This window comes from Phoca vitulina, unplaced genomic scaffold, assembly GCF_004348235.1.
Source record: "Phoca vitulina isolate PV1807 unplaced genomic scaffold, GSC_HSeal_1.0 scaffold15, whole genome shotgun sequence".
NCBI classification, from domain to species: Eukaryota; Metazoa; Chordata; class Mammalia; order Carnivora; family Phocidae; genus Phoca; species Phoca vitulina.
Genome location: NW_022589718.1, coordinates 26,851,234 through 26,923,118, shown reverse-complemented (window position 1 = coordinate 26,923,118; position 71,885 = coordinate 26,851,234). Strand labels below are relative to the sequence as shown.

The 71,885-nt window shown below is 47.0% G+C and overlaps 1 protein-coding gene and 1 pseudogene across 1 annotated transcript; one reads left to right on the top strand and one right to left on the bottom strand.

The window, feature by feature from the left end:
• Positions 1 to 36,604: 36,604 nt before the first annotated feature.
• On the top strand, positions 36,605 to 39,704 carry LOC116637972 (annotated as a pseudogene).
• A 73-nt stretch (positions 39,705 to 39,777) lies between these two features.
• Positions 39,778 to 64,031, bottom strand: DCTD (dCMP deaminase). The gene is made up of 6 exons (XM_032413688.1): positions 63,948 to 64,031; positions 62,300 to 62,414; positions 61,800 to 61,935; positions 43,853 to 43,969; positions 42,433 to 42,529; positions 39,778 to 41,110 (listed from the first exon to the last, which is right to left on the bottom strand). The coding sequence occupies exons 2-6, from the start codon at positions 62,405 to 62,407 to the stop codon at positions 41,032 to 41,034; spliced, it is 537 nt and encodes a 178-aa protein (XP_032269579.1). The 5' UTR covers positions 62,408 to 62,414; positions 63,948 to 64,031; the 3' UTR covers positions 39,778 to 41,031.
• Positions 64,032 to 71,885: the final 7,854 nt, after the last annotated feature.

Here is a 71,885-nt window from a genome sequence, read left to right as displayed (position 1 = left end):
TCTGACGTTGCATTTCAGCTTTCCCTAGAATGGACTTTTTTAAGGGATGGAGAAGGTAGACAGACCCAACCTACATTAATGTCCCAGGTGGGGAGGGGGCTGAAGTGCCACTTAGACACGGCACTCTTTTTTTTTTTTTTAATTTGAGAAAAAGAGGGACAGTAGTATCCCCCACTGAAGCAGATATATCGGATCCTGGCTGATCCTTTCACGGGGACCTTAAGGACCTAGAAGAATCTGGTCTCTCCAAACTCCAGAAGCCCAAGTCAGCTCTGTCTGAAAATTACTAACAAGGACATGTTGATTCTCCTTTATGATGATAATTGAACATGCTGCTAAATCGAGTGTTCTGTGATTTACCTTTACCGTGCCTCTAAATTATTCTGACATCTTCTCTCTCCTCTTTGCCTCTGCTGGAGTCTAGTTTTAATTAATTTTCAGTAACAAGTCAATTGTCCCGTTTGTTTCCCCTTCAAAACGTGTTCATCACCAAAGCCACATTAGTCATAAGTGACAGTTACCAATACAATCAATAGCCACACAACCATGGACATTGGAGGTACCAAAGCCCTGCTCCTTTCCCGTCTCATTGACTACCTGTCCTCGCTGGGGAGGCCGCACCGGACGAGGGTGACCGCCCCCATCCAGTTTGTTAGTCCCCTAATCAAGGAAGGCCCCAGAACTGAGGGAAGGTTGGAGGGAAGGAGGGAGAAGAACAAAGGGCAGGGGAAATGAAGTTGCTGGTAGGGAGAGTGAGCAAGGGGATGCAGATGCAGGGGAAGGAAAGGGATTCAGGTTTTAGAAGGTAGGAGCCTGGGAACCCTCTCTTCTTAGCGATGTTAAGGAATGCCCACCTCCCCCCCGGGGAAATAAGAATTGAAGAAGCTGGGTGGATAAAGAAGATGTGGTGAGTGCATACAGTGGACTGCTACTCAGCCATGACAGAGGACATCTGCTATCTGTGACGTGGACACACCCTGAGGGCATTACGCTGAGACGAGCCAAGCAGAGAAAGACAAATCCTGTAGGATCTCACTTATATGCGGAATCAGGAAAAAAAAAAAAAAAAAAAAAGCCAAACTCCTAAAAACAGGGAGTAAAATGGTGGTTACCAGGGGCTGAGAGGGGGTGGAAGATCTGGGGAGATGTGGTTTAAGGATATAAACTTGCAACCAGTAGATCAGTGAACCCCGGAGAGCTAATGCACAGTATAGTGATTCTAGACAAGACTGTATTATAAACGTCAAAGTTCCTAAGAGACTAGATCTTAATTGTTCTCACCACAAAAAAGAAACAGTAATTATGTGACACGATAGAGGGGTTAGCTGACGCTAACAGGGGTAATCATATTAGAATATATAAATGTATCAAATCAATACCATGTACACCTTGAACTCACACAATGTTATATGTCAATTATATCTCCATAAGAAGAGAGTAGGTTGATTTTATTTTACATGCTTTTGAGTCAGTGTTGGAAAACTAATCACAAGCAGTTTCTAAACCAAAAATGACATGTTGTAAAAGGACAATAAACATTGGGTCAAAATGGAAAAAAAAAAAAAGAAGAAGAAGAAGCCCGGCTGCCCCTCTGCCTCCTATCGGGTCCTTCCCTGCTCACTCCACGCTCTCCAGCCACCCAGACTCTTCTCCCTCCTTCTGCTTCTTACTTTCTCAACACCTAGCATCATATGTACATACGTATGTATGAATGGCAGGTGACAACACCCTGCCCAGGCGTTGAAGAAAGACCTCCCAAGGGAAACACAGGAGACCTGAGAGGTGAATTCCAGGTGTTTCCCTGCAATGCTCCCAGGAGAGGCTAACCCTGGTCTCTGCTGGTCAGAAGTCGCATCCTTCCCACCGCTGAGCACCACTGAGGATCAACAGCTCTGTCCTACCCACGAGGAGACCCTGTCACCTGTCTCACGGCCCAAGGTACCCTATGGCCCACGATGCTTCCTTCTCTGCACGTCTGGTGGCCCTAAGACCGAGGTCTTCTGATTTCAAGAAACGGCAAACCAATTCATTCATTCAACAAATACTCTTCTGACACAGTACTGGTGATAGAGTGCCCAGGATTCACGTTCAAACCGTTCAGTAAAGATGGAGCCAATATATGTGTGTGAATTAACTCTAATCCATTCTCAAGGAGGGCTTGGTTAGCATTCAGAGAACTACACTCAGGGGTCCGCCCTTCAGCGGCAGAGACTCCACGTTCTGGTTAAATCTGCACCACAGGGCTCAATCGCTGGTAGTGGGGTCTTAGAAATGACTTTCCCTTGTGCGCTTACTGGTGTTGAGGCTGTGTGGTTTCCTGGAAACACGTCTTCTGGACTTGCATGAATGGGTTGTGCCTGTCTGGGAGCCTCGGACTTCCCTCTGGGGATAAACCCTCCACCCCCAAAGACATTTAGCAGAGAATCTACTGCCACATTCGCCCAGAAGGTTACTTGATCCTGCCATCAGAATGTTCTTATGTGTGTCTCAGAGTAAATCCTTCCTGAAGGGCGTGAGCGGGGACTCTGCCCAAACCATACGTACAAGTGGTGCATTTGTTTGGGGCCTGCTGGTAACTGTTCTTTTGCCAACAATCAGCTAGAGATTTGCTTTCATTATAAGACACCACCTGGTAGGGAGGATTAGGAAAGAAGACATAGAAGGTTCTGCAATGGGAGGATGCTAGCAATACTTTCCATAAAGTATGGACAAATTGGTTTAGGCCTGTTCTTACCTGCTTGAAGAGGCGAGCAAGTAAGCAAAGGTTCGGATCTCACACCTTCAAGGCAAGGGGGAACTGGAGAGAATTATTCAAATAAAATGCTTACTTTTTGCCAAAGCTCTGGCTTTTTGCTTGGAGACCTCCGCACTGGAGGTCCAAAGACCAGCCAAGCCAGGACTTGTGTGGCTACAGCATTCGTGCCACTCACATGCTGTCTGGACGGCAGAGGCCAGGTGGGACAGACCCACTCCCAGGAGCACGTGGGGGGCGGGGGCGGCATGATGCTCCCCACGCCCTAGGGCTCGGGGGGTGGGGGGGATGGGGGGCCTGTGTCTGGCTCTTCCAAGCCAGAAGAGGAAGACTTCATCCCAACACGGGCATGAATGTGGAAAGTTCCGGAAGGCCTTGGTCGTGCCCTGCTCAGAGAGTCTAGCTGAGGCCAGGGAGCAGATAGTCAACAGAAAGGAACCGTTACCATCACAATGTGCTGAGAACACACACTGTTCCATTTCCTTCTGTGTTTGTTCAAAATTCCCCATAGTGAAAACACTGTGGGAGCAATATTATACAATCGAAATAAATACATTATTTAGTGATATGCATTTACTTATTTTGTTATTATATTCGAAGTATGGAAATATAATGTCATCTAATAACCATGTCGTTGTTATATAATAAATACGTTGTATGTAATAAAATCTATATTATAAGGTAAATATTATTAAGATAAAAATCAATAAAACACATATCAATAGATCTGGCTAAGCCCCTACCCATTCTTCCTATCTCGGTCATTTTCTGGAACTGAGGGCCCTTCTTTCAGATTCATGAAATCCAGGAACTGGGGCGAAGACTTTTGGTCTTCAGCCACTTTGGGTTTATAGAGATTCACCGACAAACCAAAAGCACATGGCTCTTGGGCTCCTCTCCCTCACAGCCAGGTCGCCCACCAGGTCTTCCCAGAGGCTGCCAAGGCCACTCTGGTCCCTCAGTCCCTTAAGGTCTCTGTCACCCCCGCCCAGGGGCGTCCTGCTGTCCTCAGGCTCCGGGTGGGAGTAGGATGTGGATCTTTGCCATTCTCATCACCTGCCACCTACCATCCTCCCTGTATAAGTTAACCTCCCTCCTTCACTCTCTCCACCCCAAGCAGCAGCTCCTACCCCCACCCAACCTACACACACACCCCAAATGGTGTCATTTAGATCAAAGCCCTAAGTCAGTAAACCCAGACTTAATACCTAACCTAACTGCAGTTTCACACCCCCCAGAACTGCAACCTTCAACCAGTGGCCATAGCAATTTCCTGGTTGGCACTAGGAAGTTTACTGATAGACCCCTTCCATTCCCCGTAGGAAGGCAGCCTTATGATGGACTGTTTGCTAATGATTTCCTTTTTTTCGGCTCCCTCTCTACCCTTAAAAATCTTTCCTTTTCTGTAACCCTTTGGAGCAACCCTCTCCTTGTCAGATGCGACGCTGCCTGATTCATGAATGGATTAATAAAGCCAATTAGATCTTTAAAATGTACTCGGTTGAATTTTTGTTATTTAACACTAGGGAAACTCCAGAGCTAAAGAAAGCGAGCAATCTCTTTTCCTTTCCCATTTCTGAGGGCACGGCCAAGTAAATGAGATACTGTTAATTTTTCCCATCAGGTTATTGCATTGCTCTCAATTTGTGACAAATCACTGTGCCTCAGAGGATGCTCCAGGGCTGGGGTCAGACACCCGGGGCCGCCCTGTGCGCGGAGGACACACCGACACCAGCCCATCTGTCTGCAGCCCAGCAGCGAGCCACGTCCCCCGTCTCTGCCGCCCTTCAGGCCAGCGACAAGAAACCCAGCGTGGTTACTGGCCCCTGGGGCTGTGAGGGCTTCCAGCCCCTGCTTCCCTGCAAATGCCAGAGCGAGGTGCCTCCCCCTTCCCTGAGCGAGAGCAGCGCTCCTTCTCGGAGAACGGCCCTCTGCAGAGAAAGTCCCTTTGGTCGGGCTCTCCGCAGCAGTGTCTTCGTGAGGAGGGTGCATTTTTTTTTAATTTTATTTTATTATGTTATGTTAGTCACCATACATTACATCATCAGTTTTTGCTGTAGTGTTCCATGATTCATTGTTTGCATATAACACCCAGTGCTCCATGCAGTACGTGCCCTCCTTAATACCCATCACCGGGCTAACCCATCCCCCCCACCCCCCTCCCCTCTAGAACCTCAGTTTGTTTCTCAGAGTCCATAGTCTCTCATGGTTCTTCTCCTCCTCCGATTTCCCCCCTTCATTTTTCCCTTCCTACTATCTTCTTTTTTTTCTTTTTTTAATATATAATGTATTATTTGTTTCAGGGGTACAGGCCTGCGATTCATCAGTCTTACACAATTCACAGCGCTCACCATAGCACATACCCTCCCCAGTGTCCATCACCCAGTCCCCCCATCCCTTCCACCCCCCACCACTCCAGCAACCCTCAGTTTGTTTCCTGAGGTTAAGAATTCCTCATATCAGTGAGATCATACAATACATGTCTTTCTCTGATTGACTTATTTCGCTCAGCATAATACCCTCTAGTTCCATCCACGTTGTTGCAAATGGCAAGGTTTTGGGTTTTTTGATGGCTGCATAATATTCCATTGTATACATACCACATCTTCTTTATCGATTCATCTGTTGATGGACGTCTTGGCTCTTTCCATAGTTTGGCTATTGTGGACATTGCTGCTATAAACATCGGGGTGCACGTACCCCTTTGGATCACTACAGTTTTATCTTTGGGGTAAATACCCAGTAGTGCAATTGCTGGGTTGTACAGTAGCTCTGTTTTCAACTTTTTGAGGAACCTCCAAACTGTTTTCCAGAGTGGCTGCACCAGCTTGCATTCTCACCAAAGTGTAGGAGGGTTCCCCTTTCTCTGCAGAGGAGGGTGCATTTTAAAAGTGATTAAAATGTTGTGCTGAACATTAGGACTTCTGCCGGGTCACTGAGGGAAAGCCCATAACTGGGTCCTTGGAAAGCTTCAGTCATTCAATGGCAGGTGCAGTGACAGGGAGCTGGGGGCCTAGGGCAGGGCGTGGCCCCCCGATGTCATGTCTCTCCCCACTGTCCTGCCAGCAGAGCTCACTGATCAGGGGTCCACGCACCCTTCCCGATGGGCAGTGGTGGGTGGGCTGTATTGTGTTTCCCCCACCATCCTACTTCATATGTTGAAGTCCTAACCCCCCTTACCTCAAAATGGGACCTTCTGTGGAGATGGGGTCTTGGCAGAGGGAATCAAGTGAAAATGAGGTCATCGAGGCGGGCCCTGATTGGACATGACTGTGTCCTTATACGAAGAGGAAATTTGGACACAGAGACAGACACAGAGGGAGGATCATGGGAAGACACGGGAAGAAGATGGTCGTCTGCGAGCCAGAGAAAAGCCTGGAACAGACCCTTCCTTCCCAGCCCTCCGAGGAAATCAGCTCTATGGATACTTTAGTTTTTTCACTTCGCTTTCAGCCTCCGGAACGATGAGACAATAAATGTCTGTTGTTGAAGCCCCTGTTCTGTGGTGCTTTGTTACAATAGCCCTAGTACAGGCAGCCCCCCTGTTCTTCAGGACGCATCCCCCCCACCCTACAAGCCCCCCACCCCACCCCCACTTGCTCTCCGCTAAGATCCCAGGCGAAGACCATGTTTTACTTGCTGCTCTTCACACACACACACACACACACACACACACACACACACACACACACACGGTAATAACAATAGAAGAAAACAAAGAGAAAGGGCAGCGATGAGCAGGAGGAAGAAAGGTGAAAGGTGCTCATCCCCATCAGAAGTGACCAGTCCCTCGGGAGCTGCACATCAGCTAGACTTCTGCTGCGTCTCCCCTGGCAAAGCAGCAGGGGAGATCCAGGGCACCCCACCTCCCTGGTCCCCAGATCAAAGACCTTATCAAAGCACTACTGGATTCCTCGGGTCGGAACAATGCGGGTGCGGAAACCAAAGGGGTAACGAAGTTTGAAATTCCCAAGGATCTGTCCTGTCTGCCCAGGAGAGATCCAACCACTGCTACCTGATCTCTATCCCAGCACCAAATAAACATTTTCCTCCCACAGATTCCTTGGAAGCAGCTCCTCTCCGTAATATGCAGATGCTAATGTGCTTTCGGCCGCCAGTGTTTTCAGAAAGCATTCTCAGTCTATGACAGGTAGGAAATTTGCATTTCCATTAGGGAGGCCTTTGTCAATTGTGAGTCATAAAAGCCCCAGAAGAATAGGGTTGGGGGAAACGTATTGTACTTTAAAAAGGAGACTTTATTGCACGGTTCAGCGAAAGGTACCTGGGGAGATAAACGCTGTGCAACGGGACTCAGGACTCACCCCGGCTGCTGAGGAAAGTCACAATGAGGAGAAACTTATTAATGCCCACGCCTGTCACCGGACGACCGGAGGGGGGCCAGCCTGAATGTGACTTTACTAGTTTGCAATTTACTGTGTTTAACATTAAAAGAATACGCTCTCCGAGGGTGATAAGGGGCATTCGGTGCTGCCGGCCCAGTACAAGTGCTTCTCGTTCCCGCTCCATTAGCTGCGGCTGTAATCTCCCCATTTAGAATTGTGTAGAACTGTGATTTGTGTAGGCGATTTGTTTTACTCTTTACGTCGGTAAAGTCGGGATGCCCAAGAAATATAAAAGCTGCAGGATCCCCGGCAGCCGAAAGAACGATGCCCCCGCGCCACTTTGTTTGTTATCTTCTTTGCCCTGCAAATTGGGGCCCAGCGCCCCCCAAGTTCAGGAACTCAGAGGCCGCACTAAATCCTGGAGAGAAGCAGGGGGGGAGGGGGAAGGGGCCACGAGCCTCCCTGGGAACAGGCATTTCTGAAGAAGCAGGAGGCCCCAAACAGAGGCCCTCTGGCCTCTCCAGGACTCTCCCAAGGCAGCCTCTTGTTAGAGACAGGAAGTGAAACTCAGAGGTAAGTGACAAGCAGAAGGGCATGCGCTCATTAGTGGTGAGCAGGGTAAAGCCAGCCCCACTTCTCTTGGTTCCTACACTGAGTGTGTCCTAGCGATCCCGCTGCTTCTCCCCGACACTTCCCTCTTTCATTCACCGCAGGGGTATTTATTGAGTGACTACTGTGTTCCAGGCTCCGCGGTTGCAGAGGGAATAGAGAGGACCAGACCCCTGCTCCAATGGGAAGGCGCCCCCTCTTACTGAGGGAGACAGACAGACAGTGAGGACGCCCATGAATACACGTGATTATGTCATCAGTGATGCGTGCTATCAAGAGAACAAAAGGACCGTGTAGAAGAGACGGGGCAGGAACTAGTTTGGAGCAGGAGATGAGAGAAGGCTCTCTGGGGAGGCTAGCTTGTCCCAAAGAACATTCCAGACAGTGGGAACACTACTGCCAAGTCCCGAGGGCCCTGCCAAGCGTGGTATGGATGGTGGCAGGAGCCCTGAGTGCAAGTGGGAGCGTGAGCTGGGCCAGGGCTGGAAAGCAGAGGCCAGATCCTGGGCTCAGGGACAGGAGTTTAGTTTTACTCCAGTTGCAGTGAGAAGCCAGTGCAGGATTTTCAGTAAGAAGGAGTGTCATGTGATTTGTACTCCGGAAAGCTCCCACAAGCAGTGAGAATAGATTCCGGGGCAGCAAAAGTTGGAGATCGTTGTGATATTGTTGCAGCCAGACTGCCGGGGTCTTGAAGGGCCCCTCAAATGGCATTCCTGTTTCTTGCCTAACTTCTCAGTCATTGGATAATAAACAGTGGAGAGGCACTTGGAGGCTAAACTCTCATTCTCGTTGTCGATAAGCTAGGTATAAGAGCGCGAGGGCTTCCTAATACTGACCCCACGATGGATCAGCCTCCCACCCCCATGGAGGGGTACAGCTGGCCCCTTGGAGGATCGGCAGAGAGCACCAGCTCCCTGCAGGTGGTGCTCCCAAGAGGAAGAAGGGCAAAGCTGAGTCGAATGTATCCAGTCCATGCTTCCTAAATTTCCCCGCCAGCCCGGGCCATGGCGGAAGGAGTCCAGGGCTGAGGGGGGCCAGGAGGCGTCCTGAATGAGCTCCCCCAACATGCAGGCAAAGGCCCGCTCTGGAGGAGAGGCATGCTGCCCTCCCAGGCGAGAAGTGATAGGATGTTAGTGCAAAGTGTTGGTGACGAAAACAGAGAGCATCTCAAGAGAACCTCTGATCATTTGTGGACTTGGAGATACATGGGCCAGACATTGCGCTGGCCAGTCCAGGCCCCTGTCCCTGGGGGGCCCGCAGCCCCAACCTAGGAGATGGTTATTAATGAAAACGTTAACCACCTTCCACGTCCCTCCCCACACATACCTCCTCATGCAGGAATGGGAGCTCGTGTCCACCTCTTCCGTCCTCTGTGGAGCTGAAGGGTCTCCCTTCTTGTCATAGCTCCTCCGGAGCAGGAGAATAAGGCCCTGTGTTCTGCAGTCCTTACATCTCTCTTTCACAAGTTAAACAACTTCCAACTCCTTTGTCCCCTTTGCTCATTTCTGCTTTTGATTTGCTGCAGTTTTACTTTATTGCTCTTAAAATTCAGAGAGCAAAGCGCGGCGTGAAGTCCTGTCAGCGAGCCTGATCTCCGCTGTGTCCCGAAGCCCGTGGCCTGCTCCCTGGTGATCCCATGTCACCCCTGTTCGTCCTGGCCACACGGATGCTCCCTCTGTCAATACTGGGGTGGCACTGGCCATCACACCCTGCTTCTGAGACCCAGTGATCCCCAAGGTTTCATCTGCTCTGCTGTCTCCCACTGGAGATGCATAAAATCGCTTGTATTCAGTCCCTAAAAGCATGTTATCCATGTTATTACTGAAAGACACCTTATTATTCATCAAACGTCTGTCTCACTTAAGTAGGTTACGTTGACTTCTATTCCTGGCATTTGCAGGAGCCTAAGGAAAGGCCTCACGGCCCCTTCCGGCCTGGTGGAAGCTTCTAGACAGCAGATCTCCGGGGCCTCAGGAAACAACCTCTAGCCAGTGCCCATCACCCCCGGTCTGCGCTGCTTGGGGCCTTTGTCTCCCGAGCTAGAGGTTCTGGGGACATTCCCAGAGCATCACCAATAACGATGAGAGAGTAGACTCTTCTCCAAGGTCGCCTGACCTGCCACCCAGCCTTGTGGCCTGCCACTCCCCACTCCCCACCTCGAGCCTTGTCAGGCTATGCTGGTTTCCTCGCTGTTCTCTAAACCCCAGGAGCGGCATTCCAGGCTAGCTGCCGCTCTGTCTAGAACCCTCTTCCTCCTCCTTCCCACTCATTTCTAGCCTTCTACCAGCCACACTCCTTCCTCACGTTCCTGCCCCTCAATGTGCCCTGAGCAGGAGGGCTGTGGATGTGATGTGAGCTTCTTCCTGCTGGCACCCTCCCCCCTCCGCTGTGTCCCCTCTGTTCCCATGTCAACCCCCCGGACCCTCCCCATCCAGGAGAACATTCGGTGTTGCTCCAAATGCTCTGGGTTGCCCACACTCTCGAAATAGGCTCAGTGAGATGAGGAACTGGATTTTTTATTTTATTGAATTTCAGCTAATGTAAAAGCCACATAAATGAGCTAAATTAGAAGCTCATTGAGGAAATGGACTTCCTGCTCCCCATCTGGTATATTCCCTGAGCAAACAGCCGGGACTCGGGAATGAATGAATGAATGAATGAACACAGAGGCAGGCAGCCCTATGACAAACCCCCGCTCTCATGCAGCCGCCTCTGCCCCCCTTCTTCCTGCCACCGTGCTGCCCCCTTTGCTCCCTTTCCCTCCTGCCCCCACTCCCCCATCACCCCTCAGGTGCAGCTGTGGTTACCTGTCTCTCCTGCTCTCCCTTCTCAAAGCTGAGGGAACACTGCATTACAGGATGCCTTGTGCCCCGCAACCCGTATTCATATGCTGAAGTCCTACAGCCCAGTGATTTCCAAATCGGGTCTTGGCAGATGTCATTAGCTAAGCTGAGATAAGGCCAAACTGGATGGGGCGGTCCCCTAATCCAATCCAGTGACCTTATAAAAGGGGAAGTTCGGACCTCGCCGGACACGCAGAGGAAACACCACGGGGCAGATTAAGGCAGAGATCACCGTGATGTTTCTACAAGCCGTGGACCACCAAAGATGACCAGCAATTCCCCAGAAGCCAGGGGGAAATACCTGCACCTTGTCCCCCTCACAGCCCTCAGAAGAAACCAAACCTGCCAACGCCTCGATCTCAGATTTCTCGCCTCCAGAACTGTGAGACAATACATTTCTTTTGTTTTAAGCCCCTCTGTGGTGGTACTTTGTTCTGGCAACACTGGGAAACCAATCTATATTCCAGCTCACTTTTTTGATATAAAGGGATAAATTGGGACAGAGAGAGAGAAATCGCGTGTCCTCTAGGAGCCTTCTAGGTTGAGAGGTCTATTGTATTGGGCTAGGGTATTTTCCAGGATGCCCTGACTTCACATTTTCTGTCCTAATTTTCCTTATGGATACACATAATTCTTACCTTCCAAGCACCACTACCCCATTATTCCTTAGATCAGAAAACACAGGCCCAGTATTAACAATCATCAACAAAGATATTAGAAAATCTCTATTCCAGTGTGCCAGGGGCTCGCAAAGCATATTAAAAAGACGTTGCCCCTATCTTCCGGGACACTGAGTCTAGGCCAGCATGTGGATACTATCATGTCATTTATTTTAATCTGCTGATTTGTTCAAGGATAGTTATTGAGCACATGGTCTGCATTATGGGCTGTGAGAGAGTCATCTCAGGCTTAAGAATTAGCAAGGAGAATGGCATATAAAGGAGATTGATATAATATTGTATTTCAGGACCTGCTGTCTCCAGGGGAACACTGGGTAAAAGGGCCATTTGCGAGCACAGGGCAGTGACTAGGCAGGAGTCTCGGCCATCCATCTCCCTTCCCCACCCCTGGCTCGCACCTGCGGCCGGCCTGTCGCTTCAGCCCCATTAGGACTTGGCAGGTGGCCCACCTCAGCCAGGCTCTCCCGCAACTTAGAAGGCAAATGGAGAAAAATGCGTCTCTCTGGCTAAACGGAGCCCTCTTCACCAGGCCCCCAAACCAACTACTGGGTTCTGGCAGAGCGTGGCTCTGAGTGCCACACTCGGGTGAGCACAATCACCAGGAGTTGGGTCGTTCTCAGCCTTGCCCTCATCCAAAAGGTAGCTGCTCCAGCAAACCAGAAATGAAAGGAGGCGCATGCTGCGCACCAGCTGACAGCCTTTATAAGACAAAATGGCAAGAGCCACTGCTGCTCCTTGTGCTCCGGAGATGCTCCGTTCAAGCAACTCTCCAGGCGCCCTCCTAGCGTTTCCTGCGGACCCCCAGCTGCCCTGGGCTCTGTTTGTGCCCTTGACCAGAGGCTCGGGCTCCGGCAGCCTCGCCACTTGTAAACTGGCCACTTGGTCAGCTCCCTCCCTGCCTTCTCTGCAAGACCTGGGCACTCCGTCCTCTTGGCAAGAGCTAATCCCACCTGTGGGATTTTCACTTATCTCCGTAAAGTGGGGTTGGGGAGGCAAAGCAAGTCAGTATTTAAAACTAAAGCCAAAAAGCTTAACCTCCTCTTGGGAAAGAGTTCTCCTCCTGGGACTGGCTTTGTTGTGCCAAGTTCAGGAAAGAAAAGCAAGAACAAAAGCACCAGGCTGCAGCCGCCCGGGGCTAATGGGCCGGCCACAGGCTCAAGTGGAGGCAGGACTGCACCTGCCAACTCTATGGGGCAGGACCTGAGAAGGGGGTAAAAGAGTGTGGCTATTGTCACCCACCGAGAGGCAGAAATCCAGGGCTCCCTGGTGCCCCAAGTTGGAGCTAATCTGAGACAGACTGCCTTGTTTTATTGGACCCCAACTTCCGCCCCCCTCCCCGATTTGGAGATCATTCTACCTTGCACTCACGCACCTTTAGATTCTTCATTAACTGATAGTGATTAAATACCTTGACATCAAAAACTGCTAGAATAAACAGCACCTCTCGTGTAGAGAGGTCACAGCTCTGGCCTGGATGTCTGGATCGTAATTCAAGACTCGCCACTAATTTTAGTGTGTGGCCTCGATCTTCCTGTTTCCCTGCGATGCGGGCGTCTGACTAAACCTGCCCTGTGATTTCCTGCTCTTTGTGTGGCGGGGCTGATGGCGGCACAGCTCCTTAGTATGGGCGCTCCAGCCCCGATCCTTCGCTTAGGCCCCTTCCTCCAGCCGCGGGGCCTCCCCCACTCTCAGGCCCCCAGCTCCCCCTCATCTCTTCTGGTTTGCTCATCCTGCGCTTCAGGTCTCAGCAGGGACGCCGTGTCCCCACTCAGCACACCCTGCCTGCCATCAGCCTGCACTGAGTCCCTCTGCTCCGTGGTCCGCGTCCTCCCCATGACACTGCGTGTGCCTCCTTTTGCGGGCTCCGCAGGCAGGGCAGAAACTGTCACTCGGTTTCCCCCAACAGCCACAACAGTGCTGGCGCAGAGGAGGTTCCCAGTGATGAAGAAGTGCAAAGGGCATGACTGCTAGAAAGAGGTTACCCAACGCAGGACTAAGCCTTTCCTTTATTTCATGGGTCTTCAAAGACACCAAAGCCCACAGGGTCTTTTCAGTGGACGTGGATTGCTTTCAGGGAGTCCGTTTCTAGGTTCTCAGCTTCCTAAACTTGATGGGTCCCAGGCTGTTCCCGCCCATGTTATATGGGCTTTCCCTGCTCCTTCCCCTCACACAATTGTCCTCGCTGTGAGCAAAAGTAAGGCTTCGCTGTCTCTCTCTCTCTGTCAAATAAATAAATACAATCTTTAAAAAAAATAAATTAAGTAAGGCTTTCCTTTCAATTATTCTGGATTGCCCCGGAGTGTATACACCTCCAGGACACCAAGAAAGGGGACAATTGTAGAATACGCTGTTTCCGAGGACACCCGGGAGCACGGTCAAGAGAGTTTTAGACAGACTTGGAAGGGAGCAGCTCCCCCCGGGGCAAGGACCCCTGGCGACAGCCTCACACTTCCACCCGCCATCCGTCTCCACCTGCCGTCTATACCGCCCGCCTCTCTCTGAGTCCTGGCCACGTCAGGATTCGAATTCAGAACTGAGATGGTCATCAATAATAATAAGTGTGATTTACCTGATTGGTGTGACACCAAGGACGGGCTTTGTCATTCGGTTACATGAACTGGATGAGCTAAAATGTGCAACTCCAAGGTTTTAACAAAATAGGTCTTTAAGCCAGGTAGACAATACACAAGATGCAGGAAAATAAATCTTTCAGAACGATTTAAACATATCATGAAAATTTGGAGCTGTTTATCTAAAAATGTGTATCCCCAAAAGAGATTACATAGTGTTTCAAAAATCTTTGATTACATCAACATGGATGGGACTGGAGGAGATTGTGCTAAGTGAAATAAGTCAAGCAGAGAAAGTCAATTATCATATGGTTTCACTTATTTGTGGAACATAAGGAATAGCTGGACACTAGGAGAAGGAAGGGAAAAATGAGGTGGGGGAATTGGAGGGAGGGATGAACCATGAGAGACTATGGACTCTGAGAAACAAACAGGGTTTTAGAGGGGAGGAGGGAGGGAGGATGGGTTAGCCCCGTGATGGGTATTAAGGAGGGCACGTACTGCATGGAGCACTGGGTATTACACGAAAACAATGGATCGTGGATCACCACATCAAAAACTAATGATGTATTGTATGGCGACTAACATAACACAATAAAATTTTAAAAAATAAAATAAAATAAAATGTTTAAATAAATAAATAAATAAATAAATAAAAATCTTTGAGGGGCTCTACAAGCAAAAAGGTTGAGGCCACTGACTGATTTCCCAGACAAGGGGCTCGAGAGGGCAGAAGGAGCCCACACCCCAGGTGTCTGGGACCAGGAGGAACCATGTGCAGCCGAAAGCCCAGGAGGATACACTGGCGAGAGGCGCACAGTAGGGCGGGACACCCTGTTACTGAGAGATTATCTAACACGCACCCCGTAGGTCCTCCTCCCTCCCATCTTCTGCCTCTTTTGTATTTCCAAGACATTTCTTTGGATTTCCTATTGTGTTTACAGAACCAAGAGAAGTAAAAGGCTTTTTTTTTTTTTTAAAGGAAAGGTATATAAGTATCGAATCATGATGTTGTGCATCTGAAACTAATACAATGTCCATTACACCTCAATTCAAGATGGTTTTAAAAAAGAAGGTGATCAAAAGACTGAGGAAGGAATTCTGAGACTGCACAGAAGATGAACAAGAGCAATCAAAGTGATTGGGAAATTAAAAGAACTAAAAAGGCAAAAAAGAAAAAAGAAAGAAAACAAAAACCAAGAACAACAATAATCAATTACTGTTTCCCTAAAGAATCTTGAGGGGAAAAAAGCTAGGCTTTCCCTTTCCTGAAAGGAAGTCCATGAATTCAGGGGGACCGCTCAACTTGGGCAGGAAAACCATCTTTCTTGTCACTAGCCCCCAGCTGCAACTCACCATTTCCTTTCACGACAAATCTGGGCCCTGAACCACGGGAGTATTGACAGTTGCTGTGGTTTGATCCCAACACAAATCACAGACACGTTCATATTCCGTTGCGAGTTGCTACAGATATCTTGAAATATTATTTATCCTTCTCATGACCTCAAAATGATGGTGGTTTTTAAACCTGTGCTGGATCTTATCTAACTCATTAATTAAAAACCAGTATTTACTCTATCACAAAAGAGTTGTAAAAAATATTTTGGTAACTGTCTATCCATATGACTGGTTTCCTTTGTAATCCCGTGGATTTTATTTCATACATTTAAAAATATTATTCTGAAAAAGGGTCCATAGGCTGCCAGAGGGGTGCCTTGGCCCCCCAAAATGTTGAAGAGCCCCTGCTTTAAAACCACGCTCAAAAAAAGAAAAAAAAAAAAACACCACCACTTTTTAAGTGTTTATGGTGACAGCAGGCTGCAGTGGCTCAGGAGGGACACAAAGTAGCAGCCACACTGGAGAAATGGCGTGAGGACAGGCCGAGGACCTTAAAGACCCCGAGGGACCTGCTGGTCACACTCTGGGTCTCAGTGCACGAGAAGCCTTTCCTGTGTTTAGCACATGGACCAGTTCAAACCTGGTGACTAAGCACCCAGTGCCCCATGTTCTTCTAACACATACTCGAGACCTGGAAAAGCCACTGGAGAAAAGTCATCTCAGGACTCCTGGTTTCCCGCAAAAATCTCAAGTGCTGCTTGGCGTTCGATCCCAGCAAGGACCTAGGATGGCAAAAGTCGAGCTTGGATCCCACGCCACAGCCTCCCTCCAGCTTTGGCTGGGTTCAGTGTCTGAGATCACCGCAGAAGACAGACACCAACCTCGCTCCGAGTTCATACCAGGAAAGAAGCCAGAAGGAAGAGTATCTGGAAGTCAGACTGCCTGACACTGAGAAACTGGATTAAAATAATTCAGTGAAGAGGCATGCAACTCTTGATCTCGGGGTTCTGAGTTTAAGCCCCACATTGGGTGGAGGTATTACTAAAAAAATAAATAAATAAAATTTAAAAAAATAATAGTTCAGTGTAGCCGGCAGCATGAACTACCTGCTAGAACAGTAATTTTATTCCCACCATTTCCCACCCAGAGGAAACAAGGAAACTCATTTTTTCTGGACAAGGAGGACAAGGGGAAGCCATTTTTCTTGGGAAAGTGGGGGTGTGATGGGAAGAGAATGAACTTGGAGGTCAGAGCTGCGTTTGACTTGGGGCCCACGGAGAGCTAATAAACATTTCCGTGCCCCAGTCTCCTCATCTATAAAATAATGCTGACCTGCCAGGTTGCAGGAGGACGGGAAGGCCCACCAATCTCGTGCTCTTTCCTTCTTTCATAATAAAATAGAGAAATTCTTCCCCAAGAAAGGCAGCAGAGCGTATTTCCTCAAGAGAAGACTACAAAATTAATAAAATCGTGTGCTTTTTAAAACAAAGCCAGTCTTTCTTCTCTTCAGAGCAAAAATTCTGTTAAACAAGCCGTGTTCAGCAGGGTTCTCCCCTGGGCTTCAGAAACCGGGAGGGGGGGAGGGGCAGGCTGCCCAGGAGGGAAACTGAGGCTCAGGGCTCCATGCGCACTTGACAGCCGCGGATTGAAGAGTCCGGGATTGACTTGTTGACTGGTGCCAGCAGTGCTTCCCCCCTCACCCCCCGCCCAGATTAAAGCACCACAATTTTGCCAGGTTTTGATCTCTGTTGGCAAACAATGATATGTTTTTAATCATTCATTTATGAATTCAGTTTTCTTACTTTCCTTTCAAAGTACAAATTCACAGTAAAATACTTGAAAAGCCTTTTGGCTTCTTTTTGTTTGTTCATTTTTCTCTTTCCATTCAAATGAAAATAACATTCACCCATCCCAGTAATAGCTCACATCCGAGAGTGCTTTATGCTCTTCAGAATGGTTTTGCGTTCAGAGCCTCTGACGGGCGTCTGAGTTGCTCTCAGCTCAACTGTCCCTAACCTGGTTACACACTTCCGTGAGCCAACACGGCGCCCTGGATATCACCAAACCCAACTCATCCGTGACATTGCCGCTCCTTCCCAAGTGTCTCTGGTGGTGCTTTTTTATTTGTAATACTTTTGCCAGCAAACATCAACAGTCCCCTTGAACACTTTCGGGATTGGCCTTTGGTCAGCTCATCTTTGATTTTCATATTCATACATCACTTGAAAACAAAGCTTTGCTACCCTGTGGAAACCACAGTCTTCACCCTCTATGTGAAGCGAGCCCTGGGCTTATTCACAGGGAGCTGCGAGATGGCTCTGCGGTCTTCTGGAAACTGGTGCTTGGCTCTGGAGCTGTTTCTTCTCATCGTGGCCTCATTGTGTGATTATTTCCTATGTTTCTCTCTTTTTACAAATGTAAGAGCTTTAGTGAGATACAGTCACATACCACACAACTCACCTATTTGAAGGGTCCAATTCCGTGCCCTGGAGTATATTCACAGAGTAGTGCAAACATCCCTGCCATCAATTTTCAAACATCTTCATCACTGTTTCATCACTCCAGAAAGAACTCCATACCCATTAGCAGTCACTCCCTGTTTCCTCCCAACCCAGCCCCCCCGACCCCCACCCCAGCAACCACTAATCTATTTCTGTCTGTAGATCTGCCTATTTTGGACATTCGTAACAATGGACTCCTACAATATGTGGTCTTCTGTAACTGGCTTCTTTCACTTAGCAGAGTGTTTTCAAGGTTTATCCATATTATAGCATGGATCAATACTTAATTTCTTTTTATTGCTGAATCGTATTATATGGGGAGACTGCATTTTATTTATCCATTCATCCAGTTGATGGACATTGGGTTGTTTCCACTTTGGGGCTATTATGTATAATGCTGCTCTGAACATTCATGCACAAGCTTTCGTGTGGACACATGTTTTCCTTTCTCTTGGGTACTTACCCAGAAATAGAATTGCTGGGTTATTTCCAATGTTTTTAAGAATCATGCTACTCTTTCGCCCCATTACTCATTTAATTCTTTTCAGGCTTTTATTAAACAAGTATCCAGAGGTGTTTATGAGTTATTAATTAGCAGTAGCAACAATAAACCCCAAATTTTCAATGTTATAACATTCTCAACATTTACTACTCACTCACATAACAGTTTAATGTGGGTGCTCCTGGTCGGCAGCCAGTTGCCCCGTGAAGTCACTCAGTGTCCCAGGCTCCTTGTATCTTGTGGCTCAAACATCCCCTCTGCTTCAAGCTAAAGAAAAGGGGTCAGGGAGCATGGAGAAGGAACATCTGCTTCTAAAAACCACTATTCCAGGTTTTTCCATTGACGAGAACTAGTCCCATAACTCCATCCCAATGCAAGTGGCGCTGGGAGAGATGTCTCCAGCGGGGCAGCTGCTGGTTCTCAGAAACAGCTTTGTGCTGTGACAGAAGGAGCATGAACTATTGGTGGTCAGCTGACAGACTGCGACACCGGGGTTCAGGAAAGGCTGTTTGTTGGCAGCCAGAGGGCACAGGGCAAAAGATTTGAGCCAGGATCTCAACAAGGTCAAGAAAGGGGATTTCTCTCTCTCTCAATCTCTCTGCCCATTGCGTCTTCTTAGAAGGGAGTTATGCCTGTGTTCAATGAGACACTGAAATAGGAGCAGGAATTGTTAAACATAGGAAGCTAGCTGCCATGAATGCACCCCCACACAGAGAGGTCAGCCATGAACTTCTAGGTGCCTGGCATTCATTTAAATGGTCTTCTGCTGGGAGCACTATAGACCCGTCTGTCTTCTGGTAGGACTGTCCAGGGAGGGGTCCCACTGCCTCTGGCCAGAGGATGGATCATTGACCCAAAGAAGACCAGATTAACCCTTCTCCATGGAACTGGAACCTTCAGCAATGTGATACAAAAACGGACACCCCCTGAGGGTGGGATCCTGAGGAGGTATTGTGCATTCTTTTCTTCTTGGATTCCTGAATGGTGCTGAGATCCTGGTATTTTGGGAGCCTTGTGTGTCAGCTCTGACTCTGTCGTTTGCTCTGTAGCCCTACAATAAGGCTTGTTAACTAAATCAGAGTTGTTTCTTGTCGCTGGCAACAAAGAATCCCAACCAATACTCTACCAGAGGCAGAAGCCTGAGGCTCATTCCAACATCCTTTCAACATTCTGCATTCAAGTCCTATTGATTCTGTGTCTTACGGAGTGCTCAGATCTGTCTCTTTGCTAATAGAACCTCCATGGCTGATGTTGAGGTTCCCACCATTGTCCACCTGAACTTCACAAGACCCCCTAACTACTACCTTCCTGTCCCCATGGAAACTTTTCTAACATGCAAGTAAGGGTTCAAAAAATGACAATACCACCATCAATGCAGTGAAATGATGCATTCATATATTACTAGTGGGGTTGTAATTTTTATAACCTTTTTGAAAGGCAATTTGGCCATATGTATTGAGAGCCATTTAAAAAAATAATACATCCTCTGACCCAACACTTTCACTTGCAAGAATCTTTTTCCTAAAGAAACAGAGAGATATAGATGTATGCATGACAGTGTTCTCTGAATCATTCATCCATCCGTTTATTCAACCATAATATTGAATGCCCACTCTATGTCTGCCACTACTAGTATTACTTTTAATAACAAAAAAGAATTGTTCAGTTAGTGGAAATCAGTTATGGTTGTATGATAGAATAAAAAAAAAAGAACACTATATAGTCATTAAATGCCATATTTTTAGATGAATAATGACATGGGAAATTCACTTTAAAGGAAAAAGCCAGTTCCAAAATAGTGTATAAAGTATAATCTCAAGTTTGAAGAGAGAAACACACACACACACACATACACAGTACCCACCAAAATGTTAACAATGGCTATTTCTAGGAAGTGAGATTATAAGTGATTTTTTTTTTTGGTCCATGTTTCTATATATTTCCAATTATTAACAATAAACAGGGAAAATTACTGCAAAAATTACTTAAAAAGCAATAAGCAAATATGATCATGCTCCCATTCTATATAAAACCCATCAACAGTTCTCCCCCTGCAGAGTAAATGATACAGAATTAGCTCTTCCAATGTCTCCAAGCCCCCCACCTGTCCCATTTCAGCTCACCCACCACTGCAGAGCACACCATGACCTTTCACACCTCGGGGCCTTCCCTACACCCCCACCCCTTTGGTCCCTTTTCCTGCACTGCCTCTGTGTCTTTGCTCATTCAACAAACACTCATGGGGGGCCATTCCTGGGCCAGCCTCTGTCCTAGGCACTAAGAATATAATGGTAAAGGAGTGCCTGGCTGGCTCAGTCAGTTAAGCATCCAACTCTTGGTTTCGGCTCAGGTCATGATCTCCAGGTTGTGAGATCGAGCCCCGCATCAGACTCCATGATCAGCAAAGAGTCTGCTTGAGATTTTTCTCTCTCCCTCTCCCTCTGCCCCTCCCCCTGCTAGCGTGCTCTCTCTTTCTCTCTCTCTCTCCCTCTCTCATAAATAAATAAAATCTTTAAAAGGAAAAAAAAGACTGAAATCAAGGTGTCAGCAGGACTGGTTCCTTCTGGAGGCTCCAGGCAGGAGTCCATTTCCCTGCCCTTTTTAGCATCTAGTGGTGACCGGTGGCCTCCCATGTTCTAGTGGTTTCCTCCATTTCCAAAGCCAGCTGGGCAGCATGTTCTCTTGTCTTTGAACATCTGTGTATCTGTGTCCATCTGACAAGGACTCTTGTGATTGCATCTGACACACCCAGATAATCCAGGATCATCTCCCCATCTCAAGATCCTTACTTTAATCACATCGGCAAAGTCTGTTTTGCCATATGAGCTAAATAGTCACAGCTTCCAAGGATTAGAACATGAACATTTTGGGGGGCCAGTACTCAGCCTACCATATGTGGTGTGTCGTATGTGTTGAATGCTCTGGAAAACAAAAAAAATAAAAGGCTGAAAGTGCTGTGGAGGAAAGGTAATGAGTTTGCTCTGTATAGGGGGGAGTCAGGCAAAGCCTCACTCATCAGGTGAGGTTCGAGCGCAGACCCCAACACTCGGCATTCCCGTGGTTGTCCTCGCAAAAAAACATTCATTTTCCAAGAACTCGTTCAAGGATCCCTCCTCTGGAAACCAGAGGTCAATGACTCCATCGACCACCTCCCTGGTGGGTTAGTGTGACCAAGAGTGTTTCCATATGTCCCACTATCATAACGCTTGGCATCCTGGGTGATCATTTTTGGGCTTTCCCTAAGAGCCTCTTTATGAGCTTCTTTAGGGCAGAGTCAATGTACTGTGACCGTCCCCCCCCCACCTCCATTCAGCACAGCACTAGGCACAGATGTCCACTGAATGGGTGTAGAGCAGGTGAAGAAATGAGAGAGAACTCGACTTGGAATCAAATGTGACCCCCAATTCTGCTGCCCCCCCCAGCAGCCCATGGCAAGTTATGACACCTCCCCATCTCTCTCTTCTCATCTGTGAATGAGATGACAATGTCACCTGCTTTCCAGGATGAATCCAGGAATCCAGTGAGGACGAAGTATGTAAAACTTCTAGTGATTGGCTTGAAGGAGTCCCATTAAATTATATAAAAGCTGTGTCGTAAAATTGGAGGCGAAGAGCAGCCAAGGGAAAAGTACATTTTGACAACTTGTGACCAGTTGCTTGAACTTAAGCTGAGGCTCTAAGCTGAGCGCAGACACTTCCCTCCCCAGCCTAAGCAGGAACCTGGTCTCATGTTGTATCTCCCATGGGGCCTAGAACATACTTGTTCAGCCCACCGAGTACGGAAGGTGCTGCCCGTGTGCCAGGAACTGTGCTAGCTGCGGAGGGTACACAGTTGACCTGAGAGACAGACCCATTTCCTGGCTCACAAACAGGACATGCACTAACTAGCATAGAAGCCAGACTCTGAGGCTCAGGAGACTCCTGCGCCTGGAGGGCCTGTGCTTTGGGCGGTATGGGGATGTTACTGGCCTCGGAAAACGCCTCGGCCAGAAGTCCTGCATTTCCAGCTTCGGTGCAATTTTGAGAAAAGACAGAACTTTCTTAAGACACTCCGGATTTTTCCATGCAGGTTTCTGTTGACAGCAATCCCACTTTGCATCTGTGAAATTTGCTAATGCACAGTTCTGTTCTAATGCATCGTAAGGCGTTTTATGACATTCGTTCAGCGCTGTTAAAGAACATGCTTACAGCTGGGAGAATGGACAACAAGCCAGGAAGAGCGTGGCGCAGGCTCTCAGGAAAGTTCCATCTTCTCCTCACTTAGCGCTGTTAACCATCGTGCTTGGGGTTCCCTGACTCCAAGACGCTACCGGGGCTGCCCTTTGTGAGAGAACATGCATCCCCCCCCCACCCCTTGCAGCTCTCTCTGGGCTCTGAGATGGAGGTTGAGGGAATGCTGAGTTTCTCTGCCCTTCCACAAGGTAAGGGGGGCTCCGGGTGTCTCCCGCTTCCCTCCCTGGGGAAAGGTAACACGAGAGAGCCTTCTCTGACTGCCTCTGTGTGGACACTGTCCTCTTGGGCAGTTGTGTTCCAAGATCATTGTATCATTGGCACTCCTTCCCCAGACGGCCAGAGAAAGGCCACTGGCAGAGCTGAGGCACATGCACCTTGCCCTTTGCAGGGGAGGTGACCTCAGTGGCCCTCCAATCCAGCCACCGGTCCAGTGGCCGTGGTGATGAAGGTGGGTCCTGGGGACACTGACAGATCTGCACAGTAGGGCGTTCCTGGTCTTGCCCAGATCGTTCGGGGCTCCCTCTCCACCTGCACGACGCACCTGAGCTCAGATTTGTGCCTTACTTGCTACCCTCTGTCTCCTTTGCCTGGGATCAGCATCTTCTCTGCGATACTGCTTAGATTTTCTTTCCTGCCCATGGGTACCGGCCCCTGGCTGGGGTTCAACAAGAACGATGGGAAAGAGCAAATGGCCATAGGGTCTGCGAGGACCAATCTGGCTTATTTAGAAATTTAAATTTGGTTTTAAGTCATAAAAGGACTATAAAAACCATACACTAAATAAGGAAAACTATCCCATTCGGGGGCCTAATCCCGGCCCCGTTCTGCTTGGCTTCTCTCCCTCATTACACTTGTATAATACAGTATGGTTTCTACTGAGTCTTTCCTTCCTGTTTTTACACTTATTCTTGCTTCACTGACTTTATTATCGGCAGATTTTTGCAGCATTTTTTTTACCACAGCCATAAATACTATTCAGTTCAACAAATGCATACAAATGGTTTCCATTAGAATTTTAATCTACTCTCAAAATGAAAGAAAAGCTTAATATAAATCTTTTTAAATTACCAGAACATAAATTCAGACAGGGACAGCTCCACCTAGACTACACACAAGGGGTCACATCCTGCTGTCCTCACTCATAAATTAATTGAGGTCTCTTGCCGCCGTAAACGAACAGTGCATCCTGGAAAGATCATATCTGTCAAGATTGCAGATTGGTTTCCCTCAGACTTTGTAAAAGTCACAGCTTACAATACCTTCATTATGCCTATGAGAATGGCTGTCTCCCCAACTGGAAAGAAATAGGTGTTTTGTTCTGTTGGACCAAGATTTACAGAAAGCAATTTTCCTCCATGCAGGAGATATGACAAACCTGCTGGAAAAAAAAAATGTCATTTCACAACTTCTTCCATTCCATCACCTTTTTTACTGCTCGATGTAGATTCTCTCCCCTGTGCGAATGGGCTGATGACATTTAACGGCTAAGTGAGGTATTCACCAGTGAGTGGAGGCACCTTTCCGAGGGACTAAGTCACAGAGCTGGCGTTCCCTCCTGTGTCCCCTCCCAGAGGCTGTCTGGAGATGCCCCAGCACCCGCCAGTGCCAGGGAGAGAACCCCAGAGCCCCTCGAGCCCTCAGACCAACTTGAACTTGAGAACTCATGTGAGTCTCCACGGGCTTTTGCAAACTGCGAGGTTGGCTCAGTTTTCCTCCTGTTGGCTGAGTCCAAGAACCATCCCACAGCCCTCTGTCCTTGGCCACGGGCAGCACGCTCTCTCCGGAGGACACCTGAAGGGCAGAGATTGGGCTTAGGTTTTTTTTCCATTTCCTCGTGTCATAACCTAATGCTGTGGGAGCAGAGCTTCTGCATATTAAATTGCCTTTTAGCCACCGGGAAGGGGGTGGCGTGATCCGTGGAGAAAAAGCTCCTCATATAAATGTATGATGGCTGACACCCCCCCTCCCCCCCACGGAGGAGAAAGGGCAAGATGAGCTTGGAGACCGGAGGTCAGCAAACCCCGGGAAACGTCATTCTTTACAGCCACTTCGCTCTCCTTGAGTCAAGAGCCACTGTCCTGGGCTTCTGGCCCCCAGCATCCCCATCGCAGGCCTGTCACCGCCTGATCTTGGGGCCATGACTGGCGACAAGGCCGAGGAAGTCTATGGGGGAGTGTAGGGAAGTGCTTTGTGTTCTGAGAGCTTCTCTGCAGTTCGGGTACCAGAGAGAAAGCTAAGGCAAAATTAAATCTCTCTCTTGCCAAGGAGGAGGGACTGGATCTTAGGCAGCAATCGTGCTACAAAGGAGGCTTCCTACCTGGGCAGCCACTTAGCTGCTCTGGGCAGGGAGGGCTCGGCCACTGGAAAGCTTAGTGGGGCGTCGCCTCTATGGGCTGGTGAGGTTTTTGCAAAATCTTTCTACAAATGATGATCTCTATCCACATAAAGTGGCATAATAGCCTCTTCGCTTTACTGAGTGGTGCTGGCTGTTCAAGTGCTTATTTCTTGATTCTTAGCCCATTTGCTTTCCATTAGCAGTAATTCCAAGCCTGCAAAACTCCAATTACCAAGTGATAATAGAAATGCTGCTCTGCCTCGAATTCTCTGGAGAGTGGGGGTCCAGAGCTGGCCCGGGTTCCATGCACAGCCCCATGACGATCATAGGGTTGCCATGAGAGCGAGACATCTGGCCAAGCCCTGGGTGGAAGGCCCCAGGGCGGTGGGGGGGCGGTATTCATAGCAGGTGTCAGCCCCGCAGGGTCCTAGGAAGCTGGGCGAAACAGGAAAGGTGCCCTTGACACAGTCCAAGGCACTCAGGCAGAGAAGTGGCATCTGGAGGGGCCGAGGCATAAAGCAGGATGCTGAACGTGTGCGTCTTTGAATTCTCGAGCTGGGGGCAAGGATGTCCGGGGAGCGAGTGAGTGTGGAGAAAGATGGGGATACAGTCAGGTGGGGCAGCTCAGAACTACACCCAAACTGAGGAGAAATTTCACCCTCTCTGTGGCCCCTGGTGACCACACGTGGGGGGAGGGGCGGTGACTGGTTTTGTTTTTGTTCTTTATTGTGTTAAAACACACATAACATAAAATTTACCACCTTAATCATTTCTGAGTATGCAATTCAGTAGTACATTCACGTTACTGAATCCAATCTCCAGAACTTTCCATTTTGCAAAACTGAAATTCTGTTATCTATTGAATCCCACCCCCCCAGTCCCTAGTAACCACTTTCTACTTTCTGTCTCTATGACGTTTAACTACCCCAGATAGCTTCTATAAGGGCAGTCATACAGTATTTGTCCCTTAGTGACTGGCTTACTTCACCTAGCAAAATACTCTCAAGGTTCATCCGTTGTAACATACATAAGGGTTTCCTTCCTTTTTAGGGCTGAATAATATTCCACTGTATATAAATATTCTACATTTTGTTTCTTTGTGATGGAGTCTTGGGTTGCTTCCATTTCTTGGCTATTGTGACAAGCACGTGTCTCTCTTTACAGAGGACACAAGTCAGACATTATAGCAGCACTCAGGGGAGTCCATCGGCCCCATCTGGCTCCTCCTGAAAAACTAGCACTCTCTTCTCCTAAGATTTCCTGCCCATGGCACCAAGCTCCCTACACCCTGATCCGCGCTGTCCCGACTTCTTACTTTCCACGGCTCCTATCTCTCCAAATGTCCCCATTTTCCCCCCTCCTTCTGGCCTTCAAGAATCACTATCTTTTTTTCCACTTCTTCCTCAACCTTAAAACTACTCACCACCCTTAGCTTGTTTCACTCCCAAGCCCTTCTGCTGTATTTCACCAAGCACCGGCCTTGCCTCTCCCCGATTTTTCTTCAAATGTTCTCAACTGCAAGATCCTCTCCTAAATATACTAGAAAGGTAGACTTGTCTAACTTTTATCTATTTCATACCCAGGGACAGATCCCAACAGACAACAGAGTTTCTGGTGCTCCTGATATTTATTTCTGTGATTTAGGGTTTTTTTTGTTCAGACATGTGTACACCTATCCCCCTTGGAAAGCTCATAATTCATTGCCACTGCCATCCTGCGAAAACACAGAGACCTTCTCACCTGAGCAAATTTCATCCTAACCGTGTGTCCTCCCTAACAATGAAAAGTAGCAAAGAAAGTGAGGAGCAGGTGCTCTCTCTCGCTGGCCCCTTCAAACCTTTTCTGAGTGGCTCCTCACTCAAATTGTTAATCATGGCACCAGCCACAATTTTTTTTTCAGATTTTTAAAAAAATTAGCAGACTTAAGTGTTCAGAGCAGTTTTAGGTTTACAGACAGTATGGAAAGTTCCCACATTACCCCCTCAATTCTCTACCCCACACCCCCAGAAATTCTCCTATTATTAACATCTTGCATTAGTGTGGCGCATTTGTTACAACTGATGATCCAATACTGATATATTATTACGAACCGAAGCCTATAGTTTACCTTACGGCTCACTCTGTGTTGTACATTCTATATGTTTTGACATATGTATAATGACATGTATCCCACAGTATCACACGGAATAGTTTCGCTGCCCTAAAAATCCCCTGTGCTCCACCTATTCGTCCCTCCCTCCCCCGGAACCCCGGCAGCAGCCATATTTAAAATCACTTTAGACCAATTCTCATGAGACTTTCTACTGGGAGTCTCTGATATGTTTGGCCTCATGTGTCCTTGCTTAAATCCAAAGGAAGGGAGGGGGCATTGATAGGACGCAGTGAACTCTAGTTCTCCTGCCAAGGTTTCTGCCCGAGAGGCCACACACCAGGAGACTGGAGCAGAAAGCTGATTTACAAATCCTTTCTTCTATGTCATTGAGAAAAAGTTGTTCATTGCAAAAAAAAAAAAAAAAGGTGGGCCGGGTTATGTATTCTTCTGACACACCATTCCAAAACAATGTAATGAAATAAATGTTCGTTACATGGACAATGGTTGTATTTAAGTTATTAAATGATCAGAATTTTTCTCCTACAGTTCTCAGTTGTGATCAGCTCTCCCCAGGCCTTCTTGGGACTGGGTCCTGAGTCCAAGAACTTCTGGCTTCCTTCCCCTGAGCAGCAGCTCCAAGACACACTGGCAGGTGTCTCTACCCTGCTGTCTTAGGACCAGTCCCAGCTCTGGGCCCCAAGTTTGGGTTACAGCCTGCCCGTTCCCAGTCCTGGCAATCATGTTACCTGCCTGATAACCCAGCCCCTGGAGAACAGGTAGCCCTGCCTCGCTCGGGCAGTTCTCCTCTCCAGGCCCTGCCCTAGTGGCCGGGGCCCCGTCACCTGCTGACAAACCTCTCCCCACTGCCCATTTAGATGTCCCGCTCCTGGGTGCCCCTCACTGGCTCCCCTGGGCCTCCAGTCATCCTCACTCTGGGCTTGTCCCCTCTCTTGCCCACTGTGTCTCGGACAATCGATGGCTCTCCCTCCCGTCCATCATCCCTGGACCCAATTACTGCGACTCCTCACTTACTATTTGATTCTAACTCCTCTGAGCCTATCTCAAAGCTCTAGCTGACCTGTCCCCACCTCCAGCTGTCCCACTCCAGGACAAGATCTGAGGCCAGAGTCCAGAACTTCAGTCTGCCTCTGCTGTGATTGGCCTGACCTCAGTCAGCCCTACTCTAAGGTAAGAAAGCCTCTGAGGAACACAGCAAGGGCATCATTCATAGAGAAACCAGAGGGCGGTGCTCCCAGGAGCTGTACAACAGGGTGCCTGCCAGGTAGATGCCAAGCAGCCACCAAGGGTGGAATCATAAATACCTCTCTGGGAAGCACCTTGTGTATGGCAAGCAGAATCCCTTTACACCACCCCTCCCGCTGTGACGTTTCCCCTCCGCCCTTGGAGGGGGAAAATAGAGTCTGCCTGAACTACAGGGAGCGTTTCTGACCAAGACTTCCAGAGATAAGTTCATCCCTTCACTCGATTAATCATTTGATACCTATTTGTTCAGGGACGCCTGGGTGGCTCAGTGAGTTAAGCATCTGCCTTCGGCTCAGGTCATGATCCCAGGGTCCTGGGAGGGAGCCCCACATGGGGCTCCCTGCTCAGTGGGGGGCCTGCTTCTCCCTCTGCCTGCCACTCCCCCTGCTTGTCCTCTCTGACAAATAAATAAAATCTTTTAAAAAAACCAAAACAAAACAAAAACCTATATATTCAGAACTGCTCCCCACCCAGGCCCTGTTCTACGCACTAGGGAGTCAACAGAGAAGAAGAGAGACTTTGCCCCTGCTGTCTTGGGGGGAGACAAGTAGAAAACAAAAAAAGCCAACAGAGAGAATAATGAGGATGGAAGGCAACTGGGTGCTCTAGTAGAAACTGGGGGGTGGGGCTGCTGGGAGGGCAGGGAGGCAGGGTAGGCGTCTTGGAGGAGGAGGACTGAGCTAAGTGTGGAGATGGGAAGGGCCGGGGAGGGAACTCCCGTCCAGGAAGGAGAAATAGCAAGTGCGGCAGCTTTGACCTGGGAAGGAGTGCTCAAGAAACAACACAGCAAGGCCGGAGCATCAAGACCAGGACGGTAGAGGGGAGGCGGGACATGCAGCCATCATGGAAAGCCCTAGAGTGGGTGCCTCGTGCCTGCTTCAGCCGCAGAGCCAGCTTCAAGGCACGATACTTAGCCCAGTTTCCCCGCCAGGGCACTGGCCTCCGAGCTGGGAAGCCTGTGTTCTTCTCCTGGTTCTACCTCTCAAGCTGCGGAACCCCGGAGAAGCCCCTTAACTGCACACTCCTTTCCCACAAAGAAAAAGTGCGAGACCAGATGCTTGGAAACCCTAATACCCTCTGGCGACAACTGTGCCCCGCTGCTCAGCCCCCAGCGCGGATTCGGCAAACCGCGCTCCGTGCAGGCGCCCAGCTTGCATTTCGAGAGCCTCGGATCTCCCCTGCAAAGCTGCTGCCATTCCTGAGAGGGTGGAACCCTGCCAAGCGTAGTCCAGGGACACTAACAACTCACTTGGCCGGTGAGCAATGTCACCGTCGTGTCCAAGAGAGGACAGGCAGGAGGAGGGAGCAGACAGGCAGGAAGCCCACTTCCAGACAATGAGCCTCTTAAAGAGTCCTGACTGAGCAGGACTCTAAATTGAAACATCATCCCAGCTGGGCGGAGTGACTGCACTCCAGCGGGCTGGCACACCATCAGACAGTAGGTAACGTGGCTGCCCGCGCCGGAGGGTCCCGCTGACTTCCTAACTGGGCCAAAGCACCTCGAGAGTGTTCCGAAGCCCGGAGTTCACCGCCACCGCCGCCACTGGGGGCTGAAACAGCTAATCCTTTACTCAGTTAAGCTGGGCTTCCAAGGCAGCATGTTGCCCTTCCCCGGAGGGGCCGGGGCCTGACTCTCACAATCTGCTCTGGCCTGGAGACCCACATCCGGGCTGCAAACCGGAAGGGGCGGGGCCTGGAGGTCGCGCCCGGGCCTCCAGCCGCCTGGCCTGGGTGCTCTACACCTCTCCCCTCGCACCGCCGCGGACGAGCTTAACCTGAGTGTTCTGTGATGGGGGAGGCACGCTCCACACTGAGTCCTTTCTGTAGCCACGCACCTAGCCCTCAGTACTGCTCTGAACTCAGGGTGCCGCTGCTGTTCGATGAAGAACCCTATACCGGGGAGGGAGGGGGCGTCCCTGTCCCAGTGCGGCTCAGTACCTCTTTCCTCTCTGCCACAAGCTGCAGCTGCATTTCCAACCCCAGCTCCTGCTTCCTCCCGCTTTTAAAGATAGTAGTAGTTGCTTCATCAAAATATGCCAGGGCGGATGGAGGTGCATCCGCGGGCTGCACAGGGCTGGAGTGATGCGCATGCGTATTTCCGGCAGGCACTTTCCTTATAGCGGGCGGCACCTTCCCCGGGGATATGGTATAGGGAGGTGAGCGGACACAGAGTCGTGGGCATCACTCTGTGAAATCTGGGGGCTAAAGGAGAGCTGCACTGTGGCCCCTTCCCCAGCCCGTGCTCCCCTCTCAGAAGCCAGCGCTGCGGGGGGGGGGGGCACTCCATCAGCTCCCTGCTCCCCCCCATTTCTGACTCCTCGACTAGGACGAAGGAATCAAGGTCACAAAGCATGCGGTATGGAGTTTCTTCTAAGTAATACTTTCCTGATTCATTTCATTAAGAAATTAAATAGTTGATCCATTTGAACTCTCATTAATAGACACTAAATGTTGCTTATAAAAATGCTAATAAATCATTAGGTTTTTAAAAAATTAACCACCAAATAGCTAACAAATTAAATTTGAATAATTAAGTCCGATATTCCTAGAGAGGGATCACAGGGGGTGGTACATTAGAGAACCTGTTTTTATTTTGTTTGGTTTTAAACAAAAGGAGCCCGTGCTGACTGCTGGCTCGTGGCTCCCTGGCCCCCTTCCAGAAGGCCATGGGCATCTGCGAGGCAGCTGCCTGGGCGGGGGCTGCAGTTTGGAGGGTGGCCGGGCTACCTGGGCTGCGGGGCCGCGTCCGTGACCTCGGCCTCATTAGTCCTTGCTCTAACCAGCCGCGCTAATCAGCGCCGACATGTGTTATTCAAGTGTTGATGGCTCTGTTGCTTATCGCCTCTTCTCGGGCTGCCAGAGATAATTAAAAGCTCTAACTCTACCTCGAAGATGGCCAATCAGACTCATCTGGAGTTAGAAAGAAACTATTGTCCCTACTCAGTGAAAAGGAAGCAGGAAAGAAGAAGGCCCCAGTAGGGGGACCGAGTTTTCATTAGAACTCAGAGCCCACCTTTCCAGTAGCCTGCCAGCGGAACCCTCCATCCTCTTGAAATACAATGCTGTTACCTTGATTCAATGCACTGTCTTCTATTAACATTTGAACACAGGGGCATTAAATAAGAAGAGAGTCTGTGATATTCTTTTTTTTTTTTAAGATTTTATTTATTTATTTGACAGAGAGAGACACAGCGAGAGAGGGAACACAAGCAGGGGGAGTGGGAGAGGGAGAAGCAGGCTTCCCGCTGAGCAGAGAGCCTGATGCGGGGCTCGATCCCAGGACCCTGGGATCACGACCTGAGCCAAAGGCAGACGCTTAACGACTGAGCCACCCAGGCGCCCCTAGTCTGTGATATTCTAATTTGCAAAACCATAATAGACTTTTTCATTTGTTGAGCTGCAGCAAACCAAGCTAGCCTGGTATGTATCAAGGTTTGGTCTATTTTTTCTTCTCTTAAAGTGAAGATATTAGTCATACCTTGCATACTCACTATGATATTAGAGGAGATAAAAATTATGGCGGGGGGCGGCTGGGGAGGATCAACTCTTAAAAAAAAAAAAATCTCAGACCATGTCACCAGGCCAAGAAATGCATAAATACAAAGGGGCCAAGCCGACAGTGAACAGACAGTTCCAAGTGCCCGTCAGGCTGGCACCACACTGTCATCGAGGGCAGCAGTTCTCAAAGCATGGTCCTGCAGACTTTCAGGGGTTCCACATTGTCACAACTATTTTCATTATACTACTGACATGAAATGGGATTTGCCCTTTTCACTGTGTTGATATTGCATGGATGAGACAAAGCAGTGGTGGGTAAAGTGCTGCTGAATCAAAGCGGGGTACCAACTTGTGCTCCTATGGATCATCACTACACACTGGGGACAGACACGAAGAAAGAAAGAAGAAAACAGGCCCATTTCACCTAAGAATGTCCTTGGTGATGCCTGAAAAAGGTATTATTTGCACTAAATCTTAACCCTTGAGTCTTTCTAACATTCCCTGGATGAGATGGGAATCGGGCACAAAGTACCTGTGGTGGTCAGTGATTGTCACCAGGGAAAGCACATGCTCGGTTGTTTGAGTTGCAAGCCAAACTAGCCTCTTAGCTCATGGAACATGTTCACCAGAAAGACTGACAGACCACGGTTACCCAGGTTTGGGTATATGACAAAAGTTTTCTTGAAAATAAACAAAGTAAGCCTATCACTTTAAGGAAAATGAAATGATAAAACTCAAGCTTTGAAGATAAAATGAAATTAGAGTTTTGGAAAACTTGTTATCTGGCACTGTGAGCCAGATGAGTCCATTGACTGTTTCCCAATACCTAAAAGACTTTTCTAACAAGATCAGCTGTGATATTTATATAAGCGTGATTTGGGGATACGGTATAATGAAATGTATTAACATTTGGAAGATCTACCTAACTCAGTGAACCAGCATTCTCCAAATGACCAATGTTATATCATGCATCGGTAAAACATCAATTCAATGTAGAAGATAGACGACTGGATTTTAATGTAAGGTAACAGGAAATGTTCACTGATATGGTTTCGGATTTCACATAGCAACTCATCTTAAGAAAAGTACCATTTATCAAATTGTGGTGTGGTTATCAGAGAATATTTATGGGGTGCCTAGGTGGCTCAGTCAGTTAAATGTCTGCCTTCAGCTCAGGTCATGATCTCAGGTTCCTGGGATGGAGCCCTGCATCAGATTCTCCGCTCAGTGGCAAGTCTGCTTCTCCCTCTCCCTCTCACTCTGTGATCTCTCTCACTCTCTCTCAAAAAACCAAATAAAATCTTTAAAAAACAAGAAAAATATTTACAATTTTCTGAAAAGGCTATTAAAATACTCCTCCCTTTTCCAGCTACGTATCTATGAGTAGCTGGATTTTCTTCACATACTTCAACTAAAATATCACCAGACAGCAAGCACTCACAGAAATGAGAATCTGTTTTCTATTAAAACTCATTAAAAAAGAGTTGTAAGACAATGCTACTCTTTTCACTAAATATCATTTATTGTTTTGGAAAATAGTTTTTCAAAGAAGTATTTGTGTTAACATACAAAGGGTTTATTATTGTTATTTGAAATGAATTAAAACATTTTTAAAACTCGTTTTAAACTCTAACATGGTACATATCGATAGCTATAACCCACATAAACAAAAGTGCTTTGGGGTCAATTTTCTTTTTTTTAACAAGGAATAACCTAATTTTCTTCCCTTCTGATGAGAACTCTTAGGATATACTCTCTTAGCAACTTTCCTATATATCATACAGCAGTGTTACCTGTAGTTATCATGCTGTGTGTTATATCCTTAGTACTTCTTTATCCTGCCCAGTAGTTGTTTTTTTATCTTGCCTAATAAAGGGAGTGGAAAAGGGCCTTTTAAGAATGGAAAGGGGGGGGAACACCTGGGTGGCTCAGTCGTTAAGTCTGCCTTTGGCTCAGGTCATGGTCCCAGAGTCCTGGGATCGAGCCCCACATCAGGCTCCCTGCTCAGCAGGAAGCCTGCTTCTCCCTCTCCCACTCCGCCTGCTTGTATTCCCTCTCTCGCTGTGTCTCTCTCTGTCAAAAAATATATAAAATCTTTAAAAAAAAAAAAATGGAAAGGGGTCTTGAGACCAAAAAGTTTGAAAACTGCTGCTTCTAAGGAATCTAAGTCTAAGACAGCAGGAGAAAAGGGCTCTCCGAAGATAAGCAGTGCCACCGCGCAAATGTTCCGGGTCAAAGAAGCTAAAGCCACACGAAACTAAATGTAATTACAACCTCTGACTGGATCCTGTACTTCCGTGCTATAAAGAAAAATTTTAAGCCAACTGCCAAAATTGGAATGTGAACGGTAAAGTACTGTAACAATGTTAAGTTTACTGAAGTCGATAAATATGCTGTGGCTATAGACGAAGATATCCCCATTCTTAAGAAAGACACACAGTATTTAGGGTGCGAAGTCCATTATATAAATTGCCTTCAAATGGTGTGTGTGTGTGCACACGGGTGCACATGTGTTTTTTGTAGTTCTGCCCAACTAAGAAATGAAGAATTTTTTACACAGGAGTTTTGAAAGTCAGCACAAAGGTCCACAAAATTCCCATGAAGCAGACGTCACTCTCCAACTAAGCAGATATTTTAACACCTAATATGTGAAAAACAGCTAAGTAAATTGCGTAATTTGAGATGCAATTTCCCAAGCCAGGTGTATATTATGGCCAACGTCATTACTAACAGCCGCTACTAAGCCCCTTCTCCCTTGCAGCCTCCCCTATAGACCCTGGAACGCAAGTACCCGGCCAGCCTCCCCTTGCAGCCGAGGGTGGTCACGTGATCCGCGCGGGACCAATGAGACAGAAGCGAACGCCTCCTGAGGCTGCTGAGGCTTCTGGGAAAGTCTCTGCTTTCCTTATAAAAGGACCCGCCCACCCCACCTCCCATCTCCTTGTACTCGCGTCGCATGGAGACGCCTGGAGCTTGACAAAACAAACCGAAAGACATAATGCTAAGAAGAGCCAAGTGAAAATTTAAAAAGCCTAGGTCCTTGCTGAGCAGCTGAACCAACTCCACCAAACTCTTACCTCTGTTATTTCTTATTATGTGAGGAAAAAATACACTATTTGTTTAAGCCACTGAGAGTCAGGTGTTTGTCAAGCCACTGAGAGTCAGGTGTTTGTTAAGCCACTGAGAGTCAGGTGTTTGTTAAGCCACTGAGAGTCAGGTGTTTGTTATGCCGCGCATACCACCGATGCTTGCTTATTCAGGAGAAAATGGGAAAGAGGCAGGAGAATAAATAGAAAGGGTGTATACCGTGCACCGCTGTGCAGAGAAAGCAATCCCATAACAAAATGCCCATTAAAAACGTGGGCGAAATGGCATTTTCAACAATACCGAAGATGTAACAAGTTTCATTAACAAAAGTTAAAATAAAGAACCCCTGCAACAGTAAGCATTCTATCGTGATTTAAGACCTAAAAAGGTCAAGACATCCTCTAATCAGATGGGTTTAAATGGAAACATCATCTCTGGGTGTTCTGCCAAGAGTGTATATTATTGCCAAATTCCTAATTCAAAACCATATATAAGAATGCTTTATCTGAAACACTGAAGTTAAAAATAAGACATTCAAATAGTAATCTCCCTTCTCTCTCAAAAGATATATGTGCCCATTAACCCTGGATGCTAACAGGAAGATTTCTTACACTCTATTTGACCATTTTTTTCAAGACATTCACAAGGAAATCAGTACAGAAAAAAATAATTTAGGAAGTTGGCTCCTGATCAGCTACTTCACTGAATTAAAGTGCAATGAGGTTCATAACTTTTAAATAGAAATATTAAACGTGTGTATTAAATACCTGTGTGTGAGGTACAGGGCAAACACGTGCGTGGGATGGGAGCCAGTGGGGCCCAAAGATACACAGGACACAGCACCTGCTCTAGTGGAGTTAATCATCTAGTTAGCGCAGTAAGAGAGCAATGCGGAAAGTTAAAGGAAGTGTTTCAATAACAGTTCTAGACAGTAGAAGAGATGTCATAAAACAGTGCATGATTCATTGCCAAAAAGATTGTTGCTGACAATAACTGCTGCAGGATTTCAAAGAAAAAGGTCATTTTGAGCTGAGAAAGGCCTGGGGAGACTTTACAGAGAAGGAAGGATCCAGCTCACTCCGAGAGATGTGGAGGAGCCTGTGGGTGGGCAAAGGAAACACATCTTAGAAAGGCTGTTTTGTTTTTTAAATGTACGTATATACACATATACATGCACATATATATACACACATACACACATATATATACATAAACTCCTCCATCCAGGATGTTCAGGTGACTAGTGTAGGAAGGAAGGCACTCAGGGGCCCAAGTGGATGATGCCAGGTTGTAAAGAAACACTGGGACATTCAAGAGAAAATTTGGCCAAAAGCTGGAAAAAATCCAAGTGTCCACCAACAAATGAATGGATAAACCAAATATGGTATACAGTGGAACATTACTCAGCCTTCAAAAGGAAAGTTCTGGCACATGCTACAACGTGGATGAACCCTGGAGGCATTACTGGCTAAGTGAAATAAGCCAGTCACAAAGAGAAAATTCTATATGATTCCACTTTTATGATGTACCTAAGGTAGTTGAATTCAGAGACGAAAGCAGAATGATGGTTGCCAGGGGCTGAGAGGAAGGGGGAATGGGGAGTTAGCTCCTAATGGGGGCAGAACTTCAATGTTGCAAGATGAAACGAATTCTGGAGATGGATGGTGGTGATGGTTGCAAGATATGAATGTACTTAATACCACTGAAGATGGTAACGTTTACGTGCATTATACCACATTAAAAAGTATATTTAAAAACAGAGAGAGAGTGGGGCGCCTGGGTGGCTCAGTCGGTTAAGCATCTGCCTTTGGCTCAGGTCGTGATCCCAGGGTCCTGGGATCGAGCCCCGCATCGGGCTCCCTGCTCAGCGGGAAGCCTGCTTCTCCCTCTCCCGCTTGCCCTGCTTGTGCTCTCTCTCTCTCTGTCAAATAAAGAAATAAAATCTTAAAAAAAAACAAAACAAAACAAAACAAAAGAGAGAGAGAATAGCAGCAGGCAAGAGAAGGTAGAGACTGGGGTTCAGGGAGCGCAGGGTGGGAGAGAAGAGATTTAGCAGTTGGCTACAACAAACAGGGGCAGCACCTTTTCCTAGGCTCCAGGCCTGTGAGCCCCATGGGCTCCACCTAGGAATTCCACCACTGAGTGGTGAGCACGTGGTATAGAGAAGCCCTCCCCCCATTTTCTTTGGAAATACTGAACTCAATTTAACAAAAGACCTTTAAAATCTTTTAAAATCTGACCTTGGAAATGGAGTAAGAGCCGGACACCTGCAGACATTCACTTCTGCCCCCTGTCCGTTTCCCACTGGCCTTACTCAGAGGATGTGGACACTAAAAGTAGACAACTCAACTCCAGAGAAAGTGCACAGGAACATGGACAGTGTTTTCTCTAGCTTAGCAAAGAGGTAGCCAGAGCCAGCTCGGCAAGATGGCGCCATCTGCATTGTTGCACCTGGTCGGGCTGTTGGCCTGGCCAGGCTCCTGAGCGGCTCCTCAGTGAGGGCGAAGTCCTGTGTTTGAGAACCACCACATGACAAACGCGACTGGCTGGAAGTTGGACTGACCTTGGGCACCTCTCTGTCTTCTTGTGGATCCATCTCATCAAACAACATAACGAAGATGTTTAGAGTATATAAGAAGAAATGGGTTGGAACAAACTTTGGAAATACTAATACAGTATGTTCCATCAAGTGATGATAGCAGTTCCTTTGGATTTACCAATATGTTGAGTTAAATGAGAAAGGAAAAAATTGTATGTGAATGTATGTCAGGTCAGCACTTGTGTTTCTCATCATTACATGAAAAAATCAAAATAGTTCTGTATTCTTCAGATTATGTATACTGTGACAAGGTGTAGAAAATGTCAATTCTAAGGCTCATTATGAGAAATATTTCAATGTGGAAGTTACCGTCTGGTAACAGGGTCAGTCGTAATTAAGGACACATTGATAAGAAAACTTGTTTAGGAGACAGATTTTTTTTCAATCACTGCTTAAGGATTTACTCCTTATATCAACTCTTAATTTCTAATCAAAATAGTCTTTGGTGGATTAGGGTGTAGAACTACTTTATTACTCAAAATAAAAATGAGCTCAAATACTGTTTTCTTCTAGAGGTACCATTTTGGTAAGTCAGAAGGTAATGATGAATCCAATTATCAGACCAAAAAAAAAAAAGTTGGCAAAGTTGAGCTTCATCAAATGAACGATTCTATTACCTAGCCATCGAGGTCACCTTTAACTGAAAACTAGGAACCACCAGGGAATCCACCTGATGCACAGCAGACATTCAATAACTATTTGGAGATGCATATACTCTCATGGTGAAATGGCTTTAGACCCCTCCAACAGTTAGGAAGGAAAAATTGGTCTAGCTCTAGGTCTTTTCAGAATTCATGGGCACCCATCAATTGGTCTAAATGTGACAAGGTTTTTCCTGTAAGTGTGATCCTGGATCCAAAAAGCCCCGGGCCCAGGGATATTGTGCCTGCCTCTGCCAATGATGATCTGTAATTCAACTCATCAGGGGTCACTGGCTGCTGGAGCTCCGGTCCTCACACTGAGTCTTAGGCAAGGCCTCCCGGCCCATGACTTGCTGAAACTGCCATTTTTTTAAGTGGCCTTACTTTAAAGAACAGAAACAACTGAACTATGAATATTAAAACTTCTTACCGGTGTCACAAATAGGAGAACTACCTCCTCTGCATCCTTGGGTCCTTCTGCAACAATCCATTCTTCGACCTAAATAATTTTAATCCTCAGGTGGGTAAGGACATCGGAAGATCAGAAATTATGCCTGGCCCATGGGAAGTTTAGATCACTGGTCATCCAAGCCTACATTTTTATTCAAGCTCTTCTCAATTTTTCTTTATACGCTTGTTCGTTTATTTTCTTCATTTGTAATTTAGGAAAAGATGGCTAATACATGGGTCTTGTTGGGCTTCAGAAGTCTTTAAGGACAGACTTGTAAAAAAAAAAAGAAGAAGAAGAAGAAGAAAAGCATGAAATGTGTCAGGGAAATGGAGTTCCTATCATTTCACTCACAAATTTTGCCTTTTAAATGTAGTTCTCCTGCCAACCGTTCGGTGAAAGATGGTTTCCTTATTGTCATTTATTAGCTGTGACAGGTAGCAACACTATTCTCAGATAGAGTCTCCCTTTGCCACAATTATCTAGTAATGCCTGCAAGGCAGAAGACTGCTCAAAACCCCTTCCTTCTGGAATGCTTTTCCCAAAGGTAACAGTTCAAAGCAAACCTCTATTAACTGGAACACTGACATCTGCAGAATTCTCTGGACAGAAAGATCCCACCACTCCTGCAGTGATAGCAGAAACCAAGACATAATTACTTACACTCCCGTCACCAGGAAATCAAGTTCAGCAACCGTTCTGTGTGTGGAAGCCTTATCTACCCACACCGAGAGAATCACCACTCCATAAACAACCCAACCACAGACTGTTGGTGGATGTACTTCCTTCTGAGCAAGGATCTGTCCTTAAACATCTCCCAACGGGGAAAAAAAAAAAAACTTTTTTTTCCACTAAAATTCCATGTAACCAATGGGACACAATGTAAGATAGTACCAACATGAACTAAATTAGATGCCCTCCTGGCTTATTAGCCCCTAGACATACTTACGAATGTGACATAAAAATTACACACTCCCCGCAACAGGGCTCATGACTCGTAATGTGCAGCCACATAAAAATCTAATATATTTTCTATCTTTAAGTATCTTTACTGATTTCTTTCTTCTATGTACCTTTTGTTTTATGCATTTTAGAGCTGGGGACAAGTGGCTGGGGGGAGAGAAGAGACCCCCCAAAAAAAAAGAGAGAGAGAGAGATTTAGAAAGAGAGTAAGGCGACAGAAGTGTCACAGGAGGGGGAAGCCTCGGGCCCATCGGAGGGCCGGGATGACCCATCAGATGGCCCGCACGTGAGACTTCCTTAACACCTTCAACCCGGTCCATAAACACGCATCGCCCCCCATCAACCCCGGAGAAAGCACCCAGCACCCATCCCTCAAACTGTTCTCTGAGCATGAAACATATGCGATGTGTTCCACAGACAATACAGAAATGACAGAAACGGAGAGCTAAGCATACAATGAAAACATAAAAACTGAACATACTTCCGTGTGGTAGATTTTAATAAGATTGGTAAGGAGCCAAATTACAAAACGCCCTAGAACACGGAGTACAAAACCTCAGAGACAAAATAAAAGCTCATGAAAACATAAGAGCACTTGAGAACGGTAATAATCTTTAGGATAAAGAACCCACTTTCTCAACAAAGCTACTGAGCACGTTTAATAAAAATTAAGGGAGATTAAAGACGAGGCGCACCGAGCCACATCCCCGAGCCGCAGTGACTGGGAAGGCGAGCTCTGTGCTGCTGAAGACACAGCGCCAGGAGCACAGATGAGCTCCAGTTACCAACAGACCTGGAATAAACCACCGCGAGGCAGGCTGAACTTCTCACATCTCACTTACAGGGTAGGAATTAATCGACTCCCTGGTTGAGCGGCCTTGGACATGCACCGTGTGGGCACGCGGAGGAGCAGCGACTCTTCCACGTGGTAGAAGGGGCAGGTGCACGCGCCACCGCCATCCACACGACCCTGCTGCCCCAGCAGCCGTGGTCTTGGGGGCGACGAGGGGAGACAGGCTGTCTCCGCTGGAAACAACTCATTATTCAGATAAAGTAACATAAGAGCTCCGCGTGGGGCACAAACCAACGGGGGTCCCCACTTCCGGAAGCAGAACGTGCCACCACCCCTGTAGGCAGCAGGACAGCAGAAGCAGAGAAAGTGCCCCGGGCTCAGCGGTGCTCATCATTCCTCAGGAGAGCTGTGCCATCCTGTCTAGGATTTTGGGGTGGGTCGGTGGCGGTTTCCCTCCACGCCCTAAAGCCAGTATGTCTGCATTCGCACCTGTCATGGGGGTCCTATTTTTTTTCCCCAAGGGCACTACACGTTATGCTTCACTTGGGCCGGATGTTCAAATCAGTGCATCTGTTCATCCTGCCAGGAGCACAACAACAATTATTTATTTGTCCTTCCAGCACCTTAGCAGCGAGGAGCGGCCGTCTCACGCCGCCAGTGTCCCAGCAAACCAGGACACAGGGGGAGGCACCCCACGCCAGCCCCGTGTGACAGGCCATCTACAGGCTCCTTGATTTTAAACCCTAAATCAATAGTTTAAACAGATGCACATTCCATGTGACAAGAGAGACAGTCGGGAAGATTTGAGGCTCTACATTCTTTAGATGTCTACTTTTGCTGGACTGGCTATTAAAAAGTTATGTGTAACTTCAAGATGAAAGGCATTAGCAGCTTCTTAGAAGAGGATAATCCCAATCTTTTGGAGTTGTAATGAGATGTAACTCACTGAAGCTTCTGGCTCGGTTTGCGGTTAATTGAATCAAAGTCAATGACAACCGTGCTGCACTTTGGTGTGAATTTCCTAAACACAAGAAACAAAATATATCAAGATATTATCCAGCGAGTAGTTAAAGCAATTTGTTTACTTTGGCTTAACCTACATTTTCTGTGGGGGAGGAAAAAAATTTCCGGGGATTCGCTTGATATCTTATCTCTATAGGAGCCAATTACAGTGCACCATACCGAGAGGAACATGAACCAGAAAGGACTAAGACAAAAAAAAAGATGCATGGGGTGGCTCGGTCTGCATGTTCTCCAGCTAGCTGAGTTCATGAATTACCAGGGAGTCAAAGGATTTCTAACAAGTTAGCTGCACAACATGACACCCGATTTCTAGCTTTCCCAACAGATTTATCTTCCTTCTTAGGATATTTCTGCAGCCAACTTGGAATCGCTCGAAAGCAAACAAGGGTAAATCTTCTTTTGCCTCTTGTACACACAGCAAGAAAAAAAAAGCAACCAACTAGCTTTAGTGAGGAGTAATTTTTATAGTCCCGTTCTAAAAATGCAGATGTAAAATAAACCCACCATGTAGTTTTACTCATTAGTGTACCTTCTAAAATAGTTCAAAGGAAAATATTTGGGGACTAATCGTATTCTTTTAAAACCAGTAAACAGTTAATATCTAATTATTATTATTATGTAAATAATCTGGATTTAAAGTCTCATAAGCCACAACACTTCAAGAGATTCATGACGTATAACCTCTCTCCCCAGTGATGAACACAAGGGGTTAGGTACATTACTAATTACAGAACCCCGCTGCTGACCACAGATGCTGTAAAGGAATTGCTTTGAAAGCTTTCAGTCCCAAATGAAGTTTCCACCATGAATCGAAGGTGGTTGAACCTGCCTGCAAGTAAAGCATACCTCCCAATCTTTGCCTAGCACAGATAATCATAAAAGTCAAAATGACTTCAAATCTCAATTTAAAATGTTGCTATCAGAAGAATTCCTGGTGTTTCAACCTAGCAGGCTACCTTCATCCTAAATTTCCGATGCCAGAATTGTTATATTTGCAAAATTTACAAAGGTTTAATGTTAATATTACGAAACTTGTGATTTTTACAATGTCTCGCTACTAGAGTAATTTAGTCCAAGCCCCGGAAAGCTCCTAATATTTAAGTGCAGGATCATCAGTCCGATTGTCTTCAGATACTTCTGTCACTGCTCTTAAAAATCCACCCCCCACATCATCTTGAGATCCTCAGCCCATCGCATTTAAAAAGATGCTTCCGAGTGTGGATGTCAGACATCACGAGCAGAAATTAAACGTCAGCCACGGTCAGATCCGTTTCTTCATTCGGCCTTCCACCCCCTTGGCCCCAAGCTCTTCCCGCTTACCTGAAGGCCACCCCAGCCATATCAAACAGGCGCCTCGCGGCCGTCATCTCATCACTATCATGGTATTTATCAGATATGAAAATAACTTCTTTTATACCTTCAAAGGCAACAACAGAAGAAGCCCCCTTAGTATATACACATAACGCAGGGGCAGACGGCGCCCCGTAGTGTCCGTGATGAATCACCATTCCCGGGCGGGCTTGCCCACAATGTCCACTTACTGAAATACACATCTACCCCGTTCCAATACAGCAGACAATGGATTATATTTAATCTGCCCTCCAGTCTTTATGGATTTTTTTTTTTTAACAAATGCAAAGTGAAAACATGTCAAGTAGTCAAGCCTTGATCTGATTAACAAATTTTCTTTACTGTGGGCAATCAAATTTCTTTATTCACAAGGCGACTACTCTTAACACAAGAGGCTGATGGTTGCGGGGGGTGGGGGAGGCGGTGGGGGAGGCGGGTGGTGCGGGGGAAGTGCCACCATGCTTCCAAAAATGGCTCCAAGAACTGATTCCAGCCAGCTCCACCAACAGCAGATCTGTTTCCTTTTCCTGTCCCCCAGGGCAGTGCTAACTGGAGGGTCAAGAGTCTGGGGGGCATTTGAGACACCACCCTGCTCCTCCACCAGCCTCCGAAGGGACTACGTGCTGGGTAAGGAAAACTCCCGGAGGGTCACGCACCACCAGGGAGGGAGCCCACGACATCCTTTACCAGGGGCTGGCCTCTGATTCTGATACCACCGGATCTCTTTCCAGAGACCCATGGGCTCGTGATAAACAGCCCCTTTAAACCACACATCTGGCTAACATGATAAGTCTTTAAATCTCAAGCTGAGAGTTTTATGGCGACATAGTGTAGCCGAATCTCAGATGTGACAGTATGAAAAAGGTGAAATATTCAGAATACAATGGTGTAGATTTATGGTAACTGTAATGTAAGGAAAACTTAACAGTAGTACCATTCGAGTCTGATGACATTTATATGCAAAGATATGTTTAGGTCCTAAAACATCTACCATATATTAATACAAATTAAAATTTCATATACAGACTCCCAGCTGACCTTGCTTCTGACAGAAGTTCATTTCTCTCCCGCCCCCTAATCTATGCACGACATGTCAGAGAACAGTAAATTGGCAGTAATTATATGCAATGCCTGTGTTGTTTTTTGGCAGCTTGCAGTTTAAGAAGTTGCAAACTAAATTAAAAACATGCTAAGAATCACAGAGGATGCAATTAGTCTTAGAATACCTGGCACCATACAAAAACAAAACACAGGAAATACCTTGCAAAGTTGATAGTGCAATTAATTTTGATCTAAACAATAGCAATTTCAGATCAAGCGCTTCTGCAATGAGCTGCTGATGAGCAGGCAACAATGCAAATGTGACAAATGGAACGGGCCCAGCTCCTACCTGCCTGGATGATGAGCTTCGCACATTCATTACACGGGAACAAGGCGACATACATAGTGCAGCCTTTCACATCGGCTGAGTTTTTGTTCATGATGGCATTCAGCTCGGCATGGCACACTGTGGGTTTGAAAGACAAGGAAAGAAAAACTTTCATCGCGACTCATGAGGAATTTACTAACGCTGCTAAAGCATTCCACTCGCCCCTTCGAGAAAACATATATAACAGACTCGATTTCTTAAAAATTGATTAGAAACGGAAAGTACTGAGAATACCAAATGAGGGCCACGTGGTCCGACAGGTTGGCGATTAGCAGCAAAACCATTCGCTGTTGCAGCCTTGGGTCTGTAAGCGCCTCGAGCAGCCAGGAGAGGCCAAGGTCAAGTATCTTCATCCACCCTCAGCACAGCAATAGCTCACGGCTCCACAAGACCCTGGGGTATGGGACTGCGCACATAAAATGGCTCATTTGCGTGTTGATATGCACATGCAGGGATATTTGCTGCGACCGTGAAGAGGGCAGGGTGCAATTTTAAGAGCAAGAGAATCAGGAAGTGAAGCTGAGCATTTCTATCCCGACGGATTTCCTTCACCTCACGGCTCTCAGCCCCCATACACACGAGAAAGATGCTGGCAGATAACCAGTGGTTGGACTTAGGTTAGAAAAGCCTTCATCCACTTAATGAAAAGTCAAGTTCTTGCTATTATGGCCCATTCCACCAACGATCCCCAAACAGTGATCCAAGGTTATTTGCAGACCTGCCTGAATTCAGAGTTAGAGAGAGCACCCTCCTCTCTTCTCCCGCAAACCTGTAAGCCCAGCCGTCTCCCCAGGCGTTGGCGAGGTGTCCCACCACCTAACCCACAAGGGCGCTCCTCCTCTCTAGGAAGTAGTCCTCACCCCTCTGATTGAGTTGAGAATCCCCTACCTGCGCTGTGAGGTCACCCTATTGCTCTTATATTGTTATTTAAGTTTCTGGGTGTGTTGCTAAAACCCTATTATCATCTCCCTGGGGCAGTGATTTGCAAACCGGTCTGCACTCATCTGGGGTGCAGCCTGGGATTAAGAGACTCCCGGCCTGATTCTAACGAGCAGACGCCTTGCAGAAACACTGCGTTGCAGAATCCTCTGGTAACTCCTAGGAGACCTAACACATACTAAGCACACAAGTGCTAAAGTAAATGTTTGTTGAACAAATTAATGACAATCTGGCCATGGTCCAAATCACACAAAACTGCAGGAACTATAAATATGGGGGCCCTCAAGGGGGCCCCCACCCCCTGCCCTCTCCAACTCACCAACCTTCTGCACTGAACACCTTCTTCTGGGAGCATGGGAGCCTTAAATGAAGAGTAGCCTACACTCAGAGCTCTTGGACATTTTAGCCCTGACTACTCAGTCAATGAGCCTTTTTTTTAAGATCACAGCCCATCGGAGATTAATCCCCCGCCGGCCAGCCACAGAAGGACCTGAGCCACTCTCCCGGGGATGACAAGAGAGAGAAGAAAGTCTCCCTGGCTCAGTGGCCTTGAGGACACTGGCCTTAGAGAGGCCCCTTCAGCCCCATCTACTTCCCTGGTGACCAAGATGCTCCCAAGCAGGGATTAACACTGCTCGGTGTTAAAAAAACAATTAGATGTAATTGTTTCTTTTATTTCCCCCTTGAGGGCAGAGACCGGTCTTCGAGGTTCTTTCTAACTCCCCCAGAGTCTAATGCGATGCCAGGAACATAATGGGTGTTAAATATTTATTGAATGAATAAAGGAGGAGATGCAGATTCCAATTATTGATGGTGACGTTGGGAAATACAGAAAGTCCTCTTAAATTCAAATAGCAAGAAGATGCTTTCCCATCTAATAAATATATTTGGATGGTGTTGGTATTAATCTTCAGAACTACAGTTTCTGAGTCTGTGCGGAAACACTGTTAATAATCGTCTTCTTCTGAATCTCTAAAAAACGGTCATATTGACTGCAACCGTCTTCCTATTCATCGGAGGCAGTTTGGGGATAAAACTGAACATTGTATGGTCTGGATTCATTAATGAAAATTACCACATGAAACAGATTCTCTTGAGCTGCATCCAATATCCCCGTATAAAGGGTGGCTGATAGAAATAATACTTGGGGTCATCAACAGAATTCCCTTCTCTTAGCTACAAAATCACGGGAAGAAAAATACAAAGCTTCTTGTTAGAAACATGAGGTCTACTGGGCTGTATGAACAACTGAGTGTCGGGCACGCAGGAGACTCTATTTTTTGTTTGTTTGTTTTTTTAAAGTTTTTTTTTATTTATTTATTTGAGAGAGAGAATGAGCGAGAGAGAGCACATGAGAGGGGGGAGGGTCAGAGGAGAAGCAGACTCCCTGCCGAGCAGGGAGCCCGATGCAGGACTCGATCCAGGGACTCCAGGATCATGACCTGAGCCGAAGGCAGTCCCTTAACCAACTGAGCCACCCAGGCGCCCCTGTTTGGTTTTTTTCAAGTTTTAAGTTTTTCCTTTTGATCTCTATTTTTTTATTTAAATTCAATTAATTAACAAACAGTGTATTCAAGGCCCAGTTGCCACTTAAAGCTGTGTGACCCTTGACAAGGCGTGTCCTTCGGGTGGGCAGGAAGAAGAGACTCTGAGAAAGTGCACTTCCAGCTAACAACATAAAAGTGAGTTTTGAAATACCAAGTAATCTGATTTCTAGCTTTTTCCTATTGTGTGTCCAGTTTCCTCCCTCCTTCCTCTAGAACAGCGGGATCTTCCCCAAGACAGGCTCTCGACAGCAAATCATGAGCCTTCTCTCCCAAGGCCAAGGGCGAGTGGAAGCCTTGGCCCAGCTCCCCCAGGGGGCACCAGCTCCGCCCCCCCACTCAGGTTTTCTCCATTCTGTGTGTCCTTGGTCTCTACTCTCAAGAGGCCATCTTCTCAGCATTTCAGATCTCTTTCCTTCTTCCTTTTGAGATGAAATTGTCCTGCCTACAACTGCAAGACTTATTTTTTAAATAATCATCTCTTGACTTCATCACGCATATACAAACTCTAGTTTTTGCTAAACCAATACTTTCCAAACTGTAGGTCAAGAAATCAGTTTAGTGAGTTACAAACAGCTTTCCCCCCCTTTTCAATGGAATGGATGAAAACAGAAGAGATCAGAATGCGTCCCACATGGCAAAGGTTAAGTGGCGTTTCTAAAAACTATCTGAGGTGTGTGTGTGTGTTTCAGGTGTGAACTACGTTTGCTGGGTCGCCATGTAAAAAGTGTGTAACTACGGGGGCGCCTGGGCGGCTCAGTCGGTTAAGCCTCCGACTCTTGGTTTTGGCTCAGATCGTGATCTCAGGTCGTGGGATCCAGCCCCATGTGGGGCTCCACGCTCAGCATGGAGTCTGCTTCAGACTCCCTCTCCCTCTGCCCCTCCCCGCCTGTGCGCTCTCTCTCATTCTCTCTCTCTCAAAATAAATAAGTAAATCTTTTTTTTTTTTAAAGTGTGTGACTACGGAAACCTGTTGACTCTGTAATATGTTATTAATATTTACAACCACTGGGGAAAAAAAAAGGCCCTGATTTGCAGAATCTGCCAATTTCAGTGGGGTGACTACTCCCACATGGCCAATTTCCAGGTCCTGGCATGACCCAGAGTTGGGAAGAGAGAAGCAGCTCTGCTCAGGTGAGCTGGTACGAGCTAGCTCTCACATACACCCCTGGATGGCCTTATCTTCACCCAAACCCAGTGCCTCTCTGGATGCAATCTCTGGATTCGCCTGCCCACCAGGCCCTCGGTTAGTGACAGCTCTCCACTCGAAACCTTCTCAGGCACCAGGCCTTGTTGAGTCTCCTACTTTTCTGTGGGGTCTTTTCTTTCTCTCGCCCTTCAGGTCATTTTCCAAGGTTCGATCCTGCTCTTCCATTTTTCCCCTGTAGTCACTAAGTATTCATGCATTTGTCGATTCTCCGGGAGCAGGTTGATTTAGTCAGACCCAGCGTCCCATCTTCTCCTCAGGCCTTGGTTTTGGATGGTCTGAGTCTTCTCTGTGACTTTTCTCTCTATGATAAATACTCCATAGTTAACTGACAGCAACAAATGAAAGTATAAATTCATCTTTTTCTAGTGCTAGCATTTTTATTGTGTCACCCGGGAAGAACTACAAGAGCTACAAATATATGAAAGCAAAAACCAACCAACGAGGAGGGGTTCCGTTCATGACCTTGAGATGCACACAATTTTTATATTTGTAGTAGGAACAGGACCGGGTATCCCAAACATACACAGTCCCTAGGAAGTATTCATAAGATAGCTAAATCGTCCCCAAAAAAGACACATTTGCCAACTACCTACCTGGAATTATGCATCTATGACTAAGCAATAAGCAAAAGAAATCTCCAAATACTACAAGTATATTTGATAAGCACAAAGACTGACACAAAACCTTTCAATTATTCTCACCACTGTTTAAAAGGAAAAGAATCAGATGGTGAAAATATCAGATTAATGCTTATAAAGGAGAGCCTCTGCTTCAGGTAATTATAAGACAATTCATACGCTTTGGTCGTTTTTTTTTTTCCTTTTCTATTACTAACTGTCAAAATTCAGAACTGCATTAACCTTGGACCACTGAGAAGAGATTGTATAATTAGAAAACTGTATTTTTCAAATTCCCTCTTACTAGGGCTTGATTAATCCTTACTGTCTCAGGTAGGCGGTTCTCTCGAAGTTTGACAAATTAACAGGATATATTCCATCCTGGCTAGATTTAAGAGATTCAACATTTTACAGATTTGACTTTCATCTCATTTGATACAAGACTAAGACAACATCTATTTTAGATAGTACTATTATTAAGGTTACTTAAATAGGTTTTTTTAAAGGAAAAAAAAAAAACCTGAATAATGCTAAACAAACGTTAATTGCAGTACAAAGAATTCAGCGGTAACAGCGGGGTTCCACCCTCACCTCCCCAGCGCTCCTGGGCCAGGATGGGAGATACTGGGCCTGATAAAATTTGGAGTCAGGAAAACTAAGCTTCTCTTCTAGTTAAAGAAACTCTCCAGGGGCGCCTGGGTGGCTCAGTCGTTAAGTGTCTGCCTTCGGCTCAGGTCATGATCTCAGGGTCCTGGGATCGAGCCCCACATCGGGCTCCCTGCTCCGCGGGAAGCCTGCTTCTCCCTCTCCCACTCCCCCTGCTTGTGTTTCCTCTCTCGCTGTATCTCTCTCTGTCAAATAAATTAATTAATTAAAAAAAAAAAAAGACAGAAACTCTCCGGGTTGGTTAAAACTCCCCCGTTTTTAGTGGTACAGAATTTTACCTGAAGAAAATGACTTCCTCGGGCCTGAGGGGTGTTCTGCCAAGGAGGCCCTGAAGCGGGGGGCAGCCTGGTGTGGCAGCTCGGGGAGGGGCGGCTCGGAGGGTCACACTTGGAGCACCTGCTGCCACCCGGCCGGTTCCTGCCCCACCTTCCGCCAACACCCTCCAGGCTGGACACTCTACGAGCCTCGATAAGTCTCTGGGGAAATGTGCCTCTGCCCCTGACCTCAAAGGTTCTCGGGCTGTGCGGCCACCCACGTGAATAGCACGGACAGTTCGCTCACTGACAAGCCAGAGGGACAGCACTCAGGGGCCAAGAAGCATCTGCTCATGGCCTTCCAGAATGAAAAGGTGGGAGGTTTCACCCTGCAATTAATAACTGACATGACATGGGGTACCCGAGTTCAAAGTTGACCCTGTGCGTTTTTAAAAATAACTGTGTTAATTTTTACAAGATATTCCACTTCTATTCTATCCTTTTTATCATTACCTCTTGAAATAAGGATCTAAGTGCTTTTACTTCAGGGGTCCTGTAGCTGTCAGTCACTGTGCCCTGGCGCGTCTCTCTGTCGGGGCTCAGGCACCCTCTTTCCTGTGCTCGAAGCCCCACAGATGCGAAAAGTCCACTGAGGGGTGGAGCGTATACTTGCCCATCTAACAGATCCATTTAGGGAACTGGGGCTTCTGGAGCTAAAATGGAGTTTCAACTACTTATTTCTTAATTATTGAAAGATATCCTGACAGGGCCTCATGCATCACTGCCAGCCTCCAAGTACCTATCCTTCAAGTCAATAATTTAACAACAGAGGGGCCTCTGCATTTAAGCCCCCGACCACCACCTCTACGGTACCACCCCAAATGTTATCCATGTTCACTATTCCTGCTACCCCGAAATCCAAAACATTGCTAGAATTTAGCCCCCGGGCAAGGTCAAAGCTCAAGTACCTTATCTCCCCTTCATGAAGTTTCCATATCTGTAAAGCAGCAACCAGATTCAGGATCAGAGTTTTCAAAGCTACAGGTGGGGAAGGGGAGAGGGACAAACAACTTGGAAACAACAGTTGCATCACGTCCTGAAGCCAGCCCCAACTACACAGGCCCGTGGACCTCATGCTGCTCTGCTCCCCAACTCCCCCAAGGCCCCCCTCCCCAAAGTCTTCCTCTCTGACACTTCCTGGCGTGCTCCAAAGCATATCTCACTCTTAGGGTTTCTCAGACAGCTCTGCCACCCCCAACCAGAGGAGCATCCCTCTGGACTGCGCGGCAGCAGGGAGAGGAACCAGTTTTAAACTGTAGGCACTTCCCTCGGACGTGCAGTGATGGGTTCTGGTCGCAGGCAGAGCGCTCACAGGGCTGGGCACTGGGGCTGTAGAAGCAAGTAAGCCCAGTCCTGGAGGGGCTCAGGCCCCGCCGGGCGGGAGATGCCGGAGCCCCGAGCAAAGGCTAGAGACACCAGAGAAGGAGCACCGAAGTAGTGGGAAGGCGCAGGAAACGGGCCGACAGGTGAAGGGTGACAGGTGCCATGGCGCCCTTCTGCCTCACCTGACCGCGTCCACCTGCTCAGAATCAGACACCCCTGCCCCCTGGCCCCACCCCACGCAGTTAGGGGTCTTTCTATCCAGAAGATGGAAGTAACTGGGCCTCACAGCCTTCTGGCTTTGAGGGACACACAATTCCAGCAGAGAGACGATGATTAGGACGGCGTTAAGTCTGCGGGTGAAAATAAAAACAGGTAACAGCGATAAGACAGAAGCCAGTCCCCAGCCTGGAAAATGTCTGGTGTCTGTTCCATTACTGCCCTGTGCCCCGAGAAGCCTCTAGCAGAAGAAAATGAAAGCAGAGAGGCATCCTGGCCAGGCCCGGGAAGACGGAGATGAGTCACTCACTCAGAAGGCAGCCAAATCCTCCAGGCTGAGTGAAGCACCAAATCCTGGGGCGCCCCACCGGGGGCAGCGGGACCTTCCCATCTCCACTCCTCCAATGTGCCCTGGGGCCCGACGGAAGGCGCCCGGGCCCTGGAGCCAGCTGATGGCTCTGCCTTCCCCTTGCTTCCTCCCTGCGCGTCCCCGCGGCCACTCCTCACAGGCTCTGCCTCCCCCACCCGCTGGTTCTAGGACCCTATCCCCCCCCTTGTGGAGCCTCAGCCTCCCGGCCTGTGAAATGGAGAGAGAGACCCACGATAGTGACTAAGGTCCGTGAAGGCACAGCACCGAGTTGCAACCTGGTACTCGCTCGTGCTCCCCAAGCTCTCCTGCCCGGGCTGCCCACCTGAGACCCGGCAGCCCCGGGCTGCTCGGCTCGGACACGGGAGAGCACACGTTCTTTTTCTCTCCCTCCTACGCTGGTCCCCGTCCCCTGCCCCCTTCCTCACTGCCTCTTGCTAAGGCTGCCGGCAGCACCGCGCGGCGCCCGGGGGCCACTTAGCCCCAGGGGCAGTGCATAGGGCTAAAGGGATTTCTGACTGTGATGCTCCCATTACTGTCAATAAAGCCCCCAGAACTCTAATCACACTGCTTGCCTGTGTGCAAAGGGTACACAATCAGGTCGGAGGGAGAAGGGCGTGGAAATGCTGCATTTCATCGATGGGTAAGCCATGCCCAACTCCCTCCCCACTGTTCACGTGAAATACAGGTTTGATGCCTAAAATGTACTCAAGAAACATGAATAGAAACAGAACACTCATCGCTGCTTGACAGCTTTGTAATGCAAATACACACAATAAAGATTCCAAGCTTCCCTCTCGCGTTAATAGCTTTCAAAGGGTAAACTGGGACTGAGCAGTGAGCACTGGAAGAAGAGTCAGGATGTGTGTGTTCTAATTAATTCCGGCTCTACCTCGGGCAACTCACTGATCCTGTTCCGGCATGCACAAAATGGGGCTTAACCGACCTGACTCAGGCTTCTGAGATGAGACAGGAGCTGGTGACCCTGCCCTACTTTTCTAGGACGTGACTCTGGCAGGCCTTCTCCACTCCGCACTGCAATCTCCTCCCCGTGTCCCCCGTGTCCCCTGTGTCTGAGCCCGCTCACACTCCTCCTCCCTCCCTGCGGCTGACAGCCTTGCCTTATCCTTCACTGAGAGGCTGCAATGGATCACATCCCCCCTGCAACTAGGCAGACTGTGCGTCGGCTGCCATCTGCCCCCCCACCCTACCCCTACCCCACCAGTCAGTGATCCTCTTCTACCACTAATGAATGTGCCTGGGAGGCCATCTCCTCACACCCTCCCAGACCTTCCTCTTTCTCCCTTTCTGGATTCATCGGTCTCGTACGGACATAGAAACCCTTCTCTTGGTCCCATCACCCTCCCGTCCAGCTGTCCTCACACACAGCCCAAACCCATCTCTCTACGCTGTCCCCATTCCCTCACCTGCCGTTCTTCCTTCAGCTGGCTCTCTGTTGGCCTTCCAACACCACCACCACTCCATCAGAGCTGCCCGTGACAGCGTCAATAATGACCTCCAGGTCACTAACCTCCGAGGACAGTCAGTCTCCCTCTCAGACACCCTGTCACCCAGCCCTCTCGACGCTGCCTCCAAGATATACCCCAGATCCACCCATTCCTCTCCATCTCCGACACCCCCACCCCTGTCACCAGAGAGACACGCGTGCCAAAGTCACTTCAGGGCTGCCATCCTTGTTTCCACTCCTGCCCCGAACCATCCACACATCCCCCACACACCAACTTAATCTTGTTAATCCAAACTCCTTATCCCACAGCCCCCAACCGCATCTCATTACTCCGACCTTAACCTTAACCGCTAAGCGTGGGCCAAATTCTTTCCCTCCCACATAATGCTCCAAGCGCCTTCCTGCCCAAGGGCTTGCACCAAGCACTCTCTCAGCAAGGAATGTCCTTCCCATCCCCAAACACTGACTAGCCCACCTTGACCTCTGGGAACCCATCAAATCCTTCAGCTCTCAGCCTAAAAGTCACTTCCTCAGAAAGGAATATTCAACAGCATCTGTTTATTTCATTCATGTCTACCTCCATCACTGTGAGTCTGCAAAGTCCTTGAAAACACAGACCTTGTACACTTTATTTACTCCTGCAGAGTGCCTGGCATGGGACGTGCTGAGTGAATGAATGACCACAGGTGAACAGCCTCTGAAAAACATATTATGATATAAAATAAAGTCGTGATTTTCAAAAAGGAAGCAAGTGACTCGAGAACTCCCCCATCACCGACAGACAACTCATAACTGATAAAAGAAGAGAAGACTCATGAGTCTTTATTTCAATTCCTAAAAAGTTGTAACTCACTTGCAGAAGGAAGAACGACAGTGAGGAATCCCGCTTCCCTTTTTCACCTAAACTCAAAATTAATGGCGTTTTGAACAAAGTCTTTTAATTGCAGAATTAAAAAATTCATGCTCAGTTATCATATTCAATATTTTAAATTTACTATGGCATCTATCATTTGGAAGAAGCACAGAGATAAAATTTACACGTCTGCTAACTGGCTAGGATCGACCCTCCAGAGAGTGTGCTCCCTGGAGTTCTAACTCCCTTGCTTTCACCAATATTCTCCATTCATCCCGGGATTTCCCGATGCCGTGTTTCAATAAACATTGTCACACTGACTGATGCACAAAAGGATTTCTGAAGTGCTTCTTCTCCATTTGGTCTTAGAATACCCCCTTGTCTCACAGAGTTCTAAACCCGCCTCCTCTATTCAGATATTTTCTTGGACTTCGATGTGGGGTCTTTTTCGGCCCTCCAACCTCTTTACATCCAGTGTCTTCCAATCTCCACGTTTGTGGGGTAACTGTAATCTTCAACAGCCCCCTCATGCTTGTACGTTCCGTCTCTGTCCGACTTAGAGTCATCTTAGAACTGGCGCAGGGTTCGACCGCTGGAAGGACAGAACGAATAAAACCTGCTTCTCTCCTTATTAATTTGTCCACACACACACAGATGCGTGTCCTCTCCGTGTCACTGCCACCAACAGCTTGTTATAGCTCGGCAGCTTTCGCCCAGGATGGCTTCGGAACCCCCTTCAAGCCCCGTAAGTAGAGAAATGGCGTCCTAATTGAATGCAATCAAAGCTATACTGTTTAATTTTTCCTTAGAATTCTAGCACTGATGGAGTCCTCGGTGATCATTTATTTCATAAAGATATTGAGAAGTAAATGTCAAGTTATGTTTAACAAGCCCACAATCACTGGGTATAAACACTCCACACCTGGACCCTAGACTCCGGAAGCCTGTCTGGGATTCTGCCACTGGAATCTGGTCCTTGATGTTTTAAGCACCGTGGGGGATTTCTTAGCTAATATGCATATCAAAGACATATGTATGATCTCACCCAAATATCAAAAAAGGTCCTAAGAAGTAAAAGCAAAATGCAATATAAATATCTGCAAAAATCTCTAGGAACTGGGTCTGATTGCATATTTCCAGGAGCAAACAATATATACATATTCTACCTTTATACCAGTATTAACGAAGTTAATGTTGACATGTTGAAAATGTTGAATGTCGAAAAAGAATGCAAAGTAAGACCTTAGTCATTCAGGCTGATTTCAGAGAAGATCAGCCCAAATCAGCAAAAACAGATACAGATCAACAGAACAAAGAAAGGAAGCCCATCATTGTCAGCTGCTCCCCAGACCCCCACTGTGTGGTAGCCCAAAGTTCTAGGCCAAAGACTTACCGAAATTAAAAAATTAAAGAAGTTCTATTTACCACAAGGAATATCCACTTGCACTCAGAAAATTAACGTGCTCACAAACTTAAAACCTAAAATGGGTTGAATGTGACCCTGGAATTTTACTGATACTATTAAGTTTCTCAACAGACCTTTTATTTTGAGAGACAGTACAAAGATAAACTTGAGCTCACTTCCTGTTCGTTAATTTGGAAACCACTATCCTTGGATTATTTAATAAGGTTTTATTACAAATTTGCATGAAGTAAACCGGCTCTAAAACACTGACAAATGTGTGTATTTTTATGAGTAGGTTGGATCCCCACAGATGAGCATTTTAGGTTTTCCTACATATGCTTTTCTACATATGCTCCCCAGAACTTGTTACTATCTATACATGCTTTGTAGATATTCCTAGTGAAACAGTAATCTGTGGCTCTTCAAAAATAATTAACCCTGAATCTATAGATTAAAATACATAGACAAAAGGGCGCCTGCCTGGGTAAGTTCGTGGAGCATGTGACTCTTGATCTAGGGGTCACGAGGTCGAGCCCCACATTGGGCGTAGAAATTACTTAAAAAATAATAATCAATAATAAAATAAAATAATAAAACACACAGATAAAAATCAAATAAATTAAACCCTCCCAAATCATGATTTATTCTTAAGTCTATTTATGAACAGTTACACCTGAACATGAAATATCCTTAAAATAAGCTGGTTCATTTCCAGGGGGACCCTCACACATACGCTGTTGTATTGTATTGTCTAAAGCATCACACAACGAAACCTGAGTTTGTCCCTTGATTCATAAAAATAATGCACTTTCTTTCTTTCCCGGGGTAAACTTGCTCGAAGGTTTCCCATTGATTATATTCGTTATTTTGTACAAAAGGTCCTCCTTAGGCACACTGTCAGGGCCACCACTGCTAGGAGGCAGAGCAAGGGAGGCACGGTGGGAATCTGCAAGTGAAATTAGAATTCTGGAGCAAAACAAACAGCAAGTCATCAAATCCACGGATCTGCCTAACAAAACCGGAGGGCGTTCAATTTCAGCTGGCTGAAGGAACAAATTTGATCTTAATTACGAAGAAGATCTTACAAGTTTTGAGGAAGTCACAGCTTAAGAAGGATCAGCCGCCTAACTTCTTGATAAATTAGTTTCTCAAGACTAACCTTTTGGATGCCAAAGAAATATATCACATGCATGGCAGTCAGGAAAATGTCAGTGTTCAAGGGGGTAAGGTAAATGGCTAAGTCATCACTAAAATGACATCTTTGCATGCTTAACAATATGCTAAATCTAAAAAATAAAGATTAGATTTAAAGGTAAAATTTTAAGAAGCACCACCACACACTAGCAAGCTGTTGGAAGCTGCCAGGCTGCACAATGTCTCATTGAATTCCAGCACTGTCCTCCCCAGCACTAGATCCTTTCTCAAGTTTTCCTGCAGAACTAGGAACTGACCCTGGAAGGAGCCCGACGTCTCCATTTCTGCCTGATGCATCTAGAACATGGCTACCAACCCCCCTCGGGGCATCAGAACAATGGTCCTTCCAGGATGAACAAGTGTGAGCCAGCAGGCAAAGCAATCCTGGCTTCTGGACGGACGGGACAGAAGAGGAGGCCGGACAAAGAAGCATGCTCACCCACACATCCCTCACCAACAGGAAACAGCGCGACAGGGAAACGCAGGAGAGCTTGGTCAGCAGAGGGAACACGATTTTAAAAATGCCAAGTTTTGAACAATGGCTCTCAAGGATGAAGGATGTTGACTCCACTCCAGCTCTCTGGTCTGTAAACCATGTCATCAAAATTCGTGATGAAACCCCAAGGAAAGTGTGATATCTGAATTACCACGAGTATTTTCACCTCCATTTTATAAAATTGGTATTTTGATTAAATGTGCTTCATTCTAATGAGCTTCACAAAGAGAAAGGAACTAAATATGTCACCTGAATACTTCATCCCGGGGTTACCAACCACCCCCGCCTAAAAATAAAAGTCTTCCAAAGCTTTTTCATATGGTTAAATTAGATCAATCTGCTGCTTCCCGGTTTTTTAATTGTCACTCATGTGAAAAGGTGTCACTTTTAACGCTGACTTCTTCCTGCCACTTAATGTTACTGACATCATACTATCTTTTGGATTTTTTAGGAAAAGAATGAGATAAAAAGCAGTTTCTGTGGCAGGGGGAATTTTCATTTTCCATATTAATACTACATTATAATCAAATAGTTTCATGAAGTTTTGATCCTAAGGTTGGAAGAACAAAAACACCCTTTAAAAATGCCTCTCCAGAGACACAGCCCAGAAAAAGCTCCATCTTCCTATTATGTTACAAGTATTCTGTGCTTCTCTCCTTTCCACAAAGTGTCAATCAAGACTAATGACTCTAAATTTACAGAATTAATAAGGAAAATTAAGTTGTATATGTTGTTGGTAAACCCAAACTTACACGGCTCCCAAGCTCTGCTTTGGAGAAGCGTTAAAGCCTCATGCTAGGGGAGGGCACCACCATGCGAGCCCCTGACCTCCGGGGTGTTACTTCGCCTAAGCCTCTGCGTGCCCAACGGCATGGTGCAAAGAGAGAACAGGTGGTCCACTGGGCTCCGACCTAAGCAATCTTTCAGCAAAGCTGAATTCCCTGGCCCCATGGGAGAGGCAGCTGGGTAGTGGAGGGCACTGACCTCAGAGTTAGGAGACGTCTCCCTACCTATGTGGCATTACAAAGGATACTTAATGCTTCTGGGCCTTTCTTTTCCCATCCATGAAAGAAATGGGCAGGCTCAGACCCTGTGGGCACAGGACTCCGAGGCACTACTCCAAGCATGGTCCACAGGCTGCGGGAACATCATCCCCTTTCTCTAAACACACACAAGTGCTGCTTAATAAAGCTCAGAGTAATGCAAAGCGTTACTGGTATCAAGTTGCTTTTGTCATCCATGGATTTTGTTACTCAAAAGATGCTAACGGGGGCACCTGGGTGGCTCAGTCGTTGAAGCCTCAGACTCTTGATTTCGTCTCAGGTCATGATCTCAGGCTCATGAGATCGAGCCCCCCATGGGGCTCTGTGCTGAGTGCGGAGCCTGCTTTAGGTTCTCTCTCCCCCTCTCCCCCCACAGGCACTCTCTCTCTCTCTCTCTCAAAAAAAAAAAGAAAAATGCTAATGATCTCACTTATGTGTGGAAACTTAAAAAAAAAAAAAAGCTCATTAATGCAGCGTACTGATTGGTGGTTGCCAGAGGTAGGGGGTAAGACTGGATGAAATGAGTGAAGGGGGTCAAACTTCCAGGTATAAAATCAGTAAGTCCTGGGGATGTGACATACAGCATGGTGACTGCAGTGAAGAACACTGTATTGCATATTTGAAGGTTACTAGGAAAGCAGATCTTCAAAGTTCTCATCGCACACACAATGTTTTGTAATGATGTAGGGTGACAGACATTGACTGGACTTCTTATGGCGATCATTTTGCCATGTGTACAAATAACAAGTCATTAGATTGTACACCTGAAATCTAATATAACATTACATGTCAATTATACCTCAAAGAAAGATAGGGAGAGTTTAACTAGCATTATATAGGGGTCCTGGAAGTGTTGACATTTGAAAGAGGATCCTCATATATTCAAAAGAACAAAGAAATTGCTGGTCTAGAACTCTGGATGATCCCAAATGCTCCTTTATAGGGATTAGCACATCATCTATCCTTCCTCAGCAGCTTAGCTGCCGATAATGTTGGTGAGAAAGAAAGGGTTCAAATTAAGCCTACCCCGGGGGTGCCTGGGTGGCTCAGTTGGTTAGGCGACTGCCTTCAGCTCAGGTCATGATCCTGGAGTCCCGGGATCGAGTCCCACATCGGGCTCCCTGCTCAGCAGGGAGTCTGCTTCTCCCTCTGACCCTCCTCCCTCTCATGCTCTCTGTCTCTCATTCTCTCTCTCACAAATAAATAAAATCTTTAAAAAAAAAAAAATTAGGCCTACCCCATCCCAGACATGATCACTGATTTTTCAAATTAATTTAATCTTAAAATGTAAGTAAAAAAAAACAACAACAAAGAACTTGCATTTGGGCCAATTATCACCAAACATTTCTATCACCTCCAAGGAGATCCAAACATGTATTTCTCTGTGGCCCCAAATCCCTTATAAAAGAAGACTGAGTGTACGGTTTGTAGCTAGTCATCATTATTTAGACTTAAAGCCCACCTTTACATGTATTATGATGGTACTAACACTAAATGCCTTTTAAAAAGCATTTAATACCGTCTAGGACTTTTATGGTACATCAAAGTACAAGTCTACTCTTGTGAAAGAAAATTGTCTACATTCTAGCATAGCCACATGTAAAATGAATAATTGATAAGCAAAGGCAAAGAGCTTTGAAAACCTAGAGGTAGCGTATGGAGAGTACAGAATAATGCACAGACAGCCAGTGTCCTGAAACCCAGCAACTAGTCAATTAAAAAAAAAAAAAAATCAGTGAAGTTGGACAAATGCCTACATGGGTTTTGGTTTTCTTTTTAATTCCTTTTGGAAAGAAGCTCTGTAAGGTATTGCCTCAAAGTTGGGCAAAGCTACTGGACAGGTTTTGGAGCACGGCGAAGGCAGGGGCGGCCAGTGGGTGGCAAAGCCTTTGGCCTCTAGGTCACTGCCCCGATCTGCCCGGGGCTCACAGTGACCGAAGAAGAAGGGGCAGGTCCCGCCTGGAGAGCCGCTAAGGAACCAAGGAGGACCCTTCTACGACAGTCTGACCACCGGCATCTTTTTACAAGAAGCCTCCGCTTTTTACAAGACTGACACCTACAAACTCCTCCATTCAGCAGGAGGCCCAAGGCTCCACCGTGTGGACTGGGTGAAATAACCCCGTGGTTGTCCTGCATCTCAGTGTAGACCTGAAACACATCGACCTTCTCACTCTCGCCGTTTCTACGTGGGACGTTGCCCCGTGAAAAATTACCCTCACCACGTACCTACGAACAACGGATCCTTTCCCTTCTTCCTTACCACGGAAAGCCGACAGAATCACAGTCAGGATGAAAAAAGTTTCTACAATACGTTGGCACGTTATTCATTTCAGGAGCTCCACTCAGCTACAAGGAACGCTAAGGCTAGAAGATGGTTCTACCTTCTCCTGTCTGGGACCCGGTTCTTCCTTCCCCTGCCAGGGATGGAGTTAAAAGGACTGACAATTAAATCCCCCTAATCACTGAACTATGTTTTATTCCTGGGAAACCCAGAGTGCTTTGCAGCCCCCCACCCCCACCCCGCCCGCATTCCTCAGTGCCTTCCCCGCCTCCAGGAACATTCTTTTTCTTTGGAAAACAGAGCGGTTGCCCTGAAGCAATTTAAAAAGAAACTCAAGGGGTTTATTTAACATGATTAAGGTCCAGGAACATCAGTAAAAATATATAAAAGACATAAATGCCACTAAGTGTAGACTTGGAATTCTATAGAAAACCCCAGAGGCCAGCCTACTGCGGAAGAGTCAACAAAGGAGAAAGGTCTTACATCACTCCTCGACTGGCGTTTCCTAAAGGCCCAATCTTTCCCATTTGGATGGCCTTCATGTGCTGTACTCCCAACAGAAGCGGTCAGTTCATTTGCAGACAGAAACACAGGCCCTCACGTCATGAAAAATCAGCAACCAGCCTACGCAGTCCCATTTGCCTTAGGGCATTGGCCGCATCTTCTCCAGGGAATTAAAGTTAAAGCGCGGCTGTGGCTCGTCCCTCCCAATCTCTGAAGTGGTTCTTCTTGGGGCTCAGATATTCAACAAACTATAAGGAGCACCCTTGCCTAATTTAAACATGAAAACCAGAGCTGGCCAGGCCAAAGGTTTTCGGTTCCACACGTCTGGCTTGTGGTCTGACTACCTGGGAATACAGATCCAGAACAGGAAGAAGACACAGAACCATCCATTCTCTGACGTCCACATTGATGTAGGAAAGATGTTAGGGTTCGAAGCCGATGGCCAAGAAAGAATTCTTGAGATGTCTTAGGTGCAAAGAGGTGGCTTTATTAAAGCCCGGGGACAGAACCCGTGGGCAGAAGGAGCTGTACTGGGGTCAGGAGGAATGGCCCGATATATGTTTTCAAGTTGGGAAGGGGTTAGGGATAGCATCGGTCTCTAAGGAATTTTGGAAGCAACGTTTCCAGGACCTTGAGGGGGCTAGCTATTGTTGGGAAAAGGTCATTTACTACCGTCTAATAAAACCCTAGTCATGAGACCCTTCTGATGTATATCGGAGGGTCATATGCTTGGAGGATGATTGCCAACATGTATCTTGGGGGTTTAGAGACAAAGAAAGTTTCCAAAGGCATTTTTATATGTTAAAGTAGACTTATAGGATCCTAGGGGCCGGGCTAGGATTGCCTTTTGCCCTTAGCAAAGCATTAACACGGAGGCAGCCGAGTCCCTGGAGGAAGGTCACTCTGCCTATTTCAAGGACTTGTCAGTGGGCTGTAAGTAGTGAGGAGATTTAATAATTCTTCTTCTGCCTTTGTTTCCCATATCACAGCCCACAGTCATTTCCTACTTCTCAGAGATGAGCTTGAGATTTCCTCTGCAGGCATAGGGGCTGAATGAACCATGCTTCTCATCAGAGCTCAGCCCTAGCCAGTCCGTGGTTAGCTGACTTTGCCTCCAGGTGGCCAAGAAACAGCCCGTGGAGCCCCCGTGCACATCCCCCGCTACCCCCACCAGGGGCTGTGGCCCTGTGCAGAGAAGTCTGCCATCCATGCTCTGGGGTTGCAGAGCCTGGCAGGCCCTCCACAGGGAGCGGACCCCTGGACCTCAGGGACAGGCGGGGTGACCACTAACATGCTTTCCATTCACGGACAGGGGTCGGGGGCAGGAAATTGAGGCAGTCCAATAGGATTTTTCTTTTGTCCAGCTGTTGATGACTAAAAAGAGATGATACTTTCTGACCAGCTATCTGACTTAAGCACCACCAAGGCTAGGCCCCTAAAGCAGAAGGAAACACAGACCAGGCCCTACCGTAAGGGTATTTGGTATCCAGCTTGCTCTCCGCCGTCCTCCTCCAAGGCAACAGGTCATCGCTGCACCCGTTTGGCATCCCGTTATACCCGATGCCGACAATCTTGTTTTCTGCATTCACGATGCACGCTCCGACCTACAGGGAAACGTGCCCAAAGGCTTGGTGACCTGGCGAGGCTGGTCTGCCCCTGGACAGGCAGACATGAAACCAGAAGCTTGCAGAGCTCCAAAGCGAGCAGGGGTGTGTGAAGAGCTCTCTATCTCCTCGCTTGCTGTCTGCGGCAGCTCCCACAAGCCCAAGAAAGCAGACCCCCTAACCCCCGAGGATGTCCAAGAAGCCGTGAACGGTGGCTGAAAAATGTAAGCACCTAGGGATGCAGCACAAAAGGCAGATTTACTCTGCCTTTAAGTTGCCAAGCATCCGCTTCCTGCTGTAATTTGTTCATTTCCAGGTTATCTCTGTATCTGTGAGTGTCCACTCTCTTAGAAAACTCACTTACCTGTGAATTTGGATCTTTGCTTCTCTGTGCTGATAAGAAGGCCACAGCCATGAAATACTCAGGCCATTCCAAATAGTCATCACGTTTTTTGCAGGGAACTTCACTCATGCTGGGTCTAGAAGGAAAACAGTGGTTGAGAAAAGCATTTTGGTATACCTGCTTGCCAGGCCAATGCAACCACATGTCAACTTTGGATCTGCAGAGTCAATTTCCGTTACATTTATCTGTCAGAAATCACAGATCATGGGACCTCAGATCGTGTCTGGCCTTAAGAAAAAAATTACTATTTCAGAAGTTTGGTTTTGGCACGTAGAGTTTCACATCCCCAAATTTTACATCTATGTACTGCTTTCTCATAGGATTTTTTTCAACCTACTACAAATGCCTGCTCCACAAATTGTTCTCATCCGTCACCTCCCTCCCTTAGGAAATAGAGCCAGCACAAGAGGGAGGGAGGGAGAAAGGAGAACATTTATTGATCATCTACTATCTTTCAGACACTGTGAAGGGTTATACGCATCATCTCACTCAAGCCTCATTCCTAGCAAAGGCAGTAACATCCCATCTTACAGAAACTCCCCTAAATCACATAGGATTATTATCCATGCCAGTCAGATTCCTCTGGAGCTGTCCCAGCTCTGGTATTAACCAGAGAATCTGTCCCTTTTCTTTCCCCTTAGCTTCCCCAGATGAAAACAGAAATTATCAACTCTGAGTACTGAATCAAGTGACAAGAAACAATCAAAAGTGTCAAGTGCTGTGACTGAGGCTAAGTTTTAGTAACGTGGGCTCTACTTACTCACTCACGGGCAGGCACAAGCTGATCGACACCAGGGGGAGCCCCTGAAACTTCCAGTAAGGGGTGGGGTCCTTTCAAGGGAAAATAAACAGCACAAGGGAAGAGGGCAACACAAGAACTGAGTGGATATCACTGAGCATTCTTGAGCATCTGGGTGGAAGGCAGGTGTTTATTTCCTTGCACTTGGGCTTCAGGCTCCAGCCCTTGGCTTAAGCGGGACAGAGCGCCAGGGCCTCAAACTGGGACACAGGGAAAAAGTCGCTACTGGGACCCATGATTATCCACTGATTCTGTGGCCCAAATTTCTGAGAAGCCTGTAAGCCCTCTTAACTGCACTGGTTTACCACCGGCTCAACAGTTGGCATCCATAATCGCTGCAGGGTGCCAGTTACGTGCCCACTAAACAGGAGGTGGGAGGGGAAGAAGAGAGGGAAAGGGGGGTATTACTCCAACGTCTGCTTTAACGCTCAGGGGAGCCCCGAAACCCAGCGGCAGCAACAGTTGGGATGCTACTCCAGGGGGACACATCTGGTAACCTGCCCGGACACAACCCGCGCTCCTCCGCCCACCACCCCCTCCCGGCGTCCGACCCCGGCGAAACCCGGCACCCCGAGCCCCCACGTGGGCGCAGGAAGTGCCTGCCACTCCCAGCCTCCCAGGCCCACCCTCCGGAGCCAGCCGCAAGTGATCGGGCCCTCCCAGCCCGCACTCCTTGGCCCGGCAGGAGGTTGCCCGGGGCGGCGGGGGGATGCGGGGGGCAACCTCGGGCTTCCCCGCCCGGAGCCCCCGGCGCCCCGCCCCCCCGCGCCCAGCGCTCGGGCCGCGCCGCGTGGCGCGCAGGCCGCGTACCCGCACGGCAGGGCTGGCCCCGGCTGGTCCTCGGCTCCGGGTCCGCGATCGCAGGCCGCCGCCGCCCCGCCGCCGCGCGCCGGGGGAAAGGAAGTCGGGAGAAGAGGCGGGGCCGCCGCGGGGCCGGAAGGTGACAGCGGCCAGGCGGCCACGCGCTCTGGAGAGGGGGGCCCCGGCGGGCGCGCACCAGGCGGGGAACTCCTGCGCGAGGTCGCCTCCGCTCCCTCGCCCCAGACACAACTCGCTGGGCCCGCGATCTGGCCGGCGACCTTCAGGGCCAGCGCCCAAAAGACCCCTCCCGGGGGCTGGCTGCTTCCTTTTGTTGAGGGGGATGGTTTGGGATTTGACCCTGACCGGGCGCCGGCTCCTGGATACCCTTGAAGCCGCCCCCGAGGCCCCTGGGCTGGGACCGGCGGGAGCGCCCCGCCGCGGAGGTGGCCCCGCGGACCTGCGCCCCGGGCTCCCCAAGCCCCTGCCCGCGTTCGTCGTCCCGAGCCTGGGCCCCACGGGGGACTGCTCGCGGCTGCTCCCGGGGCTCTGACTTGATAGTCTTTGCGTTTTTCAGATAGCTGAATCTGAGGGTTGGGTGGTTTTCGTTGGTGGTGGTGAGTTTGTTTTTACCACCATTCACCACCTTCCCCCCCCCCCCCCGCCCCGGATCTGCCATCCACTTAAAGCTCTCGCTGTAAATCTATTATTTGTAAATAAAAGACGACCCGAAGGAGTCTAGTGCCATGAAACTGAAAAGGGTAGGAAGTAAGGAGACCTGGTTTTGGTCTCTGGACGGGGCCTGCGGGGTCACAGTGTCGTGGGGAATGCGGACGCGTGGAGCTTCACAGTTTGCTGCAGGAGGGGTAGGGCGGGACGCCATGCCTCGAGGCACAAATGTCTCGAAGTTACATTTGCATTTGCGCTTTGCACGGCCCGCTTAGTTTCCACTCAAACGGTGTGGAAGGGCCCGAGCTGTGCGCTGAAGCCTGCTACCCCTTGCCAACCCCACCGCGGACTACACACCTCTCGGGCTTCCCCCCATGCGGTGGCCGGGTCTAAAATTGCGCACCCTGTGTTACAATTGATTAAAAAAAAAAAAAAAAAGATCAGAGAAAGGGGGCACGGGGTCAATAGGAAAGGCCATCAGGGAGATTTCTGAAGCCATAAGCCCCATGGAAGTAAATCAGATTTTCTTGAACTTCATTATTCTATTCAAACGTGTAGCCCCTCATCCTGGCGGAACAGGGGTTCCTGCGCAGAGAATGACAAAAGAACCTGTTCTGTGTTACACACAGGGCTTGAGGATATCGTCAGCACCCCACAAATGATAGCTACTGTAAGAATCATGAGTTCTGATCGGCATATCCCAGATCTGAGCCACTAATCCAAACAAAAGCTTGTTAACTATATTAATTTAGCCTAACGGGGGAAGAATGATGAGAGTAAACAGTTGGTTCTACCTAATTTCTCACTACCGCGGACACATCATTTTTCATCTCCATGGTCCAGCCTGTAGATTCAATAATTAAATTATATATGGCGTTTCGTGGATGCCGGGAAAGCAAAGAGAAAAATACTTCATCATTAACTATAGATTTTTTTTTTTTTTTTTTTTTTGGCTTTGATAAGAGTCAGGTTTCAAAGAGCTACATAGATTAAGATGATGATTTTTAATGTCAAGTTAACTTTACGTGGCTGGCTGGTTGCCACTAAAATGTATTATATACTGAGCCCTCGGTTCCCTTCCCCCTCCCAAATCCACTGCTTGGTCTTTGTCACACTCATCTATAGTCTTTGAGTCTTCATAGATCCATTTCTCTTCTTACCAATCTCCAGCCAATACATCACCAATTGCTGCTGGTCCTTCAACCACAACATCATTAAGCTTTCTTCCTTCCTCTGCTCTGTAAAGACTGTCATACATAATTTAGTTACTTCTCATCATTCTCCATTTTGGTCAGCTCACACGCTCTCCTCTGCAATAAATTCAGGATCCTGCTTGCTGCAAACACATTACCCTGAATGTTCCTGCGTTTCACTCTAAGTCTCTCATCTTACAAGATGACATCATTCATAATACAGGAAACCCTCCTGATTCATAGTCGCAGAACCTGAGGTTTCAATGATTCGGCACCCACAGCCAAGGAGGAAGACAAATGCATTCCTTGGTTTATCTTGCTCATTAACACCTTGTAACTCCCAAGTGTGAGTGTGTTAAATCTCTCTTGCTAATACCTTGTATTTTGGTTTATAATTGACGCTCTTTCTCCACCTACCACAGATGCAGAGGCTCACTAGGTTTTCAGCCAAATCAAGAGCAAGGAGAGGGGGCTTCACCTAAGGGTGAACACAGTCAGACGTTTGTAAGGACCATTGTCCCAGGCTGGGCCTGGCTTCTCTATGTATGAGACTGTGGCTTATCTCTGCCTGATCTGTAGCATGACCTGGAATATAGTTCAGGACCTCGAAGGTGGGGGATCCCAATAAAAAAATCAACATCAAGGTGAGATTCTTTGGGGGCTCCCTCAAATCGGGCTTTGATGGCATTCATGGATGGCTGCTCTACCAAGAGACCACTTACCACTCCCCCCACCACCTCTTGCCCAGAAAAGGATGTGACTTGCAGCCCGGAGACAGGCAGGGAGTCTGGAAAGCAACCGGTGTGTGCATCGGGGGTTGGCATGGGAGAAGGGCACACTTGGACTCGAACCAGAGTTTGAATTCTAGTGCCATTTCTTACTACCCAAAGGACCTTCAGAAGGGACTCACGTTCTTGGGGTGTTTGTCTCCTCATCTGCCAAATCAGTAACATTCAGTCATTTTTTGTTAATTCTCTATGTGCTCAGTGCTGCGAATACCAACATTGAACAAGATAAGCCAGCCCTTACCCTCACAGGGCTTACCCCCCTCTCTCAAACAAATGCCAAATAAATGAGCCTCATTGCTGGCTCAGTGAACACAATAAATGTTATGATAAAAGTTTCGTGTTGGAATATGTTGGTTCTTAATCCAGTAGTCATCAGGGTCAAAAATTGCTTTTCATAGCTCCACAACCATACTTAGAAGCAAAGTACCACGGTTTCTATTTTTCCGAGGAATAATTGTTTATATTTCCATGAAGCAGTCCAAACTAGAGAGAACTGTTTAAACCTTAAGTACGGGGATGACTAGAATATCTGCTAACCAGAAAAGAAGTCAATGAAAATTCTAGGAAAGAAATTACATATGTGTTGTTGGATATATATATATGTTTTTATATGTATGTTAGAACATGAGGTCAGTTGTTCACAATGGAAGACATACAGACCACAGATTGATATATCAGAATATTATTTTTTTCTTTTTTTTAATTAACATAATGTATTATTTGTTTCGGGGGTACAGGTCTGTGGTTCATCAGTCTTACACAATTCACAGCACTCACCAGAGCACCTACCCTCCCCAATGTCTATCACCCAGCCACCCCGTCCCTCCCACCCCCCACCACTCCAGCAACCCTCAGTTTGTTTCCTGAGATTAAGAGTCTCTTATGGTTTGTCTCCCTCTCTGGTTTCATCTTGTTTCATTTTTCCCTCCCTTCCCCTACGATCCTCTGTCTTGTTTCTCAAATTCCTCATATCAGTGAGATCATATGATACTTGTCTTTCTCTGATAGACTTATTTTGCTGAGCATAATACCCTCTAGTTCCATCCATGTCGTTGCAAATGGCAAGATTTCTTTTTTGTTGATGGCTGCATAATATTCCATTGTATATATATACCACATCTTCTTTATCCATTCATCTGTTGTCAGAATATTAATATCAAAAAAATTCAAGATTCTTGGGGCACCTGGGTGGCTCAGTTGGTTGAGCATCTGACTCTTGGTTTCGGCTCAGGTCATTATCTCGGGGGTCATGGGATCAAGCCCTGCATCGGGCTCCACGCTGAGCATGGAGTCTGTTTGAGATTCTTTCACACTCCCTCTCCCTCCCCTTCTACTCCTCCCCCTGCTCTCTTTCTCTCTCTCAAATAAATAAATAAAATCTTTTTTAAAAAATTTTAAAAATTCAGGATTCCTAAACAAGATTTTTGTTATAAGTTGATGGCCCAATGATCTTTATTGCCACACCTCTTCAAAATTATAATGAAGCTCAATGAGGAAATGTTAACTTAGCAGATGCACAGAGCCGGGTGCTTTGCTATTGTATGTCAGTAAATGTTAGTTGACCAAATTAAGGAATAGACAATAATTGCTTTAGGCCAAAAATTTTGGAGCACCCAACACATAAAGAGAAGTCTTCATCAGTAAACTCTAGTTATACCTCTCTATCTGTTTCCTTTTTCTCCTTGCATTTAATGGACCTGGGAAGACATTTGATAAGCGACATCTTGGGGCTGGTGGATTAGGAAGCAAGGGCAAGCAGAATTGCTTTCAAGACATGTAGTATCTCAGTCTTAGGGTTTTCGTCTTTGCCTGCAAATAACCATCTCTAGAACCAGAATGAACGGCAGCTGGGAAGCTGTCTGCTTTTTTGTGGTTATGTCAGCTCTCCCCACGACTTGCTTCTCCTCTACAGAGCTGAACTTGTAGCCTCTTTCATACATAACTGGTTGAAGTTGATGGAAATTACATGTCTTATCACTTCTTAAAAGAAAAAAAATACATAAAATGTAAATCTAAAAGAAATGGGCAATTTTCTTGTACCACTTTATATTTCTGTGTAAGTTACCAAGTGCCAATCATTCTTACTTTTTAAAATTCAAATTTGTCAAGCAGCATGTAAGCTTTCAATGTTGTACAAGAAAAGATAATGCTTCATGTGGAACAGTCACTTACGCTAGTTCTGCAAAAGTGCCTACCAAAAGAGAATTTATCAGATTGCTGGTTTTATGGAAATATTAATGACCTCATTAAATTGTCCCTCTACTTGGGGGTCACCATGGAATCTACTGAAAGGTAACCAGCAAGGTATTATAGTCCTGGATATAGAATTCTTTATTAACATCAAAGTCACTGCTCAATTTGTAGTGTATGTTCTAACTAATGTAACAAGGTGAGTGCCCAAGAACCATTGTAAATGAAAGCCACCGTTGAACTGTTTTCGAAAGTTAATGGCTATCATAACCTGCTTGACATGTTGTGTCTTCCGCCAGTTAACCGGAGAGCTCATGAAGGGTAAACTTCTAAAATGAGAAATTAAGAATTAAATTAATATTTCAGTATTGCAGCTCCCTGTGTACATGTCTACGGAAGGTAACATCTGGGGTCTGACCATGACAACGATCAATGCCAGGAGGCGAAACATTATCTTCTGCACTCATGAACAAACAAAATAAGGAAGGAAGCCTATCTTATTTGAATAAGTATTGACACTGTTCACGGTAAGAAATTCGAAGCTTTGATGCACGAGGTGACAGAGAACAACACGGCAGGAAAAAGGTCAGAGTCCTCCAAAAGTCCCATTTTTTATCAACCTCTGTCGGCTCGAGTGTTCGATCGACAACCCAGAGGTGAGGAAAGGTAGAAAGCTCTCAGCCATGAAGCATTTTGAGAGAGTTTGATAGTAATGCTATCTTCAAATTAGCCCTGGACTGAGTTAAATATCAAACAAAGAGAGTAGAATGACACTCGTGAAGTCATCCTTATGAGAAGGAGAGAGATTTAATAGTTTGGTGGTTACAGTAACCACTAGCTTGCAAGAAAAATCAATACCGACACGGTGTTAGAATCGCACTGAGAACTCTTGGAGCTGAGCCATTTCACTGAAGAATAAACCCAGATTCATTAAAGTAGAAAGTCAGGATGTGGTAGGAGGTCGGGCACAAACGTACCCTGGGCTCTTTTGTCTGGAAACTCGAGAAGATGTTCTTCTTTCAGGATCCAAGTATTTTTTAAAAACAGAATTGACAGAGCTGGAAGTGACCTTGGCCATCACTGTGTCCAACCCCTTCTTTTTACAGATAAGGAAATAGTGGCCCAGAAAGATTACTTGGCATGCCCCCATTCACATAGCTGATCTGCTGTGATTTCCACCACGCCACACTGTTTGTCCCCAGTCTTAGAGCCTATGAATCAAACCACCAAGTGTTTATTGAGAGCTTCTGTGGAAGATGCTCTGCTAAAAAATAAAAAGCTGAACCAGCTTTCTCTGAGTCTTTTCCAGAGAAGAGATAAAAACCGCATAACAGGTTAACCAACATTTGCTGATGAAACAGCATGTAAAACAACAATAAAGAGCTGTCCCCAAGTAAGACATGATCTGTCGTGAGTGTCTTCTACTTCAAGAAAAGCCCTTTCTGCCCACTCAAGATGTAGTTTACGGACAAAGCGGTACCCCTGTACCCCTGTACCCCTCAGTATTACTTCCATTTAGTACAATATTCTGTTTATAACCCAGTTTGGTTTTTGTTTTGTTTTTTTTTCCGGAAGAAGTGCAAGATCCACAAGATAAAAACAAAACAAAACAAAAAAAAACAACGAGAGTCTGACAGACATAGAGAAGCATCTGCATCTCACCGAGTAGAAGAGGTTGCCCTAAGTACGGTGCCGTACAACGGAGGGGAAAGAGCCCATCTGAAGAAATCCGAATTTCCTTCTAGAGCTGTGGTGAAGCCCAGACAAGGAAGAGTGAGTGTCACCTCTTTGCATTCACTAAATATTCAGTGGGAATATGTCCCCCACAGAATCGTAGCCCCTGAGAACCAAGGGGTTTCAAGCAAGTGAAAATAGATTCATAGGAACAAGTATACAATCTTTCTGCTTTGTACTATTTAATTCAATCCTTGTTGAAATCCCAGGGATAACATAACCTTTTTGATAGAGTTCTACTATCTTTCACCCACACAGAAAGCTTCTGTGAAATAAATCAGCGTGTGCAGAAGGAAGACCCTCTAGGATTGCCGGGCCAGGTGCCTGGATCTGGTGAAGACACTGAGCTCACAACGAAAGTCTGGCTGCAGAGAACCAACAATATCCACACAATAATGCCTATACTCCCATGTAAACTCCTTATCTTTGCCTTCCACTCCTTTATGTTGTCATATTCATGGCTCCCCGTGAAACCCAGAGGAATCTATCTCTTGAAAGTCTTTGTTAATAGCCTATTCACTCCCTTGCTCTTTTTGCATGCACGTTGCAAATGGTTTGTGTTGGCAAAAGAGGAGATAGCAAGTTTACATTTTAGAGGGTAATTTCCTTACGAAGCTGTCTGTTTGTTTGCAACGGTCTGGCGCTGTGCTAGCCGGGGTCTGGGAGCCAGGCACCTGGATAGAGCAAAGATACTTCTTTTTGTAAAAACGGTAGCAAATTCTATTAGTGATTTCAGTGGCGCATTAAGCAGGTTATTATTAGAACCGACATTTCACATGCAGAAATATTCTTTGCTTGAAAGTCAAGTGTCATTCAAAAGAGGGAGAAATTATTTAGAATTTTGAAAACATCAAAGAAGTCCCCTGCAAACCGATCCTTATAAACACCTCAATGGGTTTAGGAAACGGGGCTAGAACTGATGCCTTTGATTTCTCTTTGATGCAAACAATAATACCAGAATGGAATGGCTTTGCGAAATGCTCATAAGCAGTGGCCAGGAGAGTAGATTCTTCTTCTATCTCCACAGCCAGACCCCAGCGCTGATGGGCCGGAGCACAGCTGAAGGTCGGTGGTATTCACTCACAGTGCACGCCACAAAGAACTCCCCCCTTGCTTCACCAAACAGAATCTCCTCCTCCTGCTGTAGAGACAGATATGACAGCAGTCCCGGAGATGCTTGAAGAGTTTTTCACTGCACACGCCTTTAGAGGTACACATTTGGCTCAGCAGAAGCTAAACATTTTTAAGAGCACAGTAAGAAATAGGCCAGAAAACATCAAAGCTTTATAGCTTTTTAGAAAACTTGATGGTCTTGCTGGTACAACTCCCTATGATATGGTTCAGTTGTAATAACAATGGAAAGTGTATCAGGGCAA

Coding starts and splice junctions, on each gene's coding strand:
- DCTD (XM_032413688.1), bottom strand. CDS start 62,407: ATGAGTGAAGTTCCCTGCAAAAAACGTGATGACTATTTGGAATGGCCT. Junction 61,936..62,299: donor GCAAAGATCCAAATTCACAG/GTAAGTGAGTTT, acceptor GTTTCCCTGTAG/GTCGGAGCGTGCATCGTGAA. Junction 43,970..61,799: donor GGATACCAAATACCCTTACG/GTAGGGCCTGGT, acceptor TCAAACCCACAG/TGTGCCATGCCGAGCTGAAT.